The sequence below is a fragment of the Oncorhynchus kisutch genome, linkage group LG1, assembly GCF_002021735.2.
Source record: "Oncorhynchus kisutch isolate 150728-3 linkage group LG1, Okis_V2, whole genome shotgun sequence".
In the NCBI taxonomy this organism is placed as follows: domain Eukaryota; kingdom Metazoa; phylum Chordata; class Actinopteri; order Salmoniformes; family Salmonidae; genus Oncorhynchus; species Oncorhynchus kisutch.
This window is the reverse complement of record NC_034174.2, coordinates 75,157,957-75,221,112: the sequence shown is the minus strand read 5'-3', so window position 1 is coordinate 75,221,112 and position 63,156 is coordinate 75,157,957. Positions and strand designations below refer to the sequence as shown.

Below are 63,156 nucleotides of genomic sequence, written 5' to 3'. Positions count from 1 at the left end.
TTTCATATTCACCTGTACTCACATACTGACTCTACTCTCCACAACGTCTAGAGGAGGGCTTTCATATTCACCTGTACTCACATACTGACTCTACTCTCCACAACGTCTAGAGGAGGGCTTTCATATTCACCTGTACTCACATACTGACTCTACTCTCCACAACGTCTAGAGGAGGGCTTTCATATTCACCTGTACTCACATACTGACTCTACTCTCCACAACGTCTAGAGGAGGGCTTTCATATTCACCTGTACTCACATACTGACTCTACTCTCCACAACGTCTAGAGGAGGGCTTTCATATTCACCTGTACTCACATACTGACTCTACTCTCCACAACGTCTAGAGGAGGGCTTTCATATTCACCTGTACTCACATACTGACTCTACTCTCCACAACGTCTAGAGGAGGGCTTTCATATTCACCTGTACTCACATACTGACTCTACTCTCCACAACGTCTAGAGGAGGGCTTTCATATTCACCTGTACTCACATACTGACTCTACTCTCCACAACGTCTAGAGGAGGGCTTTCATATTCACCTGTACTCACATACTGACTCTACTCTCCACAACGTCTAGAGGAGGGCTTTCATATTCACCTGTACTCACATACTGACTCTACTCTCCACAACGTCTAGAGGAGGGCTTTCATATTCACCTGTACTCACATACTGACTCTACTCTCCACAACGTCTAGAGGAGGGCTTTCATATTCACCTGTACTCACATACTGACTCTACTCTCCACAACGTCTAGAGGAGGGCTTTCATATTCACCTGTACTCACATACTGACTCTACTCTCCACAACGTCTAGAGGAGGGCTTTCATATTCACCTGTACTCACATACTGACTCTACTCTCCACAACGTCTAGAGGAGGGCTTTCATATTCACCTGTACTCACATACTGACTCTACTCTCCACAACGTCTAGAGGAGGGCTTTCATATTCACCTGTACTCACATACTGACTCTACTCTCCACAACGTCTAGAGGAGGGCTTTCATATTCACCTGTACTCACATACTGACTCTACTCTCCACAACGTCTAGAGGAGGGCTTTCATATTCACCTGTACTCACATACTGACTCTACTCTCCACAACGTCTAGAGGAGGGCTTTCATATTCACCTGTACTCACATACTGACTCTACTCTCCACAACGTCTAGAGGAGGGCTTTCATATTCACCTGTACTCACATACTGACTCTACTCTCCACAACGTCTAGAGGAGGGCTTTCATATTCACCTGTACTCACATACTGACTCTACTCTCCACAACGTCTAGAGGAGGGCTTTCATATTCACCTGTACTCACATACTGACTCTACTCTCCACAACATCTAGAGGAGGGCTTTCATATTCACCTGTACTCACATACTGACTCTACTCTCCACAACGTCTAGAGGAGGGCTTTCATATTCACCTGTACTCACATACTGACTCTACTCTCCACAACGTCTAGAGGGCTTTCATATTCACCTGTACTCACATACTGACTCTACTCTCCACAACGTCTAGAGGGCTTTCATATTCACCTGTACTCACATACTGACTCTACTCTCCACAACGTCTAGAGGGCTTTCATATTCACCTGTACTCACATACTGACTCTACTCTCCACAACGTCTAGAGGGCTTTCATATTCACCTGTACTCACATACTGACTCTACTCTCCACAACGTCTAGAGGGCTTTCATATTCACCTGTACTCACATACTGACTCTACTCTCCACAACGTCTAGAGGGCTTTCATATTCACCTGTACTCACATACTGACTCTACTCTCCACAACGTCTAGAGGGCTTTCATATTCACCTGTACTCACATACTGAATCTACTCTCCACAACGTCTAGAGGAGGGCTTTCATATTCACCTGTACTCACATACTGACTCTACTCTCCACAACGTCTAGAGGGCTTTCATATTCACCTGTACTCACATACTGACTCTACTCTCCACAACGTCTAGAGGAGGGCTTTCATATTCACCTGTACTCACATACTGACTCTACTCTCCACAACGTCTAGAGGGCTTTCATATTCACCTGTACTCACATACTGACTCTACTCTCCACAACGTCTACAGGAGGGCTTTCATATTCACCTGTACTCACATACTGACTCTACTCTCCACAACGTCTAGAGGGCTTTCATATTCACCTGTACTCACATACTGACTCTACTCTCCACAACGTCTAGAGGGCTTTCATATTCACTTGTACTCACATACTGACTCTACTCTCCACAACGTCTAGAGGAGGGCTTTCATATTCACCTGTACTCACATACTGACTCTACTCTCCACAACGTCTAGAGGGCTTTCATATTCACCTGTACTCACATACTGACTCTACTCTCCACAACGTCTAGAGGAGGGCTTTCATATTCACCTGTACTCACATACTGACTCTACTCTCCACAACGTCTAGAGGGCTTTCATATTCACCTGTACTCACATACTGACTCTACTCTCCACAACGTCTAGAGGAGGGCTTTCATATTCACCTGTACTCACATACTGACTCTACTCTCCACAACGTCTAGAGGGCTTTCATATTCACCTGTACTCACATACTGACTCTACTCTCCACAACGTCTAGAGGAGGGCTTTCATATTCACCTGTACTCACATACTGACTCTACTCTCCACAACGTCTAGAGGAGGGCTTTCATATTCACCTGTACTCACATACTGACTCTACTCTCCACAACGTCTAGAGGGCTTTCATATTCACCTGTACTCACATACTGACTCTACTCTCCACAACGTCTAGAGGAGGGCTTTCATATTCACCTGTACTCACATACTGACTCTACTCTCCACAACGTCTAGAGGGCTTTCATATTCACCTGTACTCACATACTGACTCTACTCTCCACAACGTCTAGAGGGCTTTCATATTCACCTGTACTCACATACTGACTCTACTCTTCTTTGACTACTTTATGGATAGAATAACCTCTTAATCATTAAATCCTCTTTATCAGTAAATCACAAGTACCACAAACATGACTATAACGAATCAACAAAAAGGCCAACATTTACAGAGAACTTATAGCCTGGTCCCAGATCTGTTTGTATTATCACAGCATGACAGTGAGTTGACAAGACAGCACAAACAGATCTGGGACCAGGTTAGGGGAATTAAGGTCTTCTTGTGAATATCGACATCAGTATGATTCACAGGTTTTTCAGGAAGAGATGATTCAGTGTCCTTTACAGCTGCTGATAGTCAGTTAGGTTAAGGGACATGCAAAAAACAAGAACAACGCTTGCTAACAACTGCAGTGTCTGAAACACAGGCCAAAGATTGGTTCCCATGTCCCTCTCTCTCTCAATCTCTCTCTTTTTCTTTCCCTCTCTCTCTCGGTCTCCCACCATGCTTAGCTGTAGTATTAATAGAAATATCATGATGATCTTACCACCTGGACCCATCACGGCCGGAACTAACACATTCACAGACACGCTCACACTGATATACAGCTGACACACACACACACACACACAGAGATACGGATACGGAAGTCAAGTGACACATTCACACACATTCAAAGATACACAGGCAGATATAGAACTGGCATATTTATATAGATACGTAAATACACCCATGTGCAGAAGTAACATATTCACACAGACACAGAACCTCGTCCACTTACATAGCCCCTTCCTGCAAACACTGACACGTATGCAAACATAACTGACATTCACACTCACACACACTGTACATACACTCCCACAAATACACACGGAAAGTATCAAACTGGAAGTGACTAAGAGCAGGCTGGCCAGATAGGTTGAGAAGGGGGAGGGGCGACGGGTTGAGGAAGGAGGAGGCAGGGGGAGGGAGGGAGGGAGGGAGGGGGAGGCAGGGGGCGACGGGTTAAGGAAGAAAGTATCAAACTGGAAGTGACTAAGAGCAGGCCAGCTTCAGCTCAGTCAATACCTGCCAGTCTGCAGAGTGCGATATCAACCCAGAGCATATCGGGCTGCTTTTTCTGTACCACATCTCCAGATTCCTACCGCAAACTCTGAACCTTTACACTGGATCATCGCAGCTACCTAGCTGCAATCCGAGTGGCTACTCCTGGCTCTCTGTCCCGAAGCAAGCACCAGTTAGCCTTGAGCTAGCCTCGAGCTAGGCCCATCTCCCGGCTAGCCGAAGAGGTCCAGAATACAATACTCTTTTGCCAATTGGACTGGACCCTTTACTGCCAACACGGAGCCCCGCCGATCCATCATGACTGGTCTGCCGACGTAATCGTCTGAGGTGGTTTCAACAGGCTGATTCCGTTGCGAAGTCGTCGGGAGGAGCCATCTGCTAGCCCCGGCCCACTAGCTGTTTGAATCGCCGTGCCTCCAGCTTGCCTAGCGTAGTAGCGACTACTGAATCGGCTCCCTGACTCACCTATTGCTACACATTGGACCCTATGATGACTCGGCAACACATGCCTCTACCTAATGTCAATATGCCATGTCTATTGCTGTTTTGGTTAGTGATTATTGTCTTATTTCACTGTACAGCCTCCAGCCCTGCCCAATATGCCTTAGATAGCCCTTTTGTCCCAACCACCACACATGCAGTGACCTCACCTGGGTTAACTGGTGCCTCTAGAGACAAAACCTCTCTCATTGTCACTCAATGCCTAGGTTTACCTCCACTGTACTCACATCCTACCACACCCTTGTCTGTACATTATGCCTCAAATCTTTTCTTCCACGCCCAGAAATCTGCTACTTTTACTTTCTGTTCCAAATGCACTAGACGACCAGTTCTTAAAGCCTTTAGCCGTACCCTCATCCTACTACTCCTCTGGTGATGTGGAGGTTAAGCCAGGCCCTGCTACCCCCAGCACCACTCCCATTCCCCAGGCACTCTCATTTGTTGACTTTTTGTACCCGTAAAAGCCTTGGTTTCATGCATGTTAACAGCAGAAGCCTCCTCCCTAAGTTTGTTTTATTCCCTAAATTAGTTTTATTTAGCACACACAGTCAACCCTGATGTCCTAGCCGTGTCTGGATCCTGGCTTAGGAAGGCCACCAAAAATCCCGAAATTTCCATCCCCAACTACAACATTTTCCGACAAGATAGAACTGCCAAGGGGGGCGGAGTTGCAATCTGCTGCAGAGATAGCCTGCAGAGTTCTGTCATACTATCCAGGTCTGTTGCCCAAACAATTCAAGCTTCTACTTTTAAAAATCCACCTTTCCAGAAACAAGTCTCTCACTGTTGCCGCTTGTTATAGCCCCCCCTCAGCCCCCAGCTGTGCCCTGGACACCATATGTGAATTGATTGCCCCCATCTATCTTCAGAGTTTGTACTGTAGGTGACCTGAACTGGGATATGCTTAACACCCCGGCCGTCCTACAATCTAAGCTAGATGCCCTCAATTTCACACATATTATCAATAAACCTATCAGGTACAACCCTTAATCCGTAACCATGGGCACCCTCTTAGATATCATCGTGACCAACTTTCCCTCTGAATACAAATCTACTGTCTTTAACCAGCATCTCAGCGATCACTGCCTCATTGCCTGCGTCCGTAATGGGTCCGCGGTCAAATGACCACCCCTCATCACTGTCAAACGCTCCCTTAAACACTTCAGCGAGCAGGCCTTTCTAATCGACCTGGCCCGGGTATCCTGGAAGGATATGGACCTCATCCCGTCAGTTGAGGATGCCTGGTTGCTCTTTAAAAGTGCTTTCCTCACCATCTTGCATGCCCCATTAAAAGTAAAACTTAGAACAGATATAGCCCTTGGTTCACCCCAGACTTGACTGCCCTTGACCAGCACAAAAACATCCCATGGCATTCTATATTAGCATCAAATAGCCCCTGCGGAATGCAACTTTTCAGGGAAGTCAGGAACAAATGTACATAGTCAGTCAGGAAAGCTAAGGCTAGCTTTTTCAAACAGAAATTTGCATCCTGTAGCACTAATTACAAAAGGTTTTGAGACACTAATGTCCATGGAGAATAAGAGCACCTCCTCCCAGCTGCCTACTGCACTGAGAATAGGAAACATCGTCACCACCAATAAAACCACGGCAATCGATAATTTCAAGAAGCATTTTTCTACGGCTGGCCATGCTTTCCACCTGGGTACCCCTTCCCCGGCCAACAGCTCTACACCCCCTGCAGCAACTTGCCCAAGCCCACCCCTCCCCCGCTTCTCCTTCACCCAAATCCAGACAGCTGATGTTCTGAAAGAACTGCAAAATCTGTATCCCTGCAAACCAGCTGGGCTAGACAATCTGGACCCTCTCTTTCGACTCTGTCAATCACTGCATTCTTATCGGCAGACTCAATAGCCTTGGTTTCTCAAATGACTGCCTCACCAGGTTCACCAACTACTTCTCAGACAGAGTTCAGTGTGTCAAATTTGGGGCAGCAGGGTAGCCTAGTGGTTAGAGCGTTAGAGCGTTGGACTAGTAACCGGAAGGTTGCAAGTTCAAATCCCCGAGCTGACAGGGTACAAATATGTCGTTCTGCTCCTGAACAGGCAGTTAACCCACTGTTCCTAGGCCGTCATTGAAAATAAGAATTTGTTCTTAACGGACTTGCCTAGTAAAATAAAGGTAAAATAAAAATCGGAGGGCCTATCTCCAAGGCCTTACAAGCCACATCCAATCCTATCTCCAAGGCCTTACAAGCCACATCCTAAAGCAGCTGCTTCCTAACCTTCCTACTGGCCTCACAAGCCCTACCTCCGTTCCAAACCCTCCGCATGTGCCTCTGTTCGTTCCTGTGTTCAACAGTGTGTAATAAATACCCCTAAACCTGTATTCCTGCTCCGTCTCCTGATTCGCATTCTGATCCATGAACCAAGCTTACTATCCACCCTAGGTTAAATATTTTCTTCACCGTGCAGTTTTTCCGTGAATTTACTTAAATCGTGAAGCTCATCTACATTTCCTGCGGTGCAGGAGTGCAACAAAAGAGTGATCAAATTAAGATCCTACATCTGTGTGACTCTTTTACAAAGTAAACCAAATACTTCCTAACAATACCATCTTCTGTTTTATCGTGAAATCCTTCTGCTGCTTTGATGCCATTGTAATAGTATTGAGAGATTAAACAAACAACACAATAATTTTATTGTTTTATGATATGTGTACAATCCTTTTCCTGCTTTGATGTCCTGGGTCGTAGCATGGTGATAATGCCTATGGTTTACACCACAGAGTACACCACTGTTCCCTTGGCATCCACAGCAGAGACAGAGCAGAGCAGCCAGCATAGCCAACAGCTGTGTTTGTTTTCACAGCTTGGTGTGTGTGTGTGTTGGGGGGAGGGGACAGTATACATTACATATGACATACGTGTTTGTATGTGGGTGTTTGTGTTTATGTATCAGGGGACCAGGTCTCAGCATGGGGCCTATAACAGCCTCGGCCTCTATTAGTTCTCACTGCCCACAAAGTGACTCATCGACTGGGATCGTGGGAACCACAGTGGTGGTCCTGGAGGCCTGGAGGATGTCTGAGAATAAAGTTATACGAAGCTGTAAAAATCATACTTATGTTTCCCACAATTATCCACAAGATGTGTCCGAGATGCTCTGGATACAAAATCCCAATTTTACCTTCATATTGACCCCAAAATAAGTCCCAATAGAAGCAATGGTGAGCGTAGAAGTTGCCCATTGGCACAGATCTAGGATCGGTTTACCCTCCCCAAACACTAATCTTAACTATTAGGATGGAAAAAGAAAAACTGACCTGAGATCAACATCTAGATGCAACAAGGCTGTTTAAACCCATAAACACTATGGCTATGGAAACCCACAGGAGCCTGGTCCTGGTATGAAGTCTTCATAATCGTGGTTTGTAGAAGAACACACACCACAGGAGGCTGTTGGCGTCTTAACTAGGGAGGACGGGCTCTTGTTAATGGCTGGAGTGGAATAGGTGGAATGATATCAAATACAAGCATTTCGCTACACCCACAATAACATCTGCTAAACACGTGTATGTGACCAATACAATTGGATTTGAAATACATCTGACATGGTTTCCATGGTTTCCATGTATTTGATGCCATTCTATTTGCTCCTTTCCAGCCATTAGTATGTGCCATCCTCCCCTCAACAGCCTCCACTGACACACACACAAACACACACACGCAAGATTACAGTCACTAGTACAGACACTTCAACAATGTTGGCAACCAGACAAATGATTTGCTGACTTCACCTCCACCGAGGTAGTTACAGTAAGAACATAAGTTGTTTCACACGTCTTTACAGGCCAGTGGTGATATCAGTTTTTTAAAAGCTACTATTTTCACATCACATTTCCACTCACAAGACGTCATTCACATTGTGGTGAGGAACACAGTTTGGGTAGGCTTTTGGATTTCAACACATAGATTTTCGAAATGAGTATTTTTTCCAGATGGCCTGCAGTGATTAGAGTGTAGTAGTTTGTTAAACTGTAGAGAGCATCAGAGTTTCCTGTCCAGTCTTCTTCTTTGGTATTTGATTTATAGCTGTTATCTTTACAGAGACAATAGTGTTGTTCTAACAATAATTCAATTGCATCGTTTTTAAAAATCGTTTTGGCAGTCATGACGGTCGTGGAAATGATGAACAATTAAATATAATTGGATAGGATATAAAACAACTGGATAAAACTATAAAACAGTCTCTAATTTCTCCCTTTCTATGAAAAACTAAAACATACTTTTGCTGCTTTGGTGAAAATGTCATATGTCATCATTTAATGGTCCATTTTGTGTTTCCAAGCACAGCGGTTCAGAAACATGAACAACGGGGCCTGTTGCATCCCAAATGGCACCCTATTCCCTATATAGGGAACATCTCTTGACCAGAACCTGGTAAACAACAACAAGAAAGTCCACTATAAGGGAATAATAGGGTGCAATTTGGAACTCAGCCCATCTGGTCCAACCATCCAACAGTCTGGACCCTGGTAGAGGGTCCAGACCAGAACCACTATACTGCCCTACCAGCAAAAAGGCAGTAACTGCTCATAGCTTGGAACTGAGAAAAATACCTTTTATTTACCTTGGTTTCACAGTAACGTTATGAAGTTACTGCTAACATGACTCCCATTTTCTCCAAAACACAGTACAATAGAGGCAGGATACTTGTCCACATGATTAAGCATGTATTTAATGTTGCAAAAAAATGACATTAACTCATTTTTGACCGAATGAGCAGTTACTGCCATTTTGCTTGGTAGGGCAGTATAATATGCTGACCATTCTGTGGGAGGGGAACTGACCACTCCTGTATATACTGACTGGCCAAAGAGACTGGACAAAACCGTAGAAGAGGCAAGTCCAAGATTACTGGAACTCAACATCAACTTGTTTACTAGGAAGGGCACAAATAAGGTTCACATGAAGATAGAGTTTGTGTTGGGGCGAGGTCTAGTGGAGAGTTAGTTCAATAGTTTGTCCATAGTTGAACAGTCACAAACAAACAACCTGTAGGGGGCAGTTGCCAAAATAAAGAGTTTAGCCTTTTCTGCTTTCCCTTCTCTTTTCCTGGTGTGTTTGTGTCTGTAGTCAGCAGACAGCCGACAGCCTTGTTCCGGAAAGTGGCGGAAACGATCCAGAAAAAACATGTTAATTGGATGCCTGGATAGGTCTCACTCTATCTGCACACACACCATAATCCAGGTGTGGCCATCCTCCATTCCTCTCTTAGTGCCAGCTCATTTTAAAGGCATTACCTGGGAAGCCCGTCAGTTTGGTTCCTGCTGGAGGAGGGCATTGTTGGTAATGAGCTCCAGATGTTCCCAGAGCGCTGACTGGTAGGTTGGCAGGTCTATAGCTGCCTCTACTGTGTCCAGAGTATTGACTGGTAGGTTTGCTGGTCTATAGCTGCCTCTACTGTGTCCAGAGTATTGACTGGTAGGTTGGCTGGTCTATAGCTGCCTCTACTGTGTCCAGAGTATTGACTGGTAGGTTGGCTAGTCTATAGCTGCCTCTACTGTGTCCAGAGTATTGACTCGCAGGTTGGCTGGTCTATAGCTGCCTCTACTGTGTCCAGAGTATTGACTCGCAGGTTGGCTGGTCTATAGCTGCCTCTACTGTGTCCAGAGTATTGACTGGTAGGTTGGCTGGTCTATAGCTGCCTCTACTGTGTCCAGAGTATTGACTGGTAGGTTGGCTAGTCTATAGCTGCCTCTACTGTGTCCAGAGTATTGACTCGCAGGTTGGCTGGTCTATAGCTGCCTCTACTGTGTCCAGAGTATTGACTGGCAGGTTGGCTAGTCTATAGCTGCCGCTACTGTGTCCAGAGTATTGACTGGTAGGTTGGCTAGTCTATAGCTGCCTCTACTGTGTCCAGAGTATTGACTCGCAGGTTGGCTGGTCTATAGCTGCCTCTACTGTGTCCAGAGTATTGACTCGCAGGTTGGCTGGTCTATAGCTGCCTCTACTGTGTCCAGAGTATTGACTCGCAGGTTGGCTGGTCTATAGCTGCCTCTACTGTGTCCAGAGTATTGACTGGTAGGTTGGCTAGTCTATAGCTGCCTCTACTGTGTCCAGAGTATTGACTGGTAGGTTGGCTAGTCTATAGCTGCCTCTACTGTGTCCAGAGTATTGACTCGCAGGTTGGCTGGTCTATAGCTGCCTCTACTGTGTCCAGAGTATTGACTCGCAGGTTGGCTGGTCTATAGCTGCCTCTACTGTGTCCAGAGTATTGACTCGCAGGTTGGCTGGTCTATAGCTGCCTCTACTGTGTCCAGAGTATTGACTGGTAGGTTGGCTAGTCTATAGCTGCCTCTACTGTGTCCAGAGTATTGACTGGTAGGTTGGCTAGTCTATAGCTGCCTCTACTGTGTCCAGAGTATTGACTCGCAGGTTGGCTGGTCTATAGCTGCCTCTACTGTGTCCAGAGTATTGACTCGCAGGTTGGCTGGTCTATAGCTGCCTCTACTGTGGCCAGAGTATTGACTCGCAGGTTGGCTGGTCTATAGCTGCCTCTACTGTGTCCAGAGTATTGACTGGTAGGTTGGCTAGTCTATAGCTGCCTCTACTGTGTCCAGAGTATTGACTGGTAGGTTGGCTAGTCTATAGCTGCCTCTACTGTGTCCAGAGTATTGACTGGTAGGTTGGCTAGTCTATAGCTGCCTCTACTGTGTCCAGAGTATTGACTCGCAGGTTGGCTGGTCTATAGCTGCCTCTACTGTGTCCAGAGTATTGACTCGCAGGTTGGCTGGTCTATAGCTGCCTCTACTGTGTCCAGAGTATTGACTGGTAGGTTGGCTAGTCTATAGCTGCCTCTACTGTGTCCAGAGTATTGACTCGCAGGTTGGCTGGTCTATAGCTGCCTCTACTGTGTCCAGAGTATTGACTCGCAGGTTGGCTGGTCTATAGTTGCCTCTACTGTGTCCAGAGTATTGACTCGCAGGTTGGCTGGTCTATAGCTGCCTCTACTGTGTCCAGAGTATTGACTCGCAGGTTGGCTGGTCTATAGCTGCCTCTACTGTGTCCAGAGTATTGACTGGTAGGTTGGCTAGTCTATAGCTGCCTCTACTGTGTCCAGAGTATTGACTGGTAGGTTGGCTAGTCTATAGCTGCCTCTACTGTGTCCAGAGTATTGACTCGCAGGTTGGCTGGTCTATAGCTGCCTCTACTGTGTCCAGAGTATTGACTCGCAGGTTGGCTGGTCTATAGCTGCCTCTACTGTGTCCAGAGTATTGACTCGCAGGTTGGCTGGTCTATAGCTGCCTCTACTGTGTCCAGAGTATTGACTCGCAGGTTGGCTGGTCTATAGCTGCCTCTACTGTGTCCAGAGTATTGACTCGCAGGTTGGCTGGTCTATAGCTGCCTCTACTGTGCCCAACTGAAAAGATGCCAAGCAGACCACACATTCTAATTATTTCTCTCTCTCCCCTTCCTTCCCTCCCTCCCCCTCCTCCCTCCCTCCCCCCGACCCACCCTCCCTTCCTCCCTCCCTCCCTCCCTCCACACCAGACAAGGGAAATTGTTCCTATTTTTTCCTCCTCTCTTTCTTCCCTTGATCCTCTCAGTTGTTTTCCAGAAGGGGATGAACAGAACAGGAAAACCTTTTTCCCCATTATTTATGTGTATTTTACAAAACGAGGACATGATTCTTTATTTGATGTGAGTGTATTATAGCTATCTGTGTATGTGTTGGGATGTGGGCCCAGGCTTGTTGTGATGTTATCTATTCCTGAATGGTGACAGAGTACATTTACGTCCAGATCAACAGACAGACGGCTGGCTCCACACACTCACACACAGCTGCCTCGAGACAACAGCTCTCCTGTCCCCTGTGCAGAACTGGTTTCAGACAATGAATAAAATGTCAGAAAAAAAACAAAACAAGGAAATTCTAAACGTTCTAGTACAATGAGATTTCATGAAGTGCTTTTTGGAGGGAGAAGTTTTAGTGAGGGCAGCCAGGGGCTGGGTGTTGATGGAACATGCACATCCACACAACACACACACACACACTCGCATACACACATGCCTCCTACCCTTCCAACCCCCATCTACCCATACAAACCAGGTGTGTCCTCCTCTTCCCCGGTTCTACCTCCACCATTCTCATAGCCCCCCTAACTCCCTCCCCCTTCAGACCAGACGTCCTCCCAGTCACCCCGAGAGCAGCGCCATAAACATAACCTGGGCCTGGCCAGAGGCACAGCCCCCTACTGTCCTGCTCCCACCTAACCCTTTACCTCTCTCCCTGCCTTCCCAAAAACCCAGACCCCCTACCCCCACTCCAAACCCACAGGCTACCCTCATCCTCCAGTAGGAGAGCAACAAAGTAGAAAATGTGGTAAAAGACAGAGAGAGAGAGAGGCAGAGAGAGAGGCAGAGAGAGAGAGAGAGAGAGAGAGAGAGAGAGAGAGAGAGAGAGAGAGAGAGAGAGAGAGAGGGGGGGGGCAGCGAGAGAGAGGCAGAGAGAGAGAGAGAGAGGGGGGCAGCGAGAGAGAGGCAGAGAGAGAGAGAGAGAGGGGGGCAGCGAGAGAGAGGCAGAGAGAGAGAGAGAGAGGGGGGCAGCGAGAGAGAGGCAGAGAGAGAGAGAGAGAGAGAGAGAGAGAGAGAGAGAGAGAGAGAGAGAGAGAGAGAGAGAGAGAGAGAGGGGGGCAGCGAGAGAGAGGCAGAGAGAGAGAGAGAGAGAGGGGGGGGGGGGGGGGGCAGCGAGAGAGAGGCAGAGAGAGAGAGAGGGGGGGGCAGCGAGAGAGAGGCAGAGAGAGAGAGAGAGAGAGAGAACACTGTTTGACATGAGCTGGTGGAAGGTGGGAGACAGATCAGAAGATAGGAGAACCACAGGGTCTGTGCATGTATAAAAAAGAGCACACACAAAACTGCCCCACCCCCTCATACACACACACACACACCGACCAAGCCCATACCATGAATACTGTCCAGGCTCAGTGGTGAGTAAGGGTTAGCAGCCAGACACACTGGGGAGGAGTGGGAATGGTAGAGTCTGGCAGACAGACACACTGGGGAGAAGTGGGAATGGTAGAGTCTGGCAGACAGACACACTGGGGAGAAGTGGGAATGGTAGAGGCTGGTAGACAGACACACTGGGAAGAAGTAGGAATGGTAGAGGTTAGCAGACAGACACACTGGGGAGAAGTGGGAATGGTAGAGGTTAGCAGACAGACACACTGGGGAGAGGTGGGAATGGTAGAGGTTAGCAGACAGACACACTGGGGAGAAGTGGTAATGGTAGAGGCTGGTAGACAGACACACTGGGGAGAAGTGGGAATGGTAGAGTCTGGCAGACAGACACACTGGGGAGAAGTGGGAATGGTAAAGGCTGGCAGACAGACACACTGGGGAGAAGTGGGAATGGTAGAGTCTGGCAGACAGACACACTGGGGAGAAGTGGGAATGGTAGAGTCTGGCAGACAGACACACTGGGGAGAAGTGGGAATGGTAGAGGCTGGCAGACAGACACACTGGGGAGAAGTGGGAATGGTAGAGGCTGGCAGACAGACACACTGGGGAGAAGTGGGAATGGTAGAGAGTGGCAGACAGACACACTGGGGAGAATTGGGAATGGTAGAGGCTGGCAGACAGACACACTGGGGAGAAGTGGGAATGGTAGAGGCTGGTAGACAGACACACTGGGGAGAAGTGGGAATGGTAGAGGCTGGCAGACAGACACACTGGGGAGAATTGGGAATGGTAGAGGCTGGCAGACAGACACTAGGGAGAAGTGGGAATGGTAGAGGCTGGCAGACAGACAGAAAGGCAGGCAGGTCCCAGCTACACATCACCAGGAGGGAGGAGATGACAGCGGCAGGGAGAGACAACAGTTTCTTTTTAAGAGGGAGGGAAGAAGAGAGTTGGAGAGATACACAGGGAGGGATACAATAAAAGGGAGAAAGAGAGATTCAGACCGATAGAAAGACAGAGGCGAACCAGGCCACTGATACAGTCAACTCTCCCTCAGAAACTACAATATCTTTACCGTACACAGTCAACTCTCCCTCAGAAACTACAATATCTTTACCATATACAGTCAACTCTCCCTCAGAAACTACAATATCTTTACCATATACAGTCAACTCTCCCTCAGAAACTACAATATCTTTACCGTATACAGTCAACTCTCCCTCAGAAACTACAATATCTTTACCATATACAGTCAACTCTCCCTCAGAAACTACAATATCTTTACCATATACAGTCAACTCTCCCTCAGAAACTACAATATCTTTACCGTATACAGTCAACTCTCCCTCAGAAACTACAATATCTTTACCATATATAGTCAACTCTCCCTCAGAAACTACAATATCTTTAACATATAGTACCTTGGTCTATCATGATAAATATCTTCACAGTATTCAGGCTCATATAGTACCGTGGTCTATCATGATCAATATCTTAACAGTATTCAGGTTCATATAGTACTATGGTCTATCATGATCAATATCTTAACAGTATTCAGGCTCATATAGTACCGTGGTCTATCATGATTAATATCTTTACAGTATTCAGGCTCAATTCGATAAATTCCCTGCCATAGTCTCGAAATGGCAGCAAGGTGATAGATAATGGGAGAGAAGAATGACATGGCGCCTGTTGCTAGAAGGCCCCATTAGGCACAGATCTACGATCAGCTTACCCTCCCTCAAATCCTAACCATCAGCAGGCAACTTTCAAAACTGACCATAGATCAGACTTTAGAGACATAGCATTGAAAAATGAGATGGATCTCTTTGGAGTGTTATTTGAACAACCTTTTAGGAACTGATCCAGGATCAGCTTTCCCGCCATCAAATAGCAACCTTACCATTGACAGAAAACCTTACAAAATGACCTTAGATCAGTGTGTGAAGATGTTGACAGACACATCTTGGCTTTACCACTTATTGGTCTGGCTTAGTCTTTATCTAAAGTTGATTGAGAATGTGTGTGTGTGATCGTAAACATTGCTGGTCCTTCGTGCCAGCGACACACACCAGTCTTACTATGGCGTGTAGGCTCTTTATCTTGTGGGAATTCCATGGAGAATCTGCTCTTAAAAGCAGTACATTGATTTATCTACAGCAAATTCCCTATACGCTCTTCTTCTCCCCAGTAAAACTCTCTCCTCTATGTGCCTCCTCTCCTCTCCGCACCTCCTCTCCTCTACGCGCCTCCTCTCCTCTACGCGCCTCCTCTCCTCTACGCGTCTCCTCTCATGCAGCAGGTACCCTAGAGTCCCTGAGCAGAAAAATCTGCCGTTCTGCCCTTAAGCAAGGCAGCTAACCCCCAACAACAACTGCTCCCCAGGTGCCGATGACGTTGATTAAGGCAGCCCTCCCCCACACCTCTCTGATTCAGAGGGTTAAATGCAAAAGACACAATTCAGTTGAATGTATTCAGTTGTACAGCTGACTAGGTCCTTTCTTCTCCCCCCCCCCCCCCCCGTCTCTCCCCTCTGTTCTACTCTAAAACTGTATGTCCCCCCCTCCCAAATATGCCAAACACAGACATGTACAGTGGGGGCAAAAAAGTATTTAGTCAGCCAAACAATTGTGCAAGTTCTCCAACTTAAAAAGATGAGAGAGGCATGTAATTTTCATCATAGGTACACTTCAACTATGACAGACAAAATGAGAAAAAAAAATTCCAGAAAATCACATTGTAGGATTTTTAATGAATTTATTTGCAAATTATGGTGGAAAATAAGTATTTGGTCACCTACAAACAAGCAAGATTTCTGGCTCTCACAGACCTGTAACTTCTTCTTTAAGAGGCTCCTCTGTCCTCCACTCGTTACCTGTATTAATGACACCTGTTTGAACTTTTTAACAGTATAAAAGACACCTGTCCACAACCTCAAACAGTCACACTCCAAACTCCACTATGGCCAAGACCAAAGAGCTGACAAAGGACACCAGAAACAAAATTGTAGACCTGCACCAGGCTGGGAAGACTGAATCTGCAATAGGTAAGCAGCTTGGTTTGAAGAAATCAACTGTGGGAGCAATTATTAGGAAATGGAAGACATACAAGACCACTGATAATCTCCCTCGATCTGGGGCTCCACGCAAGATCTCACCCCGTGGGGTCAAAATGATCACAAGAACGGTGAGCAAAAATCCCAGAACCACACGGGGGGACCTAGTGAATGACCTGCAGAGAGCTGGGACCAGAGTAACTAAGCCTACCATCAGTGACACACTACGCCGCCAGGGACTCAAATCCTGCAGTGCCAGATGTGTCTCCCTGCTTAAGCCAGTACATGTCCAGGCCCGTCTGAAGTTTGTTAGAGAGCATTTGGATGATCCAGAAGAAGATTGGGAGAATGGCATATGGTCAGATGAAACCAAAATATAACTTTTTGGTAAAAACTCAACTCGTCGTGTTTGGAGGACAAAGAATGCTGAGTTGCATCCAAAGAACACCATACCTACTGTGAAGCATGGGGGTGGAAACATCATGCTTTGGGGCTGTTTTTCTGCAAAGGGACCAGGACAGCTGATCCGTGTAAAGGAAAGAATGAATGGGGCCATGTATCGTGAGATTGAGTGAAAACCTCCTTCCATCAGCAAGGGCATTGAAGATGAAACGTGGCTGGGTCTTTCAGCATGACAATGATCCCAAACACACTGCCCGGGCAACGAAAGGAGTGGTTTCGTAAAAAGCATTTCAAGGTCCTGGAGTGGCCTAGCCAGTCTCCAGATCTCAACCCCATAGAAAATCTTTGGAGGGAGTTGAAAGTCCGTGTTGCCCAGCAACAGCCCCAAAACATCACTGCTCTAGAGGAGATCTGCATGGAGGAATGGGCCAAAATACCAGCAACAGTGTGTGAAAACCTTGTGAAGACTTACAGACAATGTATATAACAAAGTATAACAAAATAACAAAATACATATTTTCCACCATAATTTGCAAATAAATTCATAAAAAAATCCTACAATGTGATTTTCTGGATTTTTTCCCCTCATTTTGTCTGTCATGGTTGAAGTGTACCTATGATGAAAATGACAGGCCTCTCTCATCTTTTTAAGTGGGAGAACTTGCACAATTGGTGGCTGACTAAATACTTTTTTGCCCCACTGTATGTTAAATGTCTATGTCGTGGTCACACTGGTAAGATGATTAAAGCATACTCCTGCATGTCTTCTTTACTATACCTGATGTTTGGGCACCCCCTGGTGGTAGTACGATTAAATTACACAAGCCAATGAAGTTACTGTAACAACCATTCAAACTCAACACACATCCAATCAGTTGAGGCTGGTAGTGGAGAAATGGCGAGGAGAGGTTCAACACGTAATATTATTATAGAACAGGCTAATGATAATTTATTCACTTTAAATTGCAGGTGTTTGTATACCGTTCCATTCATTCCATCCCAGCCATTACAATGAGCATGCCCTCCTTATTTCTCCATCACCAGCCTCCACCACAGGATAATATGTCAACATTCCAGAATTTGTCAGTAGATGGATCATGTCTCAATAAAAGTTTCATTACGAAGAGTTTTGTTGCATTATTACTGTGTCAATAACCTAAGACGACATACCAGTCTGTCAGATGGAGAATGTTTCCTAGGTGAAGTTCATTTTACTGATGTTTGTTCCATGGATGAGGAGATTGGAGTGGACAGCACTATTTGAAACAGAAGAGGTCCAAACTACACTGGTACAAATGCTTAGTAAATGTGTTTACAATGAATCAAATAGCATAATGAAGACAGGCAGCTACCTTTAGGTGGTGCACTTTCACTACACAATAATGTGTCAGAATCCAGAGTATACTAGACTCTGGACCTCGAAGCCAGTTCCACTGCGTTTTTTTCATTCCTCCCCTCTGATCAGGGACCGATTTAGACCTGGGACACCAGGCGGGTGATTCCCCTCTGATCAGGGACCGATTTAGACCTGGGACACCAGGTGGGTGATTCCCCTCTGATCAGGGACTGATTTAGACCTGGGTTACCAGGCGGGTGATTCCCCTCTGATCAGGGACTGCTTTAGACCTGGGATACCAGGCGGGTGATTCCCCTCTGATCAGGGACTGCTTTAGACCTGGGATACCAGGCGGGTGATTCCCCTCTGATCAGGGACTGATTTAGACCTGGGACACCAGGTGGGTGCAGTTACTTATCAGGTAGAACAGAAAAACAGCAAGCTCCGGACCTCGTAGGGTCAGAGTTGAATACCTCTGGTATTCAGCACAAAACATGAAAACATTATATTCCTTTATTTTACTGTAAAAACTACACTCTTAGAAAAAAAAAGAGTCCCTGAAGGGTAATTCTCCATAGAAACATTTTGGTTTCAGGTAGAAGAACCCTGCAGGGTTCCATGTAGAACTCTGTGGAAAGGGTTTTATCTGGAACCAAAAAGGGTTCTTCAAGCTTTCTCCTATGTGGACAGCCTAAGAACCCTTTTTATCTGAGTGTAGCATACATAATACCCCACATTTGGTTCCTAAAAGATACACCTTATGTACAGTATCAGTCAAAGGTTTGGATACATCTAGTCATTCAAGGGTTTTTCTTTATTTTTACTATTTTCAATATTTTAGAATAATAGTGAAGACATCAAAACTATTAAATAACACATATGGAATCATGTAGTAACCAAAAATAAAGTGTTAAATATAAAATATATTTTGATGTTTGAGATTCTTCAAAGTAGCCCCCCTTTGCCTTGATGACAGCTTTGCACACTCTTGGCATTCTCTCAACCAGCTTCACCTGGAAAGCTTTTCCAATAGTTTTGAAGGAGTTCCCACATATGCTGAGCACTTGTTGACTGCTTTCCCTTCACTCTGTGGTCCAACTCATCCCAACCATCTCAATTGACTTGAGGTCGGGTGATTGTGGAGGCCAGGTCAACTGATGCAGCACTCCATCGCTCTCCTTCTTGGTCAAATAGCCCTTACACAGCCTGGAGGTGTGTTGGGTTATTGTCTTGATGAAAAACAAATGATGTCCCACTAAGCGCAAACCAGATGGGATGGCATATTGCTGCAGAATGCTGTGGTAGCCATGCTGGTTAAGTGTGTCTTGAATTTGAAATAAATAGTGTCACCACCCCCACTCCATCACACCTCCTCCATGCTTCACGGTGGGAACCACACAAACGGAGATCATCCGTTCACCTAGTCTGCGTCTCACAAAGACATGGCGGTTGGAACCAAAAATCTCAAATTTGGACTCGTCAGACCAAAGGACAGATTTCCACCGGTCTAATATCCATTGCTCGTGTTTCTTGGCCCAAACAAGTCTCTTCTTATTGGTGTCCTTTAGTAGTGGTTTCTTTGCAGGAATTCGACCATGAAGGCCTGATTCACACAGTCTCTGAACAGCTGATGTTGAGATGTGTCTGTTACTTGAACTTTGTGAAGCATTTATTTGGGCTGCAATCTGAGGCTGGTAACTCTAATGAACTTATCCTCTGCAGCAGAGGTAACTCTGGGTCTTCCATTCCTGTGGCGGTCCTCATGAGAGGCAGTTTAATCATAGCGCTTGATGGTTTTTGCAACTGCACTTGAAGAAACTTTCAAAGTTCTTGAAATGTTCCAGATTGACTGACCTTTATGGCTTAAAGTAATGATGGACTGTTGTTTCTCTGCTTATTTGACCTGTTCTTGCCAAAATCTGCACTGAAGTCTAACAAGACAGTACCCACAATCATTTTATCAATTTCTCCCAGCCAATCATCAGTCATTTGTAAGTGCTGTGCTTGATCAGAGTCCTTCCCTATAAGTGTGCTGAAAGTCTGTTTTCAAATTCTTTACTGTGAAATAGCAATGTATCTGGTCAAAAAAAAAATCCAGAAGTTTACTAAGGGTTGGAAACAGACTAGCTTCCCTCCGGGCCTGAGGGCACACACTTTCTAGTAGGTTTAAATTGAAGATGTGGCAAAGAGGAGTGGCAATATCGTCAGATCCTGGTGGCTTATCTAGAAGGCCAGCATCCCGGAGACGCCTCTTCACTTTTGACATTGAGACTGGTGTTTTGTGGGTACTATTTAATGAAACTGCCAGTTGAGGACTTGAGACATCTGTTTTTCAAACTAGACACAAATCCTGTCCTCTTGCTCAGTGGTGCACCCAGGCCTCCCACTCCTCTTTCTATTCTGGTTAGAGACAGTTTGCGCTGTTCTGTGAAGGGAGTTGTACACAGCGTTGTATGAGATCTAGAGGTCGACCAATTAAATCGGAATGGCAGATTAATTAGGGCCGATTTCAAGTTTTCAAAACAATCGGTAATCAGCATTTCTGGGCAACGATCATGGCCAATTACATTGCACTCCACGAGGAGACTGAGTGGCAGGCTGACTACCTGTTATGCGAGTGCAGCAAGGAGGCAAGGTAAGGTGCTAGCTACCATTAAACTGATCTTATATTTTTTTATTGTTTAACAATCACTAGTTAACTACACATGGTTGATGATATTACTAGTTTATTTAGCTTGTCCTGCGTTGCATATAATCGATTCGGTGCCTGTTAATTTATCATTGAATCACAGCCTACTTCGCCAAACGGGTGATTTAACAAGCTCATTCACAAAAAAAGCACTGTCGATGCACCAATGTGTACCTAACCATTAACATCAATGCCTTTCTTAAAATCAATACACAAGTATATATTTTCAAACCTGCATATTTAGTTAATATTGCCTGCTAACATGAATTTATTTTAACTAGGGAAATTGTGTCACTTCTCTTGCATTCTGTGCAAGCAGAGTCAGGGTATTGTCATGTTCGTCGTCATGAGACCAGGGCGCAGCGTGATAAGCATACATTCTTCTTTTAATAAACAAAGAACACTTAAACTATACAAAACAACAAAACAAACGTGAAGCTATAAACACGAGTGCTGAAATGCAACTATACATAGATAATAACCCACGAAACACCCAAGGAATATGGCTACCTAGATATGGTCCCCAATCAGAGACAACTGTTAAGTTCCCAAGTTTCTGTGTTGTGGTTTGTTAGGTGTGTGTTTCAGGATGGCTTCCTGAAATCCCCTCAAGCAGCTGATTGGTTGACACCATGGCTAATTGGAGAGCTGACCCCGCCCTCTCGTCAGAACGCAGCTGCTGTCAATTACCAACACTTTTTACAGCTGTATACAAACCAGTGTTCTGTTGCTCAGGGGAGATTGATTTTGATATAGAGAATTCAATTGCTGAGAGGGTTGTTTTTCAGGGAGCTGAGGGTTATATAGTGTTGGTTGTTTCTCAAAAAGTGATTTGGTATGTACTATGTTGTTGCTGAGGGAGCTGGTTGGGTATGTCTTGTGTCAATAGGATGCACTGTTTTGATTGTTGAAATGGTTGGTTATCCTGTTTCATTTGTTCCCAGGGGGAAGGGGAAGGCACCTAGGGAGTGCTTAGGCAAGAGGCCCGCGGGCCTACATATACCCATAGTATATTCACTGTCTAGGCACACTAGGTAAGACCTGGGCGGAACACACCCTGTATTTTGGTTAGGGGCACCAGGTGGTACTAAATTAGGTAAGTAGTGGTTAGGGGCACCAGGTGGTACTAAATTAGGTAAGTAGTGGTTAGGCAGGTAAGATAGAGGGGGCTTTGAGATTTGCTTTGGTTCCGTCCAGCACCTTTTCCCCATATTACCGTGTGAAGGAATCAATTCCTGGTAAATCCTTACTCGCACCTACAGTCCATACCTCTTTCACTTCACTGAGAGTTCAGTTGTAGGAGGGTGTTGTGTTCCCTCTTCATAGAGGTGTGTGTAACAACGATAAACAGCTGCCTCTGAGAACCAATCTAGGCAACCATAGACATAAACCCCCTAGACAATACAAAAACGAAACAAACCACCCTTGTCACACCCTGACCTAATCAAAATGATAAAGAAAGCAAAGAGAACTAAGGTCAGGGCGTGACAGTGACATTAGCTGTCTGACTTCATTAGCAAGCCAATTTTCACACCATAAACTCAATTATTTGATCAGATGAGTTGGCTAATGTTGCTCAACATTACTTGTTCTGCCACACTTTCTCCCTCACCTCAAACTTTCCAAATGCCTGTTTTTCAGTTACAGCTCATGAAGTACACTTCATCCCCGTGGTCATCAGGCTTCTCACCTAACATTACCTCTGTTTTCGTTCAGGGGATGTGTTGCTGTAACTGCGGTCTTTCCAGAGCACGTGCGGATGCTGTAACCAGAGTTGCCAGCGCCTCAGTAAGGAAAGTAGCTATTGGCTGTCCTAAAAGTCGCAAAATGATGTCATCACCGAAATTCCATGTGCATGTAATTGTGATGGACGCTGTAGGAGAGGAATAACGTTGTGGGAAAGACAGTGAAAAAACCACCTAAATATGTTTAGAACTACAAATGAACTCTTCTGTCGATTCTCTTTTTTTATGTCACAATTCTAACCCTCCTTTATCCGGACTTGGGACTGGCAAAAGTGACCCAAAAGAGACACTCTGGCGGAGGTATTTAGTTAATTATTTATTTTAGTTTGGTTTTTAACCTTATGCTCCACTTTGGAGCCTACAACAAGTTACAGTAAAACATGAACATTTATAACCATACAATTATTGTTATTTTTATACATACAATCTACATTGCCATTGCTGGTCCATTTAGATTGTTCATGTGAGAATTATGGTAACTAGTCTGGCCCTAATTCAGGTGAAGTAGTTTTTTTCCAGACCCCCCCCTCCACACACACAGGCTGTACTGGCTCACAGAAAGAGTGGGTCATCGTCTTTTTGGACAAGGCTCTCTATGGAAGGTTCAGCAACTGAGGGAGCTGACGTAAATGAGTAAGCAGCTGATGAGCCAAAAAGATGCAAAACATTATCAGGCAGCGGGTGCTCATAGCCTCACCAGACAGCTTCAGTCCATATCGAATGTACAGGATGGAGTTAAGGGTCTGCAAGGACATCCGATTTCTAAGTTTGCTTTTTTTACCACACTAATCTGGCTGAATACTCTCTGGACTTCAGCATTCGAGTGTGGCAAGGACATCAGACACAGCAGCCATGGCAAGTCCTTGAAACGGGTTGATATCAGCTGCATCCCTGAACGTCCAAATCTCACTCCAGAAGCTCTGTTTTGTTTTTTGTCTCATTCCATTTACTAAGATGGATGGCACGCTATTGCTGGGGATTCTTGTCTATCTCTGCAGGGGAGTAGCAAAGGAGCTTGGCTATGTTTTCTATTTCTCCAGGGCTCTTATTGTGCTTTAGAGTTTCCTCCACATTGAAAACTGACATGTACTCTTCGATGTTGTGTGGCAGTCTCACCCTCAACTCATTAGTGAGGGAGATGGTGAAGGCTACATACCACTTTCTGACATTGTTTTCATCCTCAGGCACAAGGTGGAGCTCAGCTGCCTTTGAACTCATAAAGGTAACCAAGGTACGGTTTGGGACTGATGTGTCCATCTATTGGCTCTTTGAGTACATCAACATTTGCCAGTGGATTCAGCACCCTGCTGGTCACAGACTTGATCAGGCTGACCAAGCTGTCAAGAAGCTTAAGAGGATCTACTTGCTCTCACCCAGCACTACTGTACCTCACCCAGCACTACTGTACCTCACTGATAGGTGAGAATTGTCTGTTAATTGAATGATTAGAATATTCTGCCCTGAAACATAATTGTATGGAATTGATTAGAATGTATAAAAATCAATAAATGTGTAGTCCTAGTCAGAATTAAGGGAAAACAATATGTCTTTATGGTATTTTAAACACAGACTGTCTGAGCTTGGTGCCGACCTGACTAGAGATTTGGGAGAGAACTGGGAGTACATCTCAAGGACAAGGTCACCATCTCTGTCGGCTGGGTAGTGAGACAGACCGTGTGTGCGCAGCAGGACGTTTGTGTGTGAAGTCAGTATAAAATGAATTGTATTCTTTACTTTGAACATTCCGTAAATAAACATTTAACTACTTTAGCTGGGCCTCCTCTGTTTCATTCCACCAGGATCTTACAAATTCTGGTTTGCAGCCTGAGTAATATAATTAAATTGGGTTATGTACCTGGAGAACATAATTCTCTTATCACTCACCCAGCACTGACTTCAAAAAAAGTCAGATATAATATGTTGAGGATCACTGTACATGGAGTATAAACCCTCAGCCATGTAGCAGTGTTCACTGGACTTGGTGACTGCGAAATACAGTCTAATCTCCTCCCACTGGTCCAAAATGCGTGAAACCGCAGGTTCAATGGAGAGCCAACGTGTGGCACACACCTTGGTTATCTGTAAAGGTTTCTCCCCGCAGTGGGTCTCATATGGCCTTGTAGGCCTCCCTGCGCTTTGGAGACACTGGACCAGTTAAGTCTCTCGTACCAAGTACTCCACACTACGGGGGATGGTGTCATTGGAAGCATGACTTACAGCAAGCTGCAGAGAGTGGCACACACAGCGAATAAGAACCAGATATTTGATGCCATACTCCCCTTCAGCACTTTATGGACCCCATTGTTAATCCCCGTCATAAGAGGCATTGTCAGTCCCTATCCCCAGGAGTTTCTCTTTAAGATAACTGAGGAAAGCCACAACAGCACGGGAAATAGATTTGGCATCTCCTCCCTCCAACTCAACAAGCCCCAGAAATGTTGATACAATTGTCTGCCTAAACTACCTTATCACAACCCCCAGGTACTTAGACACGTACATCCGTGGACTCAGGAGGCTGAAACGATGGTCACCTACATCTGGTCACCCACATCTGCAACCAAGAAAGTATGGTGCTAGAACACCATTAATCATTTGAGCATTTTGAAGTGGGTAACAGTGGAGTCTGAGAAAGCAGCTCTACATGCTTCTCCAATGTGATCACATGCCAGCATGGAACAGTGTTCAGCGACAGCTGATGCCATGGTTGCCGGAGTCCATTTATTTTAACCATTAATGTCAGCTTGTTTTGGATGGAACTTAAGCTTTGCCTTTTGAGTTGTCATGTTCTTTTACATCACGAAGTTTGGCGTAGAAGTCAGCCTGACAATACAGGCAGGATGTCCGCGTATCATCTCCAATAAACGGCTTCAACCAGCCTTTGAATTCAGGGTTTAATTCCCACTCCTTTCTGTATTTTTGAGTGTACAGTTTAGACAGACATTATGAGCTAGCCAGCTAGATGTTTAGCTTATGTCACAGAGAGGCACACACACAGTAGACAAGGTGAATAAGTGACTGAGGCTGTATGAGTCAAATGCAATGATTTCTTTTTGACATAGAACATTTTACATACAGCTGTGCAAATGAACAGCGCATGTGGGAAGCTGCCGCTGGCTGATCCCGCCCTGGCTTACATTCAGGGCGGGATCAGCCAGCGGCAGCTTCCCACATGCGCTGTTCATTTGCAGTCTGGACGCGGAGGGGTGAACATCTCCTGCTCTGACTGCAGCTGGGAGCGAGGACTGGGCCGCCAGTGAGTGCTTTGGAACTGGGGTGGGGCCCACAGCAGCACCCGCTGCTCGTTGAGAAGAGTAAGAATGATATGTTCTTTCACGTCAGAGTCTCCAATAACACCAGAAAAAGTAGCTAGTTTTGTCGCTAGTCAATATTTTAAAATCGTGTTGCTAGAGGGGTCTGAATACTCGCTAAATATAGCGACGAAGTCGCTAAGTTGGCAACACTGGCTGTAACTAGCAAATTGGTTCTCTCTTCAGTCGCTTGCTGTGCTGCATTCTGTTACGTAAACGATTGGCTGAGCCTTGGATACAGCCAGTATTTCGCCAAACGCGCGTCACTCGTTCGCTTACAGCCAGTAGTGATCCAACCCCAACCACACACACACACACACACCACACACACACACACCTTCTCTCATCGGATCTACACAAATCACGTAGGTCACCTATTTTGGATTCAAAACAGCAAATTTTGCCAGAAGGCGACTAGTTTGCATCCCTGTGATAATGGGCCTCTGTACACCTATGTAGATATTCCATTACAAATCAGCCGTTTCCAGCTACATGAGTCATTTACAACAATGTCTACACTGTATTTCTGATCAATTTGATGTTATTTTAATGGACAAGTGTTTTTTACCCAAAACAAGTAACTACAAATTTCTCAACGGGACTATATGACATAAACATACTGTTGACACGTAGGCTATTGCCTTGTGTGGTAGGTTGATCATAACCAACCATAAAATAACACAATATATGTCAGCCAATGGCAATGTCCACTTTAGGTATAATGCCTGGAGCCGCTTGTGGATTTGACAGTGCCACCTCCGACACCACCAATACAACCACTATGCGGGTGTCGGCTAGCGCAGATCTGATAGGATCCAGTCTTAAGGCTCTCAGGTATTATACAAATATGCAGCTTGGGCTGTTTTTGTTGCAGCATGTGACAGTTGAAAGGTATTGAGACAGGCCCAATAAGCTGTCTCCAAAACCTATCCACCTTCACTGCACCACAGTCAATGTAAAGGGAGGGGTTGAGGTATACATTAGCAAAATACCAAACAACCTATGGATCTCCCAACAAGAGTGAACAGATGTCTCTTATGCAAGAGCCAATGTCTCTTACCCAAAGTTCCAATTCAACATCTCCAGGAAGGGAAACATACAGGAAGTGTCTTCATGAATTCCGTTTTCCAAACAGGAAGAAGCAATGGTTGCTGTGGCGATTACCCTCTCAGCACGGCGGGCCGGGCCTTGTGTAGTCCTGCCAGTACCTCAGCAGCTGGCTCACGTTGGTCGTCGTCACAGCAACCACGGTGGACAGTTTGCAGCGTCCGTAGCTGTAGATGGGGTTGACGTCAAAGAGCGACTTGCTGGGAGGATTGGTGGGGGAGATGCCCAGTCGCTTCAGACACATCCCCAGGTAGGCATCCTCGATGTAGATGGGCTTGAATGAAATTAATTAATTAAATGGATGGATGAATGAATTGCAGGATTAATTAAATAATGACATGCTTTGTGAATGCTACATAATAAAGTGTTACCAATGAATGAGAGAAATAAAGAAGAAATAAGAATGATTTAAGTCCCATACATAGAAACATTTGCTTAGCAAAATATAGAAGATCAACATACCTTGATCTGTGGAGTTACCCCCATGATCTTCTTGGGGAGGTCCATGGACATGATGTAGCCAAACCCCAGAGGGTACGGAGGATACTCCGACTCAGCCATCACCTCATAAGGCAGGAAGAACTTATTGTTGGGGTTTCTCAGCACCGGGCTGTGCCACCAGACTAGACCGGTCATGTAGTTCTGTTTGGGAGTGTCAGGGCTGACCAGCATGGAGACAAGGTTCTGGACGTTGAGGAACACGTCTGAGTCAATCTTCATGGCGTAGGAGGCCTCAGGGCACTGCGAGACGAGCCACTCGAGGATCACCATGGTCTTGATGGTCAGGTTATGGTAGGTGTCCTTGAAGTCGCTCTGGAGAAGGTCGTGGTGCGTCCGGCTCTCCTGGTTCACCTTCGAATCAGATCAGAATCAACTCAAATCAAACTATTTCAATATTAACAAGCCCAACGCACTTTAAAAAAATACTAAAAAAAGCTAAAACATTCAAGACCAACCTTCTCCTGCAGCTCCTGGGCACCTGGTCCTCCAGGAAGTCCTAGCATGAATAGCGTCTGTACCTTCTTCCCCTGCACCAGGGTCTCATTACCCCACGTCCTGCGGATGGCGTCCCGGGAGGCCAGGTTACCTACCGGAAATGTACATGTTAAAAACGTGTTGGAAATACAATAATTACACAATAACACATTTTACTGTAACAATTTCTTCCAGTCGGCTTTCACAAACACCTGAAAATTAAAGCAGGTTTGAATTGCATTTTTAGTTCCTACATACATTTAAAATGTATTGGAATCAAGTTATCACTTCACATGCAATGGATCATGTTAGAATTGCAAACAGAATGTGTTAATCTTCTGTGAAATTTCCAGTAGGGTTACCAGGCGCCACGGGGGCCATCAGCACCAGGAACGGGGCCTGATTCCCGGTCCGACACTTCTCCGGCTCATCCATTATGAATTTGTACCCCCGCGGGTATGCCACGTGGTACCGCCCAGGATCCTCCCATTGGACACCATTCCGATTGGTCAAGACACGCGGGTTGACCTGATCTTCATCAGGAGTCTTTCCAGTGTGACTGATTACCGAGGGTCGCTGTGGGTCGTTCCACCAATTCAAGGTGAAGGTGGTGTAGGTCACGGAGACAGCCACTGCCACCAGGATGAATAGAAAACAGGGTCTTCTATACAGCCTTCCAGAAAGGGCTGTACAGGATTGCATCAGAGCTGGGCTGATGAAGAGAGAAAGGATAGAAAGAGTGAGAGGGGCAATGGTTCTTGCCACACTGTTGTACAGAAGTACCATTTGAATGTATAAACATTTCTTGAAATCACCCCTTACACAGCAAACATGAATATATCATTAAGATGAATATTCATATTTTTTATTATTCTCTCATATACTATACCTCTATAAGACCAAGTGACATGTGCATGTCTGCAGTTATTATCAATGAAAATATATAGCCTGCTTAAAAGAGAAGTGGCATTGTGTTATGTGCAGTTGAACAGCATGAAATCAAAGGTGAGGTTTTCACAGTAGCTCTCTCTGGTGCAACATACAGTAGTTATAGATGGTCACTGGTCATTGGTGCATGATCAGACACATTGATAAGCTATATAAGGAAAGAAATTAGAGATAACATGACACTGCTGCAACAGATGCCATGTTCAGAACTGGGAACTATTTTTCTTCGAGTTACCAGTTTTGAACGCGGCATCTGTTGCAGCAGGGTCATGTTATCAGGTGTCTTGAAAGCACCAAGAGTAGGCTATATTACATGACCACGGTTTGCTTTGCCCTTTGTGTAAGAGTTTGTTACGAAGACAATTGCGTCTGGTGTACTGGTGGTGTGGTTAGACTACAATAACTATTCCTTTGCTGTCTGACAATCACATAATTAAATCGTATAAAGACAGACAAGTGTTAGAAGTCCAGGGGTGGGCAATTCCAGTCCTGGGAGGCCTGATTGGTGTCACACTTTCTCCATCTCTAGAAAGCACACCTGATTCATCACATTGCATTCTAAACTGAGGATCATGATTAGGTGATTATTGGAGTCAGTTGTGTTAGCTGGGGTTGGGGCAAAACTGTGACACCAATCAGGCCCTCGAGGACGGGAATTGCCCACCCCTAGACCATGGATATCCAGCACCGCTCTAGTTACTAGGTGTGCTGGCTGTTGTTACACCCCAGCACTAAAACACCGGTCATCATTGTGGCTTCAGTCGGTTTATTTGAATAAGGCGTGTTAGCACTGGGCTGGCATATGCTGGAACTAAAGTTTGCCCACATCCAGTAACATAATCTACAACCGGGAAATATATTTGATGACGTTCAGTGTTATCCCATATGACTGGATCATAATAGCGTGAAATATAACTAATACACACCCTCAAAATAATGTCGCAATGTCTACAAACAAACTCCAGCTTTAATTGACACATACCTCATGTTTCTTTGTATCAAGTCCGGCTCATGACGCTCAACGAGATTTGCCCATGGTTGACGTCTTCTTTCTTCTTCCTCAATGCATGTTGACGACGGTGATATGAGCAAAGAATTGGCCGCCCACAGGTAGAGAAGGAGCCACTGTAGGTTGGGTGGCTTTTGTTTTTTATTCTCCACAGCCCCTCCCACACACCGCACACTCAGCTAGCTGCGTACCTGGCTCCAGGAAAGGAGAGGCCACAACTGACAGATAGAAATGTATTGTATAGACCTGAAAAGATTGCACTGAATGAAAAGTATATCTGTTCTAAATTGAGCATTCTATAAAGTTCGAGATAGAAATGTATTGTACAGTTGAAGTCAGAAGTTTACATACACCTTAGGCAAATACATTTAAACTCCGTTTTTCACAATTCCTGACATTTAATCTGAGTAAAAATTCCCTGCCTTAGGTCAATTAGGATCTCCACTTTATTTTAAGAATGTGAAATGTCAGAATAATAGTAGAGAGAATTATTTATTTCAGCTTTTAATTCTTTCATCACATTCCCAGTGGGTCAGAAGTTTACATACACTCAATTAGTATTTGGTAGCATTGCCTTTAAATTGTTAAACTTGGGTCAAACATTTCAGGTAGCCTTCCACAAGCTTCCCACAATAAGTTGGGTGAATTTTGGCCCATTCCTCCTGAAAGAGCTGGTGTAACTGAGTCAGGTTTGTAGGCCTTCTTGCTCACACACACTTTTTCAGTTCTGCCCAAAACTTTTCTATAGGATTGAGGTCAGGGCTTTGTGATGGCCACTCCAATACTGTGTTTTTGTTGTCCTTAAGCCATTTTGCCACAACTTTGGAAGTATGCTTGGGGTCATTGTCCATTTGGAAGACCCATTTGCGACCAAGCTTTAACTTCCTGACTGATGTCTTGAGATGTTGCTTCAATATATCCACGTAATTTTCCTTCCCCATTATGCCATATAATTTGTGAAGTGCACCAGTCCCTCCTGCAGCAAAGCACCAGCACAACATGATGCTGCCACCCCCGTGCTTCACGGTAGGGATGGTTCTTCGGCTTGCAAACCTCCCCCCTTTTCCTCCAAACATAACGATGGTCATCATGGCCAAACAGTTCTATTTTTGTTTTATCAGACCAAAGGACATTTCTCCAAAAAGTACAATCTTTGTCCCCATGTGCAGTTGCAAACTGTAGTCGTTTTTTTATGGCGGTTTTGGAGCAGTGGCTTCTTCCTTGCTGAGTGGCATTTCAGGTTATGTCGATATAGGACTAGTTTTACTGTGGATATAGATACTTTTGTACCCGTTTCCTCCAGCATCTTCATAAGGTCCTTTGCTGTTGTTCTGGGATTGATTTGCACTTTTCGCACCAAAGTACGTTTATCTCTAGGAGACAGAACACTTCTCCATCCTGAGCGGTATCACAGCTGTGTGGTCCAATGGTGTTTATACTTGTGTACTATTGTTTGTACAGATGAACATGGTATCTTCAGGTGTTTGGAAATTGCTCCCAAGGATGAAGCAGACTTGTGGAGGCTTACAATTGTTTTTGGCTGAGGTCTTGGCTGATTTCTTTAGATTTTCCCATGATATCAAGCAAAGCGGCACTGCGTTTGAAGGTAGGACTTGAAATACATCCACAGATACACCTCCAATTGACTCAAATTATGTCAATTAGCCTATCAGAAGCTTCTAAAGCCATGACATAATTTTCTGGAATATTCCAAGCTGTTTAAAGGCACAGTCAACTTCGTGTATGTAAACTTCTGACCCACTGGAATTGTGATACAGTGATTTATAAGTGAAATAATCTGTCTGTAAACAATTGTTGGAAAAATTACTTGTGTCATGCACAAAGTAGATGTCCTAACCGACTTGCCAAAACTATAGTTTGTTAATAACAAGAAATTTGTTTTAATGACTCCAACCTAAGTGCATATAAACTTCAACTGTATATAGCTGACACTTTGCATCACAGAAAAACATGTATGTTCTATAGATGTGGCGAAGAGGTCAATGGAACACAGAGCGTTGGGGATAGAATAAGGACGCCGGATTTGCACACATTCAACAAATCTGATCAAACAAAGTGGATATTCCTCAAATCCGTCATGATGTATGTATTGTAACAGGCCCTGAATGTGGTTATTAATGTCCAATTTGGATATACACTATATATACAAAAGTATGTGGACACCCCTTCCACTTCAGCCACACCTGTTAATGACCGGTGTATAAAATCGAGCACACCGCCTTGCAATCTCCATAGACAAACATTGGCAGTAGAATAGCCTTACTGAAGAGCTCAGTGACTTTCAACGTGGCACTGTCATAGGATGCTACCTTTCCAACAAGTCAACTGTAAGTGCTGTTATTGTGACCATCTGGCAGTCCGACGGATGAATCTGGGATTGGCAGACGCCAGGAGAACGCTACCTGCCCCCATGCATAGTGCCAACTGTAAAGATTGATTGGAACGCAGACTGCGAGCCAAGCCTAATCACCCAACATCAGTCCCCAACCTCTAATGCTCTTGTGGCTGAATGGAAGCAAGTCCCCACAGGAATGTTCCAAGATCTATTGGAAAGCCTTCCCATAAGAGTGTATAGTCTGTTATATCAGCAAAGGAGGGACCAACTCTAATGCCCATGATTTTGGAATGAGATGTTCGACTAGCAGGTGTCCACATACTTTTGGTAATGTAGTGTATCTAACAAAGTGGTTAGCTTTGTAGTTACATAACTAGCTAACTGGCTTGACTGTTAATGAACTTCTGTTTGTACCACTGCACGGTAAAGCAATGCACGAGTTGAAAATATTGAACGCATGCGGTACATAGAACGCACCGCAGCCTAGTGCAGCATCTCCAACTCATTGCTGCTCCATTGACAATGAATGACTTCCGCTGGAAAGCAATCTGGTGGACATGAGGCTTGAGGCCAGGGTGTATTCATTACGGAAACCGTTTACCATTTAGTGAACAAACGGAACGAAACAGGGAGGGACCTACCAGAATTTGTCCAATAGAAACTATTGTTTGCGTTTTTAAAATTTAATTTGGCGTAAACGGTAATCATCTGTGTAATGATTGCACTCTTGGGGCGGCAGGGTAGCCTAGTGGTTAGAGCATTGGACCGGAAGGTTGCAAGTTCAAACACCCGAGCTGACAAGGTTCACATCTGTCGTTCTGCCCCTGAACAGGCAGTTAACCCACTGTTTCTAGGCCGCCATTGAAAATAAGAATTTGTTCTTGACTTGCCTAGTTATATAAGGGTAAAATTAAAAAAATTAAAACCCGCTGAATATTGCCGCGTTCACGGAACTAGGAAACTCAGAAAAGTCTGACTTGCTGATTAGTTTAACGCGGCACGTTAGCAAGTATTTGTTAGCAAGTCTGAAATGTCCGAGTTTCTTAGTTCCAACTAGCACTTGAACGCAGCATTAGTTATAGGTGGTCTGGTTTGTTATGACCTAACAGTACCAGATAGAGAGGTCTGACAGACCTAGGGTGCGCTCCACAGCTGTCTAGGCAACCACTGGTTGCAAGCCACGTCAACGACTGACAAATTGCTATAACATATGTGGTTAGCTAGTGAGGGTAGGCAACAACATCTCCACCCCGCTGATCCTCAACACTAGGGCCCCACAAGGGTGCGTTCTGAGCCCTCTCCTGTACTCCCTGTTCACCCACGACTGCGTGGCCACGCACGCCTCCAACTCAATCATCAAGTTTGCGGACGACACAACAGTGGTAGGCTTGATTACCAACAACGACGAGACGGCCTACAGGGAGGAGGTGAGGGCCCTCGGAGTGTGGTGTCAGGAAAATAACCTCACACTCACGGCTTGTCACCAAAAGCACTCACAAACTTCTACAGATGCACAATCGAGAGCATCCTGGCGGGCTGTATCACCGCCTGGTACGGCAACTGCTCCGCCCACAACCGTAAGGCTCTCATCAGATCATCAAGGACAACAACCACCCGAGCCACTGCCTGTTCACCCCGCTATCATCCAGAAGGCGAGGTCAGTACAGGTGCATCAAAGCTGGGACCGAGAGACTGAAAAACAGCTTCTATCTCAAGGCCATCAGACTGTTAAACAGCCACCACTAACATTGAGTGGCTGCTGCCAACACACTGACTCAACTCCAGCCACTTTAATAATGGGAATTGATGGGAAATGATGTAAAATATATCACTAGCCACTTTAAACAATGCTACCTAATATAATGTTTACATACCCTACATTATTAATCTCATATGTATACGTATATACTGTACTCTATATCATCTACTGCATCCTTATGTAATACATGTATCACTTGCCACTTTAACTATGCCACTTTGTTTACATACTCATCTCAAATGTATATACTGTACTCGATACCATCTACTGTATCTTGCCTATGCCGCTCTGTACCATCACTTATTCATATATCTTTATGTACATATTCTTTATCCCCCTACACTTGTGTGTATAAGACAGTAGTTTTGGAATTGTTAGTTAGCTTACTTGTTGGTTATTACTACATTGTCGGAACTAGAAGCACAAGCATTTCGCTACACTCGCATTAACATCTGCAAACCATGTATATGTGACAAATAAAATGTGATTTGATTTGATTAGCTGATACTTAAATTACCTATGTAGTCATTGTAAGATCTGCCAGGCTGATCTGGCAGAAATGAGGTCTTATACTGGCTGCCTGCCTACCGGCCTGCCTGACGGCCTGCCTGACGAGTTGAATGACTCAGCAATGGCATTTGTTTCCTCTTCCTCGTTTTCTCTCACCACAAGCACTTACTGTGTTCCAAATGACACCCTATTCCCTATATAGTGCCTTATTTTTGTCCAGAGCCCTATGGGTAGTAGTACACTATATATGAAATAGGGTGCCATAGGGGATGTACTCACTTTCCTTCCATCAGGTAGTTTATTTGGTAGGACAAGAGAAACCAACACATGAGAACAGAGTATTAAGTACCCTTTATTGTCAACATTTCGACAGAGCCTTTCTTCTATGAGACAAATCTCTGATAGTTAAACCTTCTCTCTTTTTTTTTTAAAGATCCCTGTTGTCAACTGCAATGCATTCACCATGTCAATGATTATGATAGTAATAATAAAAATAATTTATTGAACTTTTATTGTGCTTTTCATAACATAAATAATCTCAAAGAACTTTAAATGTATGACATCATCATTGTTCATATTGTCACAACGATGATGTCCTTAACAAAGAACACAGACACACATGCCATGTCATATTCATAGCACAGGTGGCTGGTTGCACCTAAATCGGGGAGGACAGGCTCATATGGCTGGAACGGAATAAACGGAATGGTATCAAACTCATTTTTTGCATGTGGTTGATACAATTCCCTTCATTCCAGCCATTATTATGAGCCATCCTCCCCTCACAAGCTTCCTGTGATTCATAGCTTTCCAGGGCTGCAGCCTTCTGCATTTACCTTCCTAATGTCATTACTCATATCATCTTATTTTGTTACACCAGTCATCAGACATTGAGAATAATGATGGACTCCTCCTTTCATTGTGGAAGTTGACAACAAAACAGAACTCCTTTCGTTGACAATGGAACAGAACAGAACTCCTTTCATTGTGGAAGTTGAGAACAGAACAGAACTCCTTTCGTTGACAATGGAACAGAACAGAACTCCTTTCATTGTGGAAGTTGAGAACAGAACAGAACTCCTTTCATTGTGGAAGTTGAGAACAGAACAGAACTCCTTTCGTTGACAACGGAACAGAACAGAACTCCTTTCGTTGACAATGGAACAGAACAGAACTCCTTTCGTTGAAAATGGAACACACCTTATTCTTGTCCAGGTTTTAGTCAACTGTTCTGCAAATAAATTAATTGTGCAATATGTACATAGAAGTCAAACAGCATTTGATCAATGTCATGCTAAGCAAACAGGATGAGAGAAGCTTTGTGTAACATAATGTGTGACTTAATATACCGATACCGATATAAAAAGAGGCTTTGTTGAACAATATATGTAACTTAATTATTCATGTAGATGTCGCTGAATTGAAAAGGAACTCACCCAGTAAAATAAATATCTTATGCTGTTAAATATTTGATACTGTTATATCGGTCTACTTGGTTTGGGCAAGGTCTAGGCCTACGGGCTACTGTTAATTCACTAAGCAAATACATCTTGACAAAACCATTTTTTTTATGTACAGAATAATCTTCCTTTCAATTGTTTTTGAGAGTTAGAGACTGAATCATTCATAATGGATGGCTTTTGGTTCTCACCAGTGTTTCTTACAGGTTACCCAACTGGTTTCTAGAACACCGTCTCCCGAATGGTGTCACAACACAATTGAATTTGGCAGACAGATGATCATGTAACACAGAGACAAATCTTGTGTGGGCAGAGACAAATCTTGTGTGAACAGAGACTAATCTTGTGTGAACAGAGACTAATCTTGTGTGAACAGAGACTAATCTTGTGTGAACAGAGACTAATCTTGTGTGAACAGAGACTAATCTTGTGTGAACAGAGACTAATCTTGTGTGAACAGAGACTAATCTTGTGTGAACAGAGACAAATCTTGTGTGAGTTTTGGCCTGTGAAAGTGTTAATCTATCACAAGAGACTAGACAGATGCTGATCCCATCCTCCTATCTGTCTGGATTTGTTTGGATTCCTGAGATTCGGGATCACAAAATCACAAAAGATCCCTTTGCAAAGTATGTTCCACCATTGTAAATTAAGACTTTGAAAGTAAGATATCACATTCCGACAGTCATTACAAGTTCAGAACTACTCAATGACCTAACTTCATCATCCCGACCAGCCCCACCACCACCCATCTTTATTTCCTACCCTACCCAATGTCATTATGGGTAATTGAGTCCTAACAAGGTGCCCCAGGTGCCAGTGGGTGCTTATATTTGTCCTGGTTCACACATCTAAAAGTGTGTTTTATACACGATTGAATTTTATTTAATTTTTTTGCATATCTCAACTCCCCCCAAGAATGGGGTTACAGCCAAGGTCAGTCATTATCAACATTGAAGAAATTAGGGTTAAGTGCCTTGCTCAAGGGCACATCGACAGATATGTTTCACCTTGTCTGTTAGGGGATTTGAACTAGCAACCTTTCAGTTACTGGCACAACACTAGCCACTCAGCTACCTGCCCCTCGGACACTGATAGAGTCCCTGAAACTTAGTACTAGTACCAGAGTCAATGTCCACGTGGAAATTGAATAAGCGTAACATAAAAATTCCCATCAGAAACGGTCTGTTTAAGCTAGAGATATCTGTTTTATTCCATGGGCTGCATCTCAATCCACCACATGCGCAAATGTCAGCCTTCCCCATCTGAGGTGGAAGGTGGCAGAGCTACAGCAGTGTTTCTTTCATCGCTATATACAGGTATATATATCTGTTTGGCTACCTAAAGACTTACACTCGACCATTAGGATGAAAAATACCAAATGGACACTAGATCAGTGACAGGGTGAACCAGGTGTCTTCTTCAGGTCCATCCAATATTCCACTATCTGGGACGAGCTGCTCAAAATATAGGTGATGACTTTGGAAAATTCACAGCGATTGTACTTGCCGAGATAGGCCTTCCATTGCCAAGGATCTGGTGAGTTTGTGGGCGAGAGGCCCAGTTTCTTCATACAGGCGCCAACATAGGCGTCTTCTATATTAAAAAGCTTGATGTCCTTGGATACCGCCACGAACCTCTCCGGCAGGTCGTTGGAGAACACGTATCCCATACCAAGTGTGTAGGTCGGGTATCGGTCGTCGGCTAACATCTCCACCGGAACATACCATTTGGAGTTGGGGTTCCGGATGACCGGGCGATCCCACATCAGCATCCCCGTCAGGTAGTTCACCTTGGGAATTAGGGAAGGAATTTAATCTTTGTATAGAATTATTAAAGATTTAGAAGGTGAAAAAAAAAGAATAAACTTAGTAAGTCAGACAGACAGACAGACGTTAGTCAGACAGACAGACAGACGTTAGTCAGACAGACAGACAGACGTTAGTCAGACAGACAGACAGACAGACAGACAGACAGACAGACAGACAGACAGACAGACAGACAGACAGACAGACAGACAGACAGACAGACAGACAGACAGACAGACAGACAGACAGACAGACAGACAGACAGACAGACAGACAGACAGACAGACAGACAGACAGACAGAGTAATAAAGCTGTCCCCTAAAGAGGTGGAGGTTGGGTTAAATAAAATAAAAATAAAGTTAACCTTGGGGACGTCCGGTCTCAGCAACATAGTCATCAGGTTCTCTACGTTGAGGAACATGTCTGAGTCGATCTTCATGGCGTAGGTGGCATTGGTGCAGTGGGTGGCCAGCCAGTCCATAATCACCATGGTCTTAATGGTGAGGTTGAGGTAAGAGTCCAGGAAGTTGCTCTGGAGTAGATCATGATGCACTTGGCTCTCCTGGTTCACCTTCAAATCAAAGTCAAGAGTCAAGACAAAGTCGAGTCAAAGTCAAAGTTAGGTCAGCTCAAGTCACAATCAAATCAAAATCAAATCAAACTCTATTTAAATATTAACAACCCCAACACACTTAAAAAAAATAAACACAACACTAAAAAAAGCTAAAACAATCAAGACCAACCTTCTCCTGCAGCTCCTGGGCAACTGGTCCTCCAGGAAGTCCTAGCATGAATAGCGTCTGTACCTTCTTCCCCTGCACCAGGGTCTCATTACCCCACGTCCTGCGGATGGCGTCCCTGGCGGCCAGGTTACCGGGCGCCACGGGGACTATCAGCACCAGGAACGGGGTCTGGGTATTACACTTGTCCGGTTCGTCTACGATGAAGTGGTAGTTACGAGGGTAGCCCAAGTGGTTGTGATTGGTTGGTAGCGGACGTATGGTGGTTGAGGGTGGGGCTGGTACTGTGGTTGGGGGAATGGTGGTTGGGGATGGTCCACGGTGGCGGTCGGGGTTGGTCCATCTATGGTAGTATGTGTACAGTGATAGGTTTTTCCACCAGTCTGTCTGGGAGAATCTGTCAGGAAAACCTAAGAGGATGATTACGATGACCGTGGACAGGAAGAGGAGGAAGATGAAACACGGCCGCACCAGAGACCGCAGTGGTCGTACAGGGCTCTCGACCACAACTTGACTAAATGGGAGAAGAAGAAAAGGTTAGATTGGTAGATCAACATGGTCTCATTAGTATGGAAGAGTATTCAAGTGAAGATAAACATTTAATAAACGGAGATGGGTGGTGGTTTCTGATGATTTCGAGAATGAAGTGTCAATATTTCGAGAATAAAATTAAAATGTAGTTTCGAGAATAAAGTCAACATTTTGGGAATTAAGTCGCAGTTATATTCATATTTATATTTATATAGGGGATGTGGTTAACTGCAAGCCTCCCTGGCTCCCTGTTGCTGTGCGCGTATACTACCTGAGTTACATGACCTGGTGAAACTATACTTTAGAATTGGCTTTAGTAACAACGGAATCCTTTCTCCTTTAGCACATCATAATAATAGTATAAGTATTAGGACCGGAGGAACAACAGAAGTCCGTGTGGTTACATACAGTACATAGGTAGAGAGTGGGTTGGGTGTGTGTATGCAAGTGTGCGTGTGTGTGACACACAAAACGATATCGCCAAGGCAATACCATTCTACCGAACGGCCATGGTGCGTTTCCAGACGCGAAGAGGTGCGTCAGTCCAGGTCATGTTGCGTTGCCAGACACGAAGAGGTGCATGCATCAGTCCAGGTCATGGTGCCCTTCAAATTCGCTATAAAGTTGTCCTCAATCCCCTGCATATGCCAACACCATTCATACTATACTTTAGAGAATAACAGCTTGGCCAGCAGCCTATATGTTGAAACGAAAGGTTAATTTACACATTTGTGAGCAATGGCATGAATGTTATATGTAAACTACACTTTAAATGATATAGCCTCATAGGCCTAGGTTTATTATCTTGTGAATGTAGGTCACGGATTGTGGGGGAAAGGATTGCGGGTCCCTGTAAGGAAGCACCGATGGAAACCCTAGGCTACCATCTGACCATGTCAGATCAGTGATTATTTCTTTATAGCATATAGCCTATCATCGTCTAATAGGCTTATATTTAGATCAATGATTATTTTAAGAAAGGGAGAATCCATTCCTTGAATATATTCAAACAGTGCCTCAGATTAGCTGGTTTGCGCGTGCAGGAGTGGGCAAAGAGGTGCATCTCGTCCTACAGACACTTGGTGTAAACCCCTTCTTCATGGTTTATGCCTCCCGCAGCCGTTGGATAGGCCTATAATTTACTTTCACTAGCCCACATTAACGCACGATTAGCCTACAGGCCTACAGGCTAGGGTACTCAATCGAGTGGGCCGCTATAGGTTTATAATGGACTGCAAAATAGCAGTGTTGTAGCTCATTTAGAGAGCAGCTTGTTACAAGGATAGTTGCCATACTACTGTTACTACTGTTAGTCAAGCACAAAGGTCGCTTTAACAGTTGCCATTAAGCACCGAATTTTTGCAAAGTTTTTGCCTAGGCTACGCAGCAGAACGTCGAAGCAAATTCTGAGGGCATACGGACAGGGACTCAGATCACAGTTGTCTTTGCATTCAGTGACAGTGCCAAGATCGTGATTTTGTGCGTGCGAGTGATTGATAAGCATTAGTGCGCAGTGACGCCTCTTTGAAAGAGTGTATTAGATCATTCGATTGGTGGCCATTTGTTTGTTTTGCACAAAACTTTTTACCGCCCACACAAACACACACACACACCTGCAAACACACACAACCCGCCCGTCTCCACACGGACTTGGATGAAATATCTCATCCATGTCCGTGTGGTTCCTCCTTCTGGAAACACTCAATCTGTGGCACAACCTCTTCCAGGTCTTAATAGTTATTAATCATCTGGTTATTATGTGGTCAAAGAGCAAGGATTTCCTTGTTACTAAAGCCCGTTCTAAAGTATCGTTTCACCAGTCATCTAACTCAGGCATTTCAACAGTGGCGCATACAGCAACAGGGAGCCAGGGAGGCATGCAATTAATAACCCAATACATACTTTCATTTTGAAATATAACCACGCCTTGATGCTCGAAGATTGCCACTTTATTCTACAAAAATTGCAATTTTATTCTCAAAAGATTGCCACTTTATTCTACAAAGATTGCCACTCTATTCTGGAAAGATTGCCACTCTATTCTCGAAAGATTGCCACTCTATTCTCGAAAGATTGCCACTGTATTCTCGAAAGATTGCCACTTTATTCTCGAAATTGTGTTTAGACTTTATTCAAAAAAATAATAATTTCAACTTTATTCTCAATGTATTTCAAGTTTTAAAGTACTATCCGTGAAAAACAATTCAAAGTACCCCCCCCCCCCCCCATCACCATTAAAAAATCATGTTTTACTACAGAGGGTAGGTCGTGCGTCCGGCCCAGTACATCACTGGGGCAGAGCTCCCTGCCACCCAGGACCTCTATTTCAGGCGGTGACAGAGGAAGGCCCTAAAAATTGTCAAAGACAACTGAGTACTATTCTGTTAAAATAGACTGTTCTCTCTGCTACCGCACTGCAAGCGGTATCGATGCACCAAGTCTGAAACCAAAGGACCCTGAAAGCTTCTACCCCCAAGCCATAAGACTGCTACACACACAACTCAACTGTCTCTACCTACAGTGTGTATCTCACTACAAGGACTTGGATGAAATACACTACATGACCAGAAGTATGTGGACACCTGCTCCTCAAACATCTCATTCCAAAATCATGGGCATTAATATGGAGTTGGTCCACCCTTTGCTGCTATAACATTCTCCACTCTTCTGGGAAGGCACAGAATCATATAGAATGTCACTGTATGCTGTAGCATTACAATTTCCCTTCACTGGAACTAAGGGGCCTAGCCCGAACCATGAAAAACAGCCCCAGACCAATATTCCTCATCCACCAAACTTGACAGTTGGCACTATGCATTGGGGCAGGTAGTGGTCTCCTGGCATCCACCAAACCCAGATTCATCCGTCGGACTGCCAGATGGTGAAGCGTGATTCATCACTCCGCCAATGACAGCGAGCTTTATACAACTCCAGCCGATGCTTGGCATTGTGCATGGTGATCTTAGACTTGTGTGCGGTGGCTCGGCCATGAAAACCCATTTCATGAAGCTCACTACGAACAGTTATTGTGCTGATGTTGCTTCCAGAGACAGTTTGGAACTCGGTAGTGTGTGTTGCAACTGAAGACAGATGATTTTTACCCACTACGCGCTTCAGCACTCTGCGGTCCCGTTCTGTAAGCTTGTGTGGCCTACCACTTCGTGGCAGAGCCGTTGTTGCTCCTAGACTTTTACATTTGACGATAACAGCACTTACAGTTGACCAGGGCAGCTCTACCAGGGCCGGAATTTGACGAACTGACATGTTGAAAAGGTAGCATCCTATGACGCTGCCACCTTGAAAGCCACTGAGCCCTTGAGTATGAGCCATTCTACTGACAATGTTTGTCTATGGAGATTGCATGGCGGGGTGCTACATTTTTTTTACACCTGTCAGCAACGGATGTAGCTAAAAATAGCCCAAATCCATTAATTTGATGGAGTGTCCACAAACTTGTGGCCATGTAGTGTAGTTAACCAAATAGCTACCCAGACTATCTGCATGGACGCTTTTAGCACTAACTCGTTTGACTCTTCAAATACACTGCTGCTACTGTTTATTATCTATCCTGTTGCCTAGTCACTTTATCCAATATGTACATATCTAAATGACCTCGTACACCCGGTACATCGACTTGGTACTGGTACCCTGTGTATATAGCCATGTTATTACCTCGTACCCCTGCACATCGACTTGGTACTGTGTACACAGCCAAGTTATCGTTACTCATTTTGTATTTATTCCTGATGTTATTATAATTTGTATAATTTCAAAAATCTGCATTATTGGGAAGGGCCATAAGTAATCAATTAATTGTTAGTCTACACCTGTTGTTTACGAAGCATTGATTTGATAGTCTTCCGTACGTTAGATCCTGTCAAAATAGTGATATATAAATGTCTCATCTGTCATTCATAAAACTATATTTGCTTAGGTTGCTTGGCCCTACCATTCCTTAGACTATAGCTGCTCTTCTAGAGCAGTGATTCCCAACCCTGTTCCTCCAGTTCCCCAACAGTACACATTTTTATTGTAAGCCTGGAAAATCACACCTGATTCAACTTGTCAACTAATCATCAAACCCTCAATGAGTTGAATGAGGCGTGTCTGTCCAGGGCTACAATGAAAATGTGTTCTGGAGAGGGTACTGGAGGACTAGGGTTGGGAAACACTGTTTTAGAGGATGGGTTAGGCATAAATATTTTTGCATGTCCTTGACTCCTGTCCTCTTGCCACGCCTCGTTCTCAAAAGCCATTGGTGGAGAAAGTCAGAGGGGCGTGACCCTCTACAGTGTTGAATAAAAATGTAGTTAGTGGTCGAGATGTTTCGATTATGCATTGAGGGAAATTGCGCGTTAATAAATAGTTGATATCCTGTATGCCTTCCCACCTATCTGTTTCCTACCTATCTGTTTCCCACCTATCTGTTTCCCACCTATCATTTTCCCACCCATCTGTTTCCTACCTATCTGTTTCCCACCTATCTGTTTCCCACCTATCTGTTTCCTACCTATCTGTTTCCCACCTATTTGTTTCCCACCTATCTGTTTCCTACCTATCTGTTTCCCACCTATCTGTTTCCCACCTATCTGTTTCCCACCTATCAGTTTCCCACCTATCATTTTCCCACCCATCTGTTTCCTACCTATCTGTTTCCCACCTATCTGTTTCCTACCTATCTGTTTCCCACCTATCTGTTTCCCACCTATCTGTTTCCCACCTATCTGTTTCCTACCTATCTGTTTCCCACCTATCTGTTTCCCACCTATCTGTTTCCTACCTATCTGTTTCCCACCTATCTGTTTCCCACCTATCTGTTTCCTACCTATCTGTTTCCCACCTATCTGTTTCCCACCTATCTGTTTCCCACCTATCTGTTTCCCACCTATCTGTTTCCCACCTATCTGTTTCCTACCTATCTGTTTCCCACCTATCTGTTTCCCACCTATCTGTTTCCCACCTATCTGTTTCCCACCTATCTGTTTCCTACCTATCTGTTTCCCACCTATCTGTTTCCCACCTATCTGTTTCCTACCTATCTGTTTCCTACCTATCTGTTTCCTACCTATCTGTTTCCCACCTATAGCCCGCGAAAGTCAGCATGTATAGAATGCAATAATTTACTAATATTTGCTATATTCTAATAATTGTCATGTCAAATAAAATAAAATATTATTGGTCACATACACATATTTAGCAGATGTTGTTGCGGGTGTAGAGAAATGCTTGTGTTCCTAGCTCTAACAATTCACAACAATACACACAAATCTAAAAGTAAAAGAGTGGAATTAAGAAATACGTCAAAATTAGGACGAGCAATGTTGGACTGGCATTGACTAGAATACAGTAGAATATAATACAGTATATACATATGAAATGAGTAAAGCAATGTAAACATTATTATTAATGTGACTAGTGTCATGATGTGTGTTTTGTCCGATATATATATATATATATAGGCCATTATTGTGAATAATAATTTGTTCTTAACTGACTTGACTAGTTAAATAAAATTTAAATATTTAAAAAACAAGTGACCAGTGGTTCTATGTCTATGTATATGGGGCAGCAGGTACCGCCAGGCACCGCCAGGCACCGCCACGTACGTGCCATGGTGAAACCTCCACTCTTGTAGATCTGAAATAATTGGATGGTGAAACTTGCCACCAGCCAACCAGAAAAGCAAGGAAAACAACATTCTTGAAAGTCAGGACAATCATTGTCCTGCAAAGAAACATGACTTTTAGAGTTGAAAAATAATCAATTGTTGCAATAAAGAAAGTTAGACAAAAGAAAATCCCACTGCTGTGGAACGGATAACAATGTTGTCAGGCTTTAGAAAGTGTTTTCTATGTCTGCCACAGTGGAGGCTGCTGAGGGGAGGATGGCTGAGGGGAGGATGGCTGAGGGGAGGATGGCTCATAATGAGGGCTGGAGCAGAGCCAATGGAATGGCATCTAACTGTGTGTTTGATGCTATTCTACTTATTCCGCTCCAGGTATTACCACGAGCCTGTCCTCCCCAATTAAGGTGCCACCAACCTCCTGTGATATGCCATCTGCCATGTCGCAATGATTTTTTTTAGCAACATTGCTTTCGTCGAATTAACCTGGTCAATGGAAACCTGCCTACAGTCAGGGAATGAAAAAGGGGGAAACCCAGCGCACATATAGGTATAGATTATTGACGTCGCCTACTGTTAGACCAAAACAGTCATTCGTATCTATCTACAGGGAAGTAAATTCAAATGTATTCCGTCTTTAGTTTTCACCTAACAGGGCTTCATCAGTGTCATAAGGGGAACTGTGTTCATATCTGATCAGTTAAAAGAGAAGCATGCTTTCACTGTGAAGGAGATATGATCTATGTTGGGTTTCTATTTACGCACGATCCTTTCCAGTCAGTTTACTTAAAAGGTTGTTTGCTGTCGACACTCAAAATAAAACATGTATTGGTCAGAAAATCAAAAAATACTGTATTTACATTTAACTCAAAGTTAAACTACTCTTGGGGTATATTTTGTCTACGCTATACGTTATTTTACCGTAGTCTTCTACTTGACTCGGAAACGGTACCCCTTGTATATAGCGTCATTATTGTCATTATGTATCTTTTTTTCAAACTTTAGTTTATTTAGTAAATATTTTCTTAACTCTATTTTCTTACAACTGCATTGTTGGTTAAGGGCTTGTCAGTAAGCCTTTCACGGTAAGGTCTACTACACCTGTTGTATTTGGCGCATGTGACAAATAACGATTGATTTGATTTCATTTGGACTTATTTGCATATTTTTTGCTTCTTTGAAGTGACTGACCATGTCACTGTCAAAGCACTTAGTGACAACTACTGCTGTAAAAATAGCTTTATAAATACAATCTGGACAAAGATACCATCTTTAATACACTGTACGGCTAATTTAATGTATTTCAATAAGTACATAATAAGTATATAAAATTAAGTATATACCTGCACATATTCCACATCATTACATACATTCTTCAGCTATGTATTCTTCTCCTTTTAGGGTCATTTTCTCAGAGAACGCCAAACATTCTATTTATGACTAGGGCCAATAGAAATGGCCTGATGTCAACATATTCTATGTAAATGTTACCCTATTCAAATCTATGGCTTAGGTTCTACAGTAGACACTGTGTCTGTCTATCTAAAGTTACAAACATGTAAATACATACAGAAGTATGATCTAGTTAGTAACTGGTTACTTTAAATCACTCTTATTTTACAGCCAATGTAAAAATGGCTTTATAGATAAATGGGATTGATTGAGTAAGCAATGAGAAGCGCACATATATGATCCTCTTACCTTTTGTACCTACCATGTACATACAATTTGGGACATTTACTGTAAAACTGGACCCTATTGGCTAGAAGTAACGTGTATTTGATCTAGTTAGTAACTGGTTACTGTAAAGCACTGTAAAACTGGACCCTATTGGCTAGAAGTAACGTGTAGTTGATCTAGTTAGTAACTGGTTACTGTAAAGCACTGTAAAACTGGACCCTATTGGCTAGAAGTAACGTGTAGTTGATCTAGTTAGTAACTGGTTACTGTAAAGCACTGTAAAACTGGACCCTATTGGCTAGAAGTAACGTGTAGTTGATCTAGTTAGTAACTGGTTACTGTAAAGCACTGTAAAACTGGACCCTATTGGCTAGAAGTAACGTGTAGTTGATCTAGTTAGTAACTGGTTACTGTAAAGCACTGTAAAACTGGACCCTATTGGCTAGAAGTAACGTGTAGTTGATCTAGTTAGTAACTGGTTACTGTAAAGCACTGTAAAACTGGACCCTATTGGCTAGAAGTAACGTGTAGTTGATCTAGTTAGTAACTGGTTACTGTAAAGCACTGTAAAACTGGACCCTATTGTCTAGCGCTGGTTGATTGTACATCAGTTAGTTTATCCTGAGAAGAGCAGAGAGATGTCATTGGCTGTGCTTGCTTACCGTTTACATCCATTTCCTCCTTGTTTCTCCATGAGTGCAGACAGTTCCCCTCCTCAGAGAGACCATGGATCCTTGTGGCAGTGACTGGTGAAGAAGAGAACACCCCTCCTGTGTGTGTGTACGACCAACCCAGGACAATCCCAGCACGTCCCTCCCCTGTGTTTCAGCTCTATCCAATAGAACACACTCCAGGTGGGCTCTGAGCCTCACACGTTAATGTGTCTATGCTGGAGTTGGTGTAGCTTCACAGGTGTTCTGTAGCCTACAGGGAAGGGTGAGTGTGTGACAGGGGAAGGGCAGAGGAGGAGGGGAGGGCAGGAGGAGAGATGAGGAAACAAGTGTGTGTGGGAGGTGGGGAGTTGTCTGTGTGTTGTGTGTGTGTGTCTGTGTGTGCGTGTGTGTGTGTGTGCGTGTGCATGTGTGTGAGAGCGCCTGCTTCGGTGTTGTAAAGTGTTATGGTTTTGTTGACTTTGGATGTTGTCAGGCTACAAGGGGAAACATATCTTTATTTCTTACACTGATTGCAGACAGTAGGCCTAATCACACACACACACACACGGCATAACACCCTACTTGCCTTACAACCCAGGAGAGTTGATGAACACACACACAGGTGACACAACAATGCCACTTCATTTGTTTATCTTTGTTTATTGACGTCACGTCTTCGTCATTAAGGACACATTCCGTTTAACAGTCCTCGTAAAAAAACAGAAAGCACACAATGCTATGATGTCACCAATCACACCTTCTGTCGTCTCTAAACAGTCAGTCATGTAAAGCGTTGACCCTTTGGAACAAATACCTACATGTACCTGTACTTCATTGAATGTGCTGTGTGTATTTTCAGTACATTTCACTTATGATACATACCAGGCACTTGGAAACATTAAAAACATACATCATAATAATTGCAAATCTTAATGTGCAAACGAGGATAAGAAATGATATCAGATGCTGGCCTGCAATAGGGAGGCCATAGTGTCATGTTAACCCTTTGTGCATATGTAGACTTCATATGTACATTCACCTCTGTCCTATTTGTACTTTCTGTGTTACCTCAATATGGGACGCTGAAGTCTCGGGTTTTTCCCAATCAATCTTACAGTTCTTGGTTTGTAACTACATTTAAATTCAACTGACATGGTCGAGTTGCACGTTGTTACATTGTACTGACAACAACGACTAAGTATTATTTTGAGTGATTTGTCTGTGAATAAATACAAATCATGAAGCTATTATAAGTACTACACAGGTATGTACACACTTCTGTTTACATTGTGGGTCTACTTATCTAATCAATAAAACCTGGATCAAATAGAAATCCCTAACTTGGCCAATAATACGGGATGCCAAGTAAGTTGTGCAGATCAAATACCAATCCCCACCTTTGAGTTGGATAAGCTATTAGCAAATAATACTTTTACGAGGTTTGTCGGCTTTATTGAGAAATGTCTGTCGCACAAAGGGTTAATACGTCATCGTTGGGTTTGTAGATCCTGACATAGGATCCTTGTCTTTGTATGCGCCCCAAATGGCAACCTGTTCCCTATGTAGTGCACTACTTTTTTATATTTTTTATACCAGGGCTCTGGTCAAAAGTAGCGCACTACATAGGGAATAGGGTGCCATTTGGGACACATCCATTGTCACCAAGTGACAAAATAAGCTAGAGAGAGGAACAACTTCAACATTCAACAGAAATGTCTCAACCAGAAAGACAAATAAAACTGGTTTTACTTGTTTGCAGAAGTGATGAAAAGACACAGAGATGTCGTAGCTATGCAAACCGTTCCACTCATTACCTTGTAACTTCCGGAGCCTATTCCCTACAGAAGATTTTAAAGGCTGTTTGCTGTTGGGACCACACCAGATTTGATCCATTTGTAGGGTAAAAACATACAAGATATAGGTTATTTTAAGCTTAATTCATTCAACGTTATTGAATTTGATCGTCAGTCATAAAGCATGAGGTATGCGACTGAAATGGCACACTATTCCCTTTACAGTGCACTACCTTTTAGGGAACACTATACAGGGATAGGGTGTCATTTCAGATGCAGCCTAGGTGTGTGAAGCCACTGCAGGTCAAGTAGGTTGGTTGAGGGGAGAGGAAGGTGCGGTTCATTGTCAGCGAAACATCATAGCCTTTCTTAGCCAAACCACACCTCTGTCATCCTGGCAACCAACCTTACAACTATGCAGGTGGCAGTCACATGACAATGGAACTAAATACCACATTCTTAGCTCAGAGGACCCTAGGGTAACCGGGTAACATGAGTGAAGGCTACCCCTAGCCCTGCCTGTGTAAAATATATATATATAACAAAGGCAAATCCTAAACTTCCAGTTACATTTTAACTTAGTCTCCCATTGTCATCAATGTTTGACTAAAGTGAAAGTTAGAATCCACCCCATAGAAGCATGTAGAATGTAGTTTGACATGCTTTAACAAGACTGTGTTTTCTCTGTAGTGTGTGTACCACAGATTTCCACTGACTACCTTGTAACCTTGGGAGCCTATTCCCTACAGGGGATTTTAAAGGCTGTTTGTTGTTGTGAGTCTAGAGACTGAGTAGAGGGGGAGGAAGGACAATATAGTTGGCCCTAGACACTGATCTAAGGTCAGTTTCACATTTTCTAATGGTTAAGGATGGTACGCTGACCCAAGATCTGTGGCTACAGACAACGTCCACACAGAACAATTCAGTTCTGATGTGAGGCTAGAAAGATTAGACAAAATGTACCTGACTCTCTACCTCCCCCTGGTGGCCATAATAGTTAAAGACACTGATATAAAACCCACTGTTATAGTGACTATCCAGACTAACAGTAGCTGTTATCGGTTATAGTCCATAGGGTCTGTGCTGCATACAAATGGTGACTAACAAAACACACAGGAGCATATTACCACAATTCTCTCAATAACTGCTGCTTCTTCTTTACATCATAATGGTGATGACATAAATCCAACTGTGTTGTCACACAAATCATTTGGGAATGTCAATTAGGGATGTCCATTGGGAAAAGTCCATTGAAAAAGTCCATAGGGAATGTTTGAGGTACATTTCCATAGTTTTCTTGTTGTTTTCTTCAGCCTGCTGTTACTGTTTTGTGTTGAAATGATCAGAGTTTTTTTATGTCTGAAAAGGAGAATTACCTTTGACCCCCACACAGCTTTTATAAAGCACCTAACCCTCCCCCTCCACACACACCAACTTTCAGCTCTGAGGCATCGTTTAGGCAGAAACACACACACAGAAACTCACACACACACCCTGTCCCTTAATCGTAGCAACAGGCGTGTGAGCACGTGTCCCAAGCTGAGCACACACATACCCTGGCCCTAGCTGACAACAGCTGGTTTGAGCACCAGTGCCCCAGGTGATTGAATCACCACCCAGGAGGGGTGGTCCCGCCCCGCCCCTGTCCCTCCGTACCCTCCCGCAGACAAATTCAATACCTCATCCTCCCTCTCCTCTTCACATCTGTCCTCCTCCTCCCCCTCCCTCCTGCTCTCCCCTCTCCCTAGCCGCCCCAGACCCATGGAAGCCAACCCAAACACGGATGCAGTCGAGAGTCCAAACGGGAGCAGGGAGGAATCACACCAACCCAATCCCCCACCTCCACTACCTAGTGAGAACAAGGAGGCTCCAGGGTGACCTAGTCTGCTGAGATCCAGGGGGCCACACATGGCCGAGAGAGGCAGCGAGGCCCCTAGATGGTGGCCCCCTAGGAGAGAAGCCATGGCGGCCCCTCCTGGGATGATAATATGGGCCCCGCCGACATAGCCCATCTCTGAGACCCCTCCACCGTTACCCCCGTGGAGACCACCCCCCTTGAGGAACACCCCGAGCCCGGCTGAGGAGGCCTGTTCCTGGGTCGCGACGAAGTGTCCGTGGGCCTTGATGTGTTTGCGGAGGGAGCTGGGGTCAGTGTAGCGTTTAAGGCAGCCAGCCATCTTGCAGTAGTAGGGCTTGTCCACGTAGTGGGTGCGCGTGTGCTTGAAGCGGTCGCTGGAGTTGGAGTAGCGCTTGCTGCAGCCCTCGTACGGACAGATGTACGGCTTCTCTCCTGGGAGAGGGAATGAGGAGAGAAGGATGGATGTGAATTGTCTTGTCAACTGACAGATCTTCAGATTTTGGAATGCATATGGTATTAGCATTTCTTCTTGGACAGGCATGCCAGAAAAGCATCTTTAAATGCCGGTGTGTGTGCAACATGTCTGCATGCCTTTAATCTGACCCGAAGTACCCTACAACCACAATAAAAAACACTGCGAGAGGTTCTGACATAAGAGCACAGCGGACTCTTACCCCCGCGGTTTCCTAACCCCGCGAGACAGCCTTTAGAGGGGAAATAAACTGCTGTTCTTTAAGCAAACATAATCAAACTGACCTGTGTGTGTACTGATCTGTGTGTGTACTGACCTGTGTGTGTACTGATCTGTGTGTGTACTGATCTGTGTGTGTACTGATCTGTGTGTGTACTGATCTGTGTGTGTACTGATCTGTGTGTGTACTGATCTGTGTGTGTGCTGACCTGTGTGTGTACTGACCTGTGTGTGTACTGATCTGTGTGTGTACTGACCTGTGTGTGTACTGACCTGTGTGTGTACTGATCTGTGTGTGTACTGACCTGTGTGTGTACTGACCTGTGTGTGTACTGACCTGTGTGTGTACTGATCTGTGTGTGTACTGACCTGTGTGTGTACTGATCTGTGTGTGTACTGACCTGTGTGTGTACTGACCTGTGTGTGTACTGACCTGTGTGTGTACTGATCTGTGTGTGTACTGATCTGTGTGTGTACTGACCTGTGTGTGTACTGACCTGTGTGTGTACTGACCTGTGTGTGTACTGACCTGTGTGTGTGTACTGACCTATGTGTGTACTGACCTGTGTGTGTACTGAGCTGTGTGTGTACTGACCTGTGTGTGTACTGATCTGTGTGTGTACTGACCTGTGTGTGTACTGACCTGTGTGTGTACTGACCTGTGTGTGTACTGACCTGTGTGTGTACTGATCTGTGTGTGTACTGATCTGTGTGTGTACTGACCTGTGTGTGTACTGACCTGTGTGTGTACTGACCTGTGTGTGTACTGATCTGTGTGTGTACTGATCTGTGTGTGTACTGACCTGTGTGTGTACTGACCTGTGTGTGTACTGACCTGTGTGTGTGTACTGACCTGTGTGTGAGCGTGTGTGTATCTTGAGGTTCTCCAGGCGAGAAAAGCTCTTGTTGCAGGTGGGACAGTGGTGAGGCTTCTCATTGGTGTGAGTCCTGATGTGGATCAACATCTTGTACCTGGGGGGGGATCACACACACACACACACACACACACACACACACACACACACACACACACACACACACACACACACATACACATACACATACACACACACACACACACACACACAGAGTGAATAAAGCTTTACACACATATATACAGTGGGGAGAACAAGTATTTGATACACTGCCGATTTTGCAGGTTTTCCTACTTACAAAGCATTTAGAGGTCTGTAATTTTTATCATAGGTACACTTCAACTGTGAGAGATGGATTTTTTGGATTGGACTGCTGAGGACTGGGGTAAAGTGCTTTTCTCTGATAAATCCCCTTTCCGGTTGTTTGGGGCATACAGAAAAAATCAGCTACCATCAGTCCTGTGTCATGCCAACAGTAAAGCATCCTGAGACCATTCATGTGTGGGGTTGCTTCTCAGCCAAGAGAGTGGGCTCACTCACAACACAGCCATGAATAAAGAATGGTACCAACACATTCTTCGAGAGCAACTTCTCCCAACCATCCAGGAACAGTTGTGATGAACAATGCCTTTTCCATCATGATGGAGCACCTTGCCATAAGACAAAAATTATAACTAAGTGGCTCAGGGAACAAAACATCAATATTTTGTGTCCTTGGCCAGGAAACTCCCCAGACCTTGATCCCATTGAGAACTTGTGGTCAATCCTCAAGAGGTGGGTGGACAAACAAAAACTCATAAATTCTGACAAACTCCAAGCATTGATTATGCAAGAATGGGCTGCCATCAGTCAGGATGTGGCCAGAAGTTAATTGACAGCATGCCAGGGCGGATTGCAGAGGTCTTGAAAAAGAAGGGTCAACATTGCAAATATTGACTTTGCATCAACTTCATGTAATTGTCAATAAAAGCCCTTGACACATATGAAATGCTTGTAATTATACTTCAGTATTATATAGTAACATCTGACAAAAATATCTAAAGACACTGAAGCAGCAGACTTTGTGGAAATCAATATTTGTGTCATTCTCAAAACTTTTGGTCACGACTGTACACGGATTGAAGTGGATTTAACAGGTGACATCAATGAGGGATCATAGCTTTCACCGGGATTCACCTGGTCAGTCTGTCATGGAAAGAGCAGGTGTTCCTAATGTTTGGTACACTCAGTGTATGTCTTTATAGTAATATGTTTAAAAAGAGTCAGAATATGTTTTATCCATTTTTAAATCTGATTAGGGGCACCTTCATATCTGAAGATCAGAGACCCTCATACCTATACGCTGAAGAATAAGCCCCTCCTACCTGGCGTTGAATCCCCTCCCGTTGCGGGCACAGCCCTCCCAGTGGCAGCAGTACCCAGAATCCTTTTCAGGTTTGACATGGTAGTCATTGATGTGATCCACCAGGTCCTGTAACGAGTCAAACAGCAGGTGGCACTAGAGAGCAGAGAGAGAGGGAGGAAGACAGGGATGAGGGAGAGGTAGAGAGAAGGGGAAGGAGAGAGAGCAGAGAGAGAGGGAAGAAGAGAGGGATGAGGGAGATGTAGAGAGAAGGGGAAGGAGAGAGAGCAGAGAGAGGGAGGAAGAGAGGGATGAGGGAGAGGTAGAGAGAAGGGGAAGGAGAGAGAGCAGAGAGAGAGGGAAGAAGAGAGGGATGAGGGAGAGGTAGAGAGAAAGAGAAGGAGAGAGGGAGGAAGAGAGGGATGAGGGAGAGGTAGTGAGAAAGGGAAGGAGGGAGAGCAGAGAGAGGGAGGAAGAGAGGGATGAGGGAGAGGTAGTGAGAAAGGGAAGGAGGGAGAGCAGAGAGAGGGAGGAAGAGAGGGATGAGGGAGAGGTAGAGAGAAAGGGAAGGAGAGAGAGCAGAGAGAGGGAGGAAGAGAGGGATGAGGGAGAGGTAGAGAGAAAGGGAGAGCAAGAGGGAGAATGGGGAAAGAGTCCATTTAGACTAGAGCATTTCAGGTAAGTGAACTGGAGCTGAGCATATGATACATGTATATGCTGTATATGAAAAGTCATACTCATACTTCCACACATTTGAAGTACATGCTGACAGTTATCGCAGTGCAATTCAGATAGTAATGTGTTCTGAATCGATGGATGGATGTACATTTGTCGGGAACATTATGAGTATGTGAGTACAAAGGAAATACAGGTATAAACAGTAAACTGTTGCGAAGAGTTTTGCAACGTTACGATTCTGAATGCATCCCCGGGTACTCTAGCCCATCCACACACACACCCCCTCTCCTGTCCACCGGTCAATCACATACCTTCATCCAATGGCAGGCCAGCTGCTCGTCCGATGAGGGATCGGGTGACGCCCGCTTCTCCCCGGGCTGACCAATGAACATGGAGGAGGGCAGGTTGAACCCGCCCCCTGTGGTCCCGATTGGCAGGAAGATCTGGAAGCCCTGCGGAGAAGCACCGCCTTCCAGGTAACGAGGGAGAGCTGCTTCCTGAGAGAGAGAGAGCGAGAGAGAGAGAGAGAGAGAGGGAGAGAGAGAGAGAGAATGATGATGAGAGTGTGTCAACTAAGGGCACAGTCCGTCTGCCTGCCTGCCTGCCTGCCTGTCTGTCTGCCCATCTGTCTGCCTCTCTGTCCTCCCATCTGTCTGCCCGTCTGTCTGCCTGCCTCTCTGTCATCCCATCTGTCTGCCTGCCTGCCTGTCTCTCTGTCCATTTGTCTGCCTCTGTCTGTCTGTCCATCCATCTGTCTGCCCACCTGTCTGTCTGTTTGCCCATCTGTCTGTCTGTCTGTTTGTCTGTCTGTCTGTCTGTCTGTCTGTCTGTCTGTCTGTCTGTCTGTCTGTCTGTCTGTCTGTCTGTCTGTCTGTCTGTCTGTCTGTCTGTCTGTCTGTCTGTCTGTCTGTCTGTCTGTCTGTCTGCCCATCTGTCTGTCTGTCTGTCTGTCTGTCTGTCTGTCTGTCTGTCTGTCTGTCTGTCTGTCTGTCTGTCCGTCTTTTACCCCTCCAGCCCTGTTTTAAATCTGATTAAGTGAGAACCACAGTATGCCTGTGTGCAGACAGCGTGCTGGCAAATTAGATTCACTACAGATTTAATTCACTTCTGTCCACTATGTGTGGAGTGTATTCACTAATCAACTATCCCACATTCTGACCGGACTGCCTGCCACACGTAGACACACACACACACGCACACACACACGCACGCACACACGCACGCACGCACGCACGCACGCACGCACGCACACACACACACACACACACACACACACACACACACACACACACACACACACACACACACACACACACACACACACACACACACTCACACACTCCCTAAGATGAACCTCTATACTAAGAAGCGCTATAGAGAGAACTCTCTTCTCTTCAGACACAAAATAGGTCAGTTATGTGTTAAGTAAAACTGTCCCCATTCAATTTTTTCAAATGTTTCTCCCACCACGGGCTGTATTCACAAAGCGTCTCAGAGTAGGAGTGTTCATCGAGCATCAATTCTGCCTTTTAAATCATAATGGATAAGTTAGAGGCTCCTACTCTGAGTGTCTTTGTGAATACAGGCCCAATTTTATTACATACAAGCTCATCCGGCTGTCACCCCACCCATCATTGCACATTGGTTTGACTCAGAGTAGGATCAAGATGCCCCTACACATACTGACCTAAGATCAGTTTTACGTTATTCCCCTGACTATGTTATGCTTGTATAAGCTGATCCTAGATCTGTAGCTAGGAACCAGTGGAGACTGCTGAGGGGAGGACGGCTCATAATAATGTCTGGAACAGAGTACATGGATTGGCATCAAACACATGGAAACTACGTTTGATGTATTTCATACCATTCCACTTATTGCGCTCCAGTCATTACCATGAGCCCGATCTCCCTAATGAAGGTGCCACCAATCTCCTGTGGCACGCAGACACACTGACTTACCCTGGAGTAGATGGGTGTGGCTGGGCTGCAGCTGGGTGGGTAGTCCAGGGGTGAGGAGGGGGAGGCAGAGGGGGAGGGTGCATGGCGGGAGGAGGGGGAGGGAGAGGGGGAGTGTCGGAAGGAGGGGGAGAGACTCAGGTCCATGGCAGGGGGGGTGCAGGAACCTGCCCTCTCCTGGTGGTACAAGGGGGTACCTGGTGGGGGGAGAGGGGGTGAGGTCAGCATTGGTTAGCAAGGCTATCTTTGGTTAGCGAGGCTATCGTTGGTTAGCGAGGCTGTCGTTAGTTAGCGAGGCTATCGTTGATTAGCGAGGCTGTCGTTGGTTAGCGAGGCTGACGTTGGTTAGCAAGGCTATCATTGGTTAGCGAGGCTATCATTGGTTAGCGAGGCTGTCGTTGGCATAATACTGAGTGTTCAGCTGCAGTCTGCAGTGCCACTCTGCTGTCCATAATGACACACTCACACTCCATAACGACATTTTAAGTGTATACAACAGCGGGTAATGAGAGGAGCATGATGTTGATTTGAGACGTGGTCCATGTCCCAAATGGTACCTTTCCCTACATAGTGTACTACTTTTAACCAGAGCCATATGGGCCAAGTGCACTGTAAAGGGAATACGGTGCCACTTGGGACACAGCATGGACTCACTGGCCGCTAAAACAACTAGAAATGAATAGAGGGATTTATGTGTGTGTGGTGTGGGGTAGTGTATGTGTGAGAGAGAGAGAGTGTGTGTTTACCTGGAGAGGGAGGTGGTGAGAGGTAGGTCATCGGTAGGTTACGTAGCAGACGTTGTCGTGTGGCACTGAGGGGGGCGCAGATGGAGGCCGAACATGCCCTCTTTCCCAACCTGACCCTCCCATTGGCCTGTGGAAGCTTCAGGTCCAGAGGCTCGTCCAATGATACCATGGCAACTATAGTATTCCCACCCACCAGTAGAGAAGGGACAATCATAATGCTCGTTAGTGAAGGCCATAACCAATCAAAGAATAACAAACAATCACATTTCCACTAGTAGGACAGGAGTTTTTCTAACCATCTGACATGACTAGGAACAACTCTGGTCTTTCCTTTAACTATTCCCCAGTCAGATCAGCTGATCAGGAACAACTCTGGTCTTTCCTTTAACTATTCCCCAGTCAGATCAGCTGATCAGGAACAACTCTGGTCTTTCTTTAACTTCCCCAGTCAGATCAGCTGATCAGGAACAACTCTGGTCTTTCTTTAACTTCCTCAGTCAGATCAGCTGATCAGGAACAACTCTGGTCTTTCCTTTAACTATTCCCCAGTCAGATCAGCTGATCAGGAACAACTCTGGTCTTTCTTTAACTTCCCCAGTCAGATCAGCTGATCAGGAACAACTCTGGTCTTTCTTTAACTTCCTCAGTCAGATCAGCTGATCAGGAACAACTCTGGTCTTTCTTTAACTTCCTCAGTCAGATCAGCTGATCAGGAACAACTCTGGTCTTTCTTTAACTATTCCCCAGTCAGATCAGCTGATCAGGAACAACTCTGGTCTTTCCTTTAACTATTCCCCAGTCAGATCAGCTGATCAGGAACAACTCTGGTCTTACCTTTAACTATTCCCCAGTCAGATCAGCTGATCAGGAACAACTCTGGTCTTTCCTTTAACTATTCCCCAGTCAGATCAGCTGATCAGGAACAACTCTGGTCTTTCTTTAACTATTCCCCAGTCAGATCAGCTGATCAGGAACAACTCTGGTCTTTCTTTAACTATTCCCCAGTCAGATCAGCTGATCAGGAACAACTCTGGTCTTTCTTTAACTATTCCCCAGTCAGATCAGCTGATCAGGAACAACTCTGGTCTTTCTTTAACTATTCCCCAGTCAGATCAGCTGATCAGGAACAACTCTGGTCTTTCCTTTAACCTTCCACTTTTCAGGGAAGTTAGGAACAAATATACACAGGCAGTTAGAAAAGCTAAGGCAGCTTTTTCAAACAGAAATTTGCATCCTGTAGTACTAACTCAAAAAAGTTCTGGGACACTGTAAAGTCCATGGAGAATAAGAGCACCTCTTCCCAGCTGCCCACTGCTCTGAGGCTAGGAAACACTGTCACCACCGATAAATCCACTATAATTGAGAATTTCAACAAGCATTTCGCTAAGGCTGGCCATGCTTTCCACCTGGCTACCCCTACCCCGGTCAACTGCCCGGCACCCTCCACAGCAACCTGCCAAAGCCCCCACCATTTCTCCTTCACCCAAATCCAGATAGCTGATGTTCTGAAAGAGCTGCAAAATCTGGACCCATACAAATCAGCCGGGCTAGACAATCTGGACCCTCTAAAATGATCTGCCGAAATTGTTGCAACGCAGGTAAAACTAAATGTATGCTTTTCAATCGATCACTGCCCGCACCCGCTCGCCCGTCCAGCATCACTACTCTGGACGGCTCTGACTTAGAATACGTGGACAACTACAAATACCGAGGTGTCTGGTTAGACTGTAAACTCTCCTTCCAGACTCACATTAAGCATCTCCAATCCAAAATTAAATCTAGAATCGGCTTCCTATATCGCAACAAAGCATCCTTCACTCATGCTGCCAAACATACCCTTGTAAAACTGACCATCCTACCAATCCTCGACTTCGGTGATGTCATCTATAAAATAGCCTCCAACACTCTACTATCACAGTGCCATCTGTTTTGTCACCAAAACCCCATACACTACCCACCATTGCGACCTGTACGCTCTCGTTGTGGTTGGCCCTCGCTTCATACTCGTCGCCAAACCCACTGGCTACAGGTTATCTACAAGTCTCTGCTAGGTAAAGCCCCGCCTTATCTCAGCTCACTGGTCACCATAGCAGCACCCACTTGAAGCATGTGCTCCAGCAGGTATATCTCACTGGTCACCCCCAAAGCCAATTCCTCCTTTGGTCGTATTTCCTTCCAGTTCTCTGCTGCCAATGACTGGAACGAACTGTAAAAATCTCTGAAACTGGAGACTCACATCTCCCTCACTAGCTTTAAGCATCAGCTGTCAGAGCAGATTAACAGATCACTGCACCTGTACATAGCCCATCTGTAAACAGCCCATCTATCTACCTACCTCATCCCCATACTGTATTTATTTATTTATCTTGCTCCTTTGCACCCCAGTATCTCTACTTGCACATTCATCTTCTGCACATCTACCATTCCAGTGTTTAATTGCTATATTGTAATTACTTCGCCACCATGGCCTATTGATTTCCTTAACTTACCTCATTTGCACTCACTGTATATAGACTTTTTGTTTTCTTTTGTTCTACTGTATTATTGACTGTATGTTTTGTTTACTCCATGTGTAACTCTGTGTTGTATGTGTCAAATTGCTACGCTTTATCTTGGCCAGGTCGCAGTTGCAAATGAGAACTTGTTCTCAACTAGCCTACCTGGTTAAATAAAGGTGTTCTCAACTAGCCTACCTGGTTAAATAAAGGTGTTCTCAACTAGCCTACCTGGTTAAATAAAGGTGTTCTCAACTAGCCTACCTGGTTAAATAAAGGTGTTCTCAACTAGCCTACCTGGTTAAATAAAGGTGTTCTCAACTAGCCTACCTGGTTAAATAAAGGTGTTCTCAACTAGCCTACCTGGTTAAATAAAGGTGAAATACAATTTTAAAAATGAAAAACTACTCCCCAGTCAGATCATCTGATCAGGAACAACTCTGTGTCTTCCTAAAACTACTCCCCAGTCAGATCATCTGATCAGGAACAACTCTGTGTCTTCCTAAAACTACTCCCCAGTCAGATCATCTGATCAGGAACAACTCTGTGTCTTCCTAAAACTACTCCCCAGTCAGATCATCTGATCAGGAACAACTCTGTGTCTTCCTAAAACTACTCCCCAGTCAGATCATCTGATCAGGAACAACTCTGTGTCTTCCTAAAACTACTCCCCAGTCAGATCATCTGATCAGGAACAACTCTGTGTCTTCCTAAAACTACTCCCCAGTCAGATCATCTGATCAGGAACAACTCTGTGTCTTCCTAAAACTACTCCCCAGTCAGATCATCTGATCAGGAACAACTCTGTGTCTTCCTAAAACTACTCCCCAGTCAGATCATCTGATCAGGAACAACTCTGTGTCTTCCTAAAACTACTCCCCAGTCAGATCATCTGATCAGGAACAACTCTGGTCTTTCCTTTAGCTACTCCCCAGTCAGATCAGCTGATCAGGAACAACTCTGTGTCTTCCTAAAACTACTCCCCAGTCAGATCATCTGATCAGGAACAACTCTGTGTCTTCCTAAAACTACTCCCCAGTCAGATCATCTGATCAGGAACAACTCTGTGTCTTCCTAAAACTACTCCCCAGTCAGATCATCTGATCAGGAACAACTCTGTGTCTTCCTAAAACTACTCCCCAGTCAGATCATCTGATCAGGAACAACTCTGGTCTTTCCTTTAGCTACTCCCCAGTCAGATCAGCTGATCAGGAACAACTCTGTGTCTTCCTATAACTACTCCCCAGTCAGATCAGCTGATCAGGAACAACTCTGTGTCTTCCTAAAACTACTCCCCAGTCAGATCATCTGATCAGGAACAACTCTGGTCTTTCCTTTAGCTATTCCCTAGTCAGATCAGCTGATCAGGAACAACTCTGTGTCTTCCTTTAACTTCCTCAGTCAGATCAGCTGATCAGGAACAACTCCAGTCTTTCCTTGAACTACTCCCCAGTCACATCATCTGATCAGGAACAACTCTGGGTCTTCCTTTAACTTCCCCAGTCAGATCAGCTGATCAGGAACAACTCTGGGTCTTCCTTTAACTTCCCCAGTCAGATCAGCTGATCAGGAACAACTCTGTGTCTTCCTTTAACTTCCCCAGTCAGATCAGCTGATCAGGAACAACTCTGGTCTTTCCTTTAGCTACTCCCCAGTCAGATCAGCTGATCAGGAACAACTCTGGGTCTTCCTATAACTACTCCCCAGTCAGATCAGCTGATCAGGAACAACTCTGGGTCTTCCTATAACTACTCCCCAGTCAGATCATCTGATCAGGAACAACTCTGGGTCTTCCTATAACTTCCCCAGTCAGATCATCTGATCAGGAACAACTCTGTGTCTTCCTAAAACTACTCCCCAGTCAGATCATCTGATCAGGAACAACTCTGGGTCTTCCTATAACTACTCCCCAGTCAGATCATCTGATCAGGAACAACTCTGGGTCTTCCTTTAACTTCCCCAGTCAGATCATCTGATCAGGAACAACTCTGGGTCTTCCTATAACTTCCCCAGTCAGATCAGCTGATCAGGAACAACTCTGGGTCTTCCTATAACTTCCCCAGTCAGATCATCTGATCAGGAACAACTCTGGGTCTTCCTTTAACTTCCCCAGTCAGATCATCTGATCAGGAACAACTCTGTGTCTTCCTTTAACTTCCCCAGTCAGATCAGCTGATCAGGAACAACTCTGGGTCTTCCTTTAACTTCCCCAGTCAGATCATCTGATCAGGAACAACTCTGGGTCTTCCTATAACTTCCCCAGTCAGATCAGCTGATCAGGAACAACTCTGGGTCTTCCTATAACTTCCCCAGTCAGATCAGCTGATCAGGAACAACTCTGGGTCTTCCTATAACTTCCCCAGTCAGATCAGCTGATCAGGAACAACTCTGGGTCTTCCTATAACTTCCCCAGTCAGATCAGCTGATCAGGAACAACTCTGGGTCTTCCTTTAACTTCCCCAGTCAGATCAGCTGATCAGGAACAACTCTGGGTCTTCCTTTAACTTCCCCAGTCAGATCATCTGATCAGGAACAACTCTGGGTCTTCCTTTAACTTCCCCAGTCAGATCATCTGATCAGGAACAACTCTGGGTCTTCCTTTAACTTCCCCAGTCAGATCATCTGATCAGGAACAACTCTGGGTCTTCCTTTAACTTCCCCAGTCAGATCAGCTGATCAGGAACAACTCTGGGTCTTCCTTTAACTTCCCCAGTCAGATCATCTGATCAGGAACAACTCTGGGTCTTCCTTTAACTTCCCCAGTCAGATCATCTGATCAGGAACAACTCTGGGTCTTCCTTTAACTTCCCCAGTCAGATCAGCTGATCAGGAACAACTCTGGGTCTTCCTTTAACTTCCCCAGTCAGATCAGCTGATCAGGAACAACTCTGGGTCTTCCTTTAACTTCCCCAGTCAGATCATCTGATCAGGAACAACTCTGGGTCTTCCTTTAACTTCCCCAGTCAGATCATCTGATCAGGAACAACTCTGGGTCTTCCTTTAACTTCCCCAGTCAGATCATCTGATCAGGAACAACTCTGGGTCTTCCTTTAACTTCCCCAGTCAGATCATCTGATCAGGAACAACTCTGGGTCTTCCTTTAACTTCCCCAGTCAGATCATCTGATCAGGAACTTTTTTCTATATTTATCTATATTTATCCAACTTCAAATAAATCCCAATAGCCCCACTTCTGTAATTCTGTAGATCTGAATGGAGTAGATAGTATAGTAATCCAAAAGCTAAGTATTATAGTATGGTATGGTTATCCTATCCTATAGCTAAGTATTATGGTATGGTATGGTTATCCTATCCTATAGCTAAGTATTATGGTATGGTATGGTTATCCTATCCTATAGCTAAGTATTATGGTATGGTATGGTTATCCTATCCTATAGCTAAGTATTATGGTATGGTATGGTTATCCTATCCTATAGCTAAGTATTATGGTATGGTATGGTTATCCTATCCTATAGCTAAGTATTATGGTATGGTATGGTTATCCTATCCTATAGCTAAGTATTATGGTATGGTATGGTTATCCTATCCTATAGCTAAGTATTATGGTATGGTATGGTTATCCTATCCTATAGCTAAGTATTATGGTATGGTTATCCTATCCTATAGCTAAGTATTATGGTATGGTTATCCTATCCTATAGC

General features: G+C 44.6%; 3 protein-coding genes and 1 long non-coding RNA gene across 5 annotated transcripts in view; 1 reads left to right on the top strand and 3 right to left on the bottom strand.

Moving 5' to 3' along the window:
- The first annotated feature begins 21,999 nt into the window (after positions 1–21,999).
- Positions 22,000–24,364, top strand: LOC116375803 (uncharacterized). Its single transcript, XR_004211174.1, has 2 exons — positions 22,000–24,013; positions 24,164–24,364. It is a non-coding gene; the product is annotated as an uncharacterized LOC116375803 (long non-coding RNA).
- A 2,054-nt stretch (positions 24,365–26,418) lies between these two features.
- On the bottom strand, positions 26,419–30,088 carry LOC109883001 (beta-1,3-galactosyltransferase 2). The gene is made up of 5 exons (XM_031833318.1): positions 29,915–30,088; positions 28,347–28,696; positions 27,966–28,096; positions 27,472–27,861; positions 26,419–27,283 (listed from the first exon to the last, which is right to left on the bottom strand). The coding sequence occupies exons 1-5, from the start codon at positions 29,917–29,919 to the stop codon at positions 27,071–27,073; spliced, it is 1,089 nt and encodes a 362-aa protein (XP_031689178.1). The 5' UTR covers positions 29,920–30,088; the 3' UTR covers positions 26,419–27,070.
- A 4,814-nt stretch (positions 30,089–34,902) lies between these two features.
- On the bottom strand, positions 34,903–47,345 carry LOC116375802 (beta-1,3-galactosyltransferase 2). Its single transcript, XM_031833309.1, has 4 exons — positions 47,071–47,345; positions 38,578–39,088; positions 38,199–38,405; positions 34,903–37,818 (listed from the first exon to the last, which is right to left on the bottom strand). Exons 1-4 carry the CDS (start codon positions 47,100–47,102, stop codon positions 37,420–37,422), a joined length of 1,149 nt encoding a protein of 382 aa, XP_031689169.1. The 5' UTR covers positions 47,103–47,345; the 3' UTR covers positions 34,903–37,419.
- Positions 47,346–47,695: 350 nt separating this feature from the next.
- Positions 47,696–63,156, bottom strand: part of LOC109883003 (zinc finger protein GLIS2-like) — a 49,172-nt gene continuing 33,711 nt past the window's right edge. For both annotated transcript variants that reach the window (XM_031833301.1, XM_031833306.1), the window contains 6 exons: positions 57,001–57,174; positions 56,258–56,451; positions 54,610–54,795; positions 53,643–53,776; positions 52,257–52,375; positions 47,696–51,144 (listed from right to left, as the gene is read on the bottom strand). In XM_031833301.1, the coding sequence (XP_031689161.1) occupies positions 50,417–51,144; positions 52,257–52,375; positions 53,643–53,776; positions 54,610–54,795; positions 56,258–56,451; positions 57,001–57,169 (1,530 nt within the window). In that variant the 5' untranslated portion in view covers positions 57,170–57,174 and the 3' untranslated portion in view covers positions 47,696–50,416. The remainder of the gene's footprint in view (positions 51,145–52,256; positions 52,376–53,642; positions 53,777–54,609; positions 54,796–56,257; positions 56,452–57,000; positions 57,175–63,156) is intronic.

Bases quoted from the DNA above. Each gene is read 5' to 3' on its own strand.
- LOC109883001 (XM_031833318.1), bottom strand. The intron at 28,097-28,346 runs GTAACCCTACTG...CATTTCCGGTAG, and splicing joins GATGGCCCCCGTGGCGCCTG to GTAACCTGGCCTCCCGGGAC. The intron at 27,284-27,471 runs GTATGTTGATCT...ATTTCATTCAAG, and splicing joins GGGTAACTCCACAGATCAAG to CCCATCTACATCGAGGATGC.
- LOC116375802 (XM_031833309.1), bottom strand. From the start codon at position 47,102: ATGGAGAAACAAGGAGGAAATGGATGTAAACG. The intron at 39,089-47,070 runs GTAAGCAAGCAC...TCTCCCATTTAG, and splicing joins GGAGGAAATGGATGTAAACG to TCAAGTTGTGGTCGAGAGCC. The intron at 38,406-38,577 runs GTTGGTCTTGAT...TTTGATTTGAAG, and splicing joins CCCAGGAGCTGCAGGAGAAG to GTGAACCAGGAGAGCCAAGT.